General features: G+C 51.0%; 1 protein-coding gene across 1 annotated transcript; it reads left to right on the top strand.

The window, feature by feature from the left end:
- Window positions 1-36,318: 36,318 nt before the first annotated feature.
- RSPO4 (R-spondin 4) lies at window positions 36,319-69,114 on the top strand. Its single transcript, XM_026502907.2, has 5 exons — window positions 36,319-36,397; window positions 65,807-65,995; window positions 66,642-66,782; window positions 68,159-68,344; window positions 69,014-69,114. Exons 1-5 carry the CDS (start codon window positions 36,319-36,321, stop codon window positions 69,112-69,114), a joined length of 696 nt encoding a protein of 231 aa, XP_026358692.2.
- The last annotated feature ends 1,859 nt before the right edge of the window (window positions 69,115-70,973 follow it).

Raw genomic sequence — 70,973 nt, 5'->3', positions numbered from 1 at the left:
AGATGAGGCTAGAGAAATCCTGCTTTCTATGGGGTGTCCTCACCCATAGGACGTGACGGTCAAGCTGGAGAGGATGAAAGGAACAGCCGCCCAAAGAAAGAGGAGAAGGGTATTGCTGGCAGGGGAAACATCATGTGCAAAAGCCCTGAGGTGGGAAGGGATCTGGCATGTTGAGGAACTGGAAAGAGGCCGGTGTGGAGCTAGGAGCTAGAGGCCCTCAGGGCCTGGAGTGGCAGACGGGCCGAGGCCACACTTGCCATAGAGAAGTTTGGTTTTTGCTCAGAATGTGATGGGAAACCATGAGGAGACGTCGGGTGGGGAAATGAGGAGATCCTTTGGCTGCCGGGGGTGATGGGGCAACAGGAGGCCCAAGGGCAGCTGCTGGAGGCTTCCAGAAGAGAGATGTTGGACACTTGTCCCCTTTCCCCGTGCCGGATTCTTCCCCTCTGTTTGCATGTACCTTGTCACGACGACTCAGTGCTTCGAAGCATCATCTCTTCCACTGTGGGGTAGTTTGAACTGAAGGAACATGGGCCCATTGACCAGTGATTCTCAAACATTTTGGTCTCGGGACCCCCTTACATCCTTAAAAACCATTGAGGTTCCCAAAGAGCTTCTACTCTTGTGGATTACATCCAGAGCCAGGATTAGGGAGACTTAAATGAGCATAACATTTGAGGGGTGCCCCCAAATCTCAGTAATCAAAATAAGTATTTTAAAATAATATTTTGAAAAATTCATATGGGAGCCTGAGGCAAAAGGGAAAATTAGCAATATTGATCTTGTCTTCATTTAAAATTTTGACATTTTGTTCATCATGAATTTTTTTTTGCATTAATTTTTTTCATCGTTTTCAGAGTGAAGGTGCTTTCACATGTCATATCAACTTTGGAAAATCCCATTGAGAGTGCAAAAGGCACCTGATGTCTTAGGATTATTATGAAATATGATGATATTACCTGTAGACCCCCTGGGTTGGTCATGGGACCTCAGGGATTCTAGACTGTACTTCGAAACCTACTGCTTTTTTCTTCTTCTCTTCTCTTCTCTTCTCTTCTCTTCTCTTCTCTTCTCTTCTCTTCTCTTTCTTTCTTTCATTTAAGAGGGAGGCAGAGGCAGAGGCAGAGGGAGAGGGTGAGAGAGAATCCTCAAGCAGGCTCCACACGCATCGTGGGATTCGACATAGGCCTCAATCTCACAACCCTGATGAGATCATGACCTGAGCAGAAATCAAGAGTCGGACACTTAACTGAGCCACCCAGGACCCCTGACAACCACTGCTTTTGATGGAAGCCAAATCTTCTCCAGCAGTTCCCACCCTTCATTTATAGGTTTGCGCCTGAGGCTTCCACTGGCCTTTCCTCTGCCTTCAAGGGAACATCACCTGGGAGGCTACATTTCTGCTCCAGGCTAAAGACCTCCCAGTGCATGGGCTTCCCACCACCTCTCCCCCGCCCTTGTCTGGGCAAATCCCATTGGCTGACGTCTCTGAGAGATCAAGGACCGCCAGTTAGGACAGAAATTCCCAGGTGTGGTCTGAGAAGCGTTGAGCCCCTGTGGGCCTGTCACCTCCTGCCTCGGAACACTCCATCTCTCTCCCTGCTCCTGGGTCTGTCCGTGCCCCCCCCCCCCCCGCCAACACCTGCTCCATGGTTCCTATCCCTCCTCCCTTCTGGGCTGCTGATGTGAGTGTACCAAACTTCTATGGGCTCCCTCTGGGCTCCTGGAGGACAGGCGTCTCATCAAGAGACAGGATGCAAGCAACGAAAACCTCCAATGTATTAAGCTGGCTTCTAGGAAACCAACTTCTGAAAATTCTATTTGTCAGCAGTATAAACAGGATACAGAGCCTGGCGAGGGCAAGCTCCGAGGAAAGCATCGGAGGGGAAGACAGGAGGCAGAAACCTGCAGGCTAGCGTAAGTGAGCAAATTCCTTGGCCGCAGTAAACCCACTGCTCTTTACAAACAGATCCCTGCGTGCCTGAAGCCTTTCTTTGTTCCTTCAGGTCTCTCTCGCCAAACGCCAACACCCAGTCCCCCAGGCTCTACTTCTCCTGGACACCTGCTTTCCTCTCTGTGGGCCTCAGTTTCCCTGGCTGCCCTATGAGAGGAAGGACCTTGGGCTGCTAACCTTTCTGTTGGTCTAATATCCCAGAATCCAAACTTCTCTGACTTGAAGCCCCCAAGAGTTTAGAATTCCATAATTCTAAGAGGCCTGGATTTTATGAGTACAGAATTTGACAAGTCAGTGATGATGGGTTTCTAAAGTGCTAGGATTTTAAGATTCAGTGGCTCTAATATCCTGCCCATGTAACTTCCTATGATTCTAAAAATCTGAGCCTCACTGATACTTGGTGTCTGAAGCAGGGCACTGTCCTCTAGAGTCAGACGGCCTGGGTTCACCTACTGGCAGCCCCACCCCTATTAACTGGATGACCTAGGGCCAATTATATGAACTTCCGGTGCCTCAATTTCCACATATGCCAAGTAAAGGGGACGAGAGTTACTACCTCGTGGAGCGGTTGCAAGGACTAAATGAATTAATATTTACACAGCGCTTGGAGCTCAGCAAGCACTCAATAAATGTTTTCCTCCTACTATTATTCTAGATTGGAAAATTTCTATTGTCTCAGAGGTGGGTGTTTCTGGGCCTCCAGGGCTCCAGGGTTAAAAGTTTCAAAGAATCCATTGTTCGATGGATTTGTGATGAGCTGACTCTAGAGGCCGGCTGTGGACATACGTGTTTTGGTAATCCTGCCCCAGGATCCTGAGAATTTACAGGGCAGGCTGAGGAGCCTGGCTGACTGGCCCAATCCTGGCACTCTCAGCCACCAATCCAAAACACATGACAAGTTTGGGACCCACAAGCCCTTCTAAGAAGCCCCCATCTCTGCCTTCAATACATGCAGGTTATTACCCCTGGAGATAACCTGACTTTCTGTGCAAAGTTTCATTGGCCTTGACTAACCCCTGGAATTCATGGAAACACAGGAAGACAATTACCCCCGTCGCTTGGAATTCCCTTTCCCAAGAACCTACTGTGGCTCCCTACTGGCCTTCACATCAAGTCCTATTTCTCATGCTGGCTTTTGGAGCCCCTTTACACATTTAAATTGAGGTCATCTGGAATGGGGAAGGGAGAGTGGGATGCTCTCTTTGGAAATTACCTCTAGGTCCACATACCTTCATTTATTCACCCCACAACTATTCGTTAAGCATTTACTATACTCTAAACTCAGTCCTCAGCCCTGGGGACCCACAAGCGAAGAAGACAGATAAAAAGAGCAAAGGAATCAGCACATTGTCTGGACCTGAGCAGGTCGGCCGTCCGTGGGAGTTGCTAGTAGCGGTGCTGATTTCAACCCCCACCTCGCTTCCGAGCACTTAATGTGTAAGTGAAAAGCCAGACAGGCCTGGGCTCCAGTCCTGGGACGAAAAAGGGATAATCATAGCACCTGTCTCCCGGGGCTAGCTGCCTGACATGTTGGGCATATCCAGCCGGGGCTCGGATTGCAGGAAGGCCATTTTCTTATTTCCCTCCAACATTCTCAGAACTCATCCCAACCTGTCCCACCACCTGCATCAGCTCTCACACAGCACACAACCCGACACATCCTCTTCTCTCCGGGTCCCAGAGTCCTCCACAGAAGACCTGCCGAAAACCAGCTCTGAGACCTCGGCCGAGACAGTTGGGCACGATACAAAAGGCAATGGGGAGCCAAGCCTGGCTCTGGAGAGAGAGAGTCTCCAGATGAAGGGCATCTGCTGTCTTCCTGTGGCTCCCCTACTCTGTGCGTCTTGTCCTCACAGCTGCCAGGGGCTCCCGCCAACTACTGGCCATGAGTCCCTGCTGTGTTTTGGGGTTAGGTTATTTTTTCATTAAGTTTGCAATTATTAAAAAAATGCAAGTCAGATTGTGACATGCTGAGCTGAGCAGGCTGGAGGTTAAAGTTTTTTCCCTGCCTGCGGCCCACTGGGCCCCCACCCTGTTCTGGGTAAAGGGGAACATTTTCGGGAAAATAAACAAGGAGGCCTTGATGCTTTGGGGACTTTATGAACTTGACCCTACCCCCTCTCCATACCCCACTCCATTAGCAGGCTTGGTCGCTCTCCCTGTTAATTAAAGGGAAGACTAGTTTCCAGGGCAATTTCAGCTCTGGCCAGGCCTGTGCCCACATCCTTGAGAGGGAGGCCATGGGGATAGGCTGGCTGGGTGGCTGGTGGCCTCGGAGGTAACAATTTGTCTTGGGATGGAATCCACTCCCCCGAATAAAGGGACCTTGTGTTTTCTCCCTTTCTCATAGCCCCCTGACCTCCACGGAGGGAACTATTAGAAGGGAAGCAGCTCTGGTTCCCTAAGAGCGGGGCCCGCCATGGTCGGCCACCAAGCCCACTGCCTGGGCCAGCAAGGCTCTCTTACCTCGCCTCGGCTTCCACCTGTCCTCAGAACTCCTGCCTTCTTGTAGAAACCTGCGTGCTCACACAATCCTTTCTTTGTGCCTCTGTTCATTTAACAACTCATTACTGAGACTCCTCTAATGTACCAGGCACTGTGCTAGGTGCTGGGCGTATAGAAGGGTAAAAGAAAAACTCCCTTCCACCATGGAGCTCACATTCTAAAAAGACGCTAAAGATGAGTAAGTCGATATAAACCCATCAGTAAGCAGTTAGACAGGGACAGCCGAAACGGAGGTCATCGGTAGTGAGTGATGGGTGGGCGCGGATCTCTCTGAGGGGGTGATGTCTGAACAGAGAACTGCAGGGAGGGAGGGGCAAGCTGGGGGGACAGTGGCACTTCTGCCGCAACTGGCTTTGTGCCGTCACCCCCTTTTCCTTCCGTGGTCTTTTGCCAGGGCCTCCTGGACTGCCTTTCTCTCTGTCTGGCCCGCAATGACTTCTCTGTATTTTCCTTAGTATGGGATTTGCTATTTTATTCAGTGAATCAAACACCTTTGTAAAAGTGGAACACACAGCCATCTGGCTGGCCGCACAAGCTGTCCGGTGAGAGGCAGAAAGCCCACGTTGCTGACACGCTTCTGCTCAATATAAGGGTGCTTTGCCCATTTCTAAACGCTAATGAAATGGTATTTTTAAGATGGCAGACAAAAGACATTTCTACTCCCATTCTCTTGTTGAAAACTCTCCTTAAAACTAAGAAACAGAAACACAAACTCTGTCTTTGAGAAAACTGGGAGGTGTTATAACCCGGAACCACAGTTTACAGAGAAGGGAAGTGGATGAAGAAATGGCCGTTGGCTTAGCAGACAGGAACAGTATCAAACCGAAGTGTCCGGGTGGAAGGTTGCTCTGTGGGTAGATAGATGCAGAAGGAAACAAGCTGATTTGCCTGAGAGGCTCAAAAATGGCAGATACCACCTATCACAGAAGGTGCTAGTGAGACAGGGATGGAAGAGGGCGTTGGTCTGGAAGTCCAGACAGGGAGCACCAAACCCCCAGGTCCCTCACTCCTACTCTGCCCAGTCTGCCAATAGCCCCTGTCCCATCCAGGCCAACAAAGGAGAACCAAAGAGGCTCTAAAAGCAGGGACACCGGGCCCAGAGTAAGTGAGAACCTTAGTTGCATTTACTGGTCTGGTTCCAGAATGTCATTGGGTGGTCTTATGCCCTCTCCTCACCCACAGGCAGAAAATTATCTGGAGAACCACTTCCAAGACAAAGACCTACAGATAAGATAATTTGGGAGAAGGGAGAATGCTCCACAGAAGGAGCCAAGTAGCCACTTGGTCACCCATGCCACATGGGAGTGTCCCAGGCCATCATCCCCACCCACAACTTCCTATCAGAGTGTTACTATGAGTGGACAGCCAGGGATCACTACACAACTAAAGAAATTTCCAACATGAAAAAGACCAAAGCAAGCCATGGGGGTTGAGAGAAGCGCTTAGAGACAATGAAGGCACTAGAAGAAAACTGAAAAATAAGTCCTACCATTAATATCCTTTTAAGGATGAAGATATTGCATCCATAAAACATGAACAGGAAGCTATGACAAAGGAACAGGGCAAGGAAAATTAGAAGTGTATGTGGTAGATTGGACAAATAGCCACAAGTTCCTTCCATCCCAAGATGCTGCCCGTTTGCCCTTCAAGACATGGAGGCTCTTCTAGTTATCCTCTGCTACATTAACAAACTACCCCCAAAATTATTCGGCTAATTTTATGAATTGGAAACTCAGGGAGGGCTCAGCGGGGTGATTATTCTGCTCCACCTGCTGTCAATGGAGGTCACTCCGTGGTTTTCAGCTGGTGGATGGGCTGGTGTAGGGGTCCAAGATGGCGGCACTCACATGTCGGGCACCTTTGTCAGGGATGCCTGGGTGGCTGGGCTCAGCTGGCACTGTTGACTGGCATGATTACATGTGACCTTTCCATCATGGTGGTCTGACGGAGGCGGACCTCTTAAGGTGTCTGGATTCCCCTACAGTGAACCAAGTGGAGACTGTCTTGGCCGTTTCTGAGCTGGCCTCAGAAGTTGTGTAGTATCACTTCTGTGACATTACAAGGTTGGTCCAGACTCAAGTGAGGTGTGTGTGTATGTGTGTGTGTATGTGTGTGTGTGTGACAAACCCCATCTTCTGATCGGAGAAATATCAAAGAATTTGGGGACATGTTTTATAACTGCCAAGCTACTGGAAGATGTGCTCCATCAAAAAGCAAGACTAAGCCAAGGAAGAAGAAAACATGTATTAGTTAAGTTTTCCTGTATAACAAACTGCCTCAAAACTTCCCTTCCACAAATGAATGCATAAAGATGTGGTCCATATAGGGGCGCCTGGGTGGCTCAGTCGTTAAGTGTCTGCCTTCGGCTCAGGGCGTGATCCCGGAGTTCTGGGATCGAGCCCCACATCAGGCTCCTCTGCTGGGAGCCAGATTCTTCCTCTCCCACTCCCCCCGCTTGTGTTCCCTCTCTCGCTGGCTGTCTCTCTCTGTCAAATAAATAAATAAATAATCTAAAAAAAAAAAAAAAGATGTGGTCCATATATACAATGGAATATTACTCAGCCATCAGGAAGGATGATTACCCAACATTTGCATCAACATGGATGGAACTGGAGGAGATTATGCTAAGTGAAATAAGTCAAGCAGAGAAAGACAATTATCATATGGTTTCACTTATTTGTGGAACATAAGGAATAGCATGGAGGACATTACAAGGAAGGGAAAAATGAAGGGGGGGAAACAGAGGGGAAAATGAACCATGAGAGACTATGGACTCCAGGAAACAAACTGAGGCTTTCAGAGGGGAGGGAGTGGGGGGATGGGTTAGCATGGTGATGGGTAGTAAGGAGGGGCACATACTACAATGAGCACTGGGTGTTCTATGCAAACAAGGAATCATGGAACACTACATCAAAAACTAATGATGTACTGTATGGTGACTAACATAGCATAATTAAAAAACAAACAAAAAAACCCCCAAAAAACAGCCACCATTGATTTGTTCATGCACCCCTGGTCCGGTAGTATGGGCTGGGCCCCTGCATGTGTCTGCAGTCAGCTGGTGGCCCATGGCCTCACTCATTTGTCTGGTGGTTGGTATCAGCTGACATCAGCTGGGGGAACGGAGATGATTTGGCCACGGGTCTCTTATTCTCCAGCAAACCGGACTGGGTTCACCACCAACCTGGTGCTGCTCTCGGGGTTTCCCAGAGCTGCAAGAGGGCAAAGCCCCAAATGTACAAGTACTTTTGGATCTTCCGCGTGTGTCATATTTGCTATTATTGTGTTGGTCAAAGCAAGTCACAAGACTAAACCCAGCAACGGTGTGGGAGTGGCTTGGGTCAGGGCTCAGCGAGCAAGAGACCTTAGGGCTTTATTTGGGAAATCTAGGCAGCATGAAATACAAGAGACTGTGGAGTGAGGCAAGGGAATTCCTCCTGGGTATCTACACCCCACATTATCGGCCAAGTCTGTCTGTATACACAGGGGTGTTTCACAGAGCTGTTTTCAGGGAGTGGCAAGGCTTGGGCCAAATGTTCAAAGAAAATAAATGAAAATAGGCAATTATTAATTACAGGGGAAAGGACGAGAATTCCAAGAGAAAGAAAACGTCATTACAATACACTGCTTACTCGGCAGGAAACAATATTTTTGCACAGTTGTAATAATGCAAACACTGATATTCAATGAACAAAAAATGGATATTGATTATATTGGGAGGAGAAGAGAGGAGAAATGGTGTAACTGAGCTAAAATTTCTCCTCTTACAATTGGAAGTCAACATCGAATGTTTAAATGGATACATCAAGAGATAACTGTCTATGTGTAAGATTTAGAAATATAGAGTCAATACCAGGAAACACAGTTAAAAGACATCAATCTGCATGTGGATCCGGTGAGGAATGGTCACATCCTGAAAAAAGGGGACGTCTGCATGACCGTTATCATCACTCACCCAACAAACATCTTCTGAGGCAGCTCCAGGGTGTGGTAAGGAGTGTATTACAGCGCTGTTGGCTACAAGTAACAGAATACTCAATTACAAGTGACTTAGGGGCTCCTCAGTGGCTCAGTCGGTTAAGCAACCAACTCTTGGTTTTGGCTCAGGCCGTGATCTTGGGGTTGTGGGATTGTCGTGGGATTGAGTCCCACGTCAGGCTCTGCGCTCGGTGCACAGTCTGCTTCAGATTCTCTCTCTCTCCTTCTCCCTCCAGCTCACACACTCTCTCTTTCAAATTAATAAAATCTTTTTTTTAAAAAGCGCTTAAATCATAAAGATTATTATTATTTTTAACATTTCAAAATTGATGTATTGCATACATAAAGTGCATAAAACTTGAGTCATACAACTCAAAGATTTTTGCAGATGCACTCACCACCCAGAAGAAGATCTAGAACACTTTTGGCCCCCCCATTTGGCTCCCTCATGCCCCTTTCAGAGTTAACCCTTCCACTCACTCCTCCTGCCACTACAAAGGGTAACCACTGACCTGACTTCTAACGGCATCGATGAGTTTTGCCAATTCCCGAACTTCATAGAAATGGAATCACATAATATGTACTCTTCTTTTTGCTCAACATAAGGATTTTAAGCTTCATCCATGTTTCATGTTATCAGTAGTTTATGCTTTTTACTGTTGTATAATATTCCACTATGTGGATATACCACACCTTATTTACCATTCTCTTGTGGATGGACATTGGTGGTGTTCCTTCTGTTCTGCTCTTATGACCAAAGCTACTGTGAATGTTCACGTGTTACAGGAGTTCTTCTCCTGTAGTGTCCATGGTTCTTGGTCACACCACTTGGAAGAATGAAGAGGTAGACCAGACGGAGAGCCATGGGCAGCAAAGCAAATTTTATTGAGCGACAGTAAAGTTTATTGAGTGATAGTACAAAGCTCCCGAAGAGGGAGGAGACCCAAGAGGGTTCCCACCAGAGTTTCTAAATCTAAGGGTTTTTATGGGCTTGTTCGTGGGCTGTTTTAATCTGATTAACCCTCCATGAGACTGTCACCAATCAGGTTTTTGTCATCAGGCAGGAAAGGGTGGAGGGTTCCTCCCAGGATGGTGTAAAATCCTTTTAAGGGTGGTTTCCTCTTAAGGTGGGGTGGCGGGCTTGTCCCTGCCTGCCTTTCTTCCAACTATCCTTCATCATATGTACATGTCTTTTTGTGCACGTGTTTTCATTTCTCTTGGGTAAATACCAAGAGGTGGAGCTGCCTGGTTATTGGGTAAGTTTGTGTTTAGTTTTTAGCAGCTGTTCCTCGACAGTTTTCTCAAGTAAGTGTACGAATTTATACTCATACCAGCAGAGTATGGGAGGTCAGTTACTCCACGTCCTCACCTGTATTGTCGGTCTTTTAAATTTTAGCCATTCTGGCAGGTTCAAACTACATCTCATTGTAGTTTGAATTTGTACTTCCCTGATGAATAAAGATTTTGAGCACCTTTTCATGAGCTTATTGGCCATTTGGATCTCCTCTTTTCTAGGGTTCCTATTTAAGTTTTGCCCCAAATTTTAAACATTGGGTTGTTCGTCTATCATTGATATTTTCTGTATTTGAGTCCTTTGTTGGAGAGGTATTTCAAGTACCTTCTGCCAGAACATGGGTTGCTTTTTTGTTCTCTTAATGATGTATTTTGATAAACAGAGTTCTAAATTGTAATGTGCCTACTTTATCGATTTTCCTTTTTGTGATAGTGTTTTTTTGTGTTCTGTATAAGACATCTCACAATGGCCAAGATTATTAAAATATTTTCTTGTGTTTTCTTCTAGAAAAGGCTCATTAGGCCCAAGGGGATTTATTATTATTACCCATACTAAGAAATCTATGGTTGCAGGGTTGGTTCAGAGAGTCAATAATATCATCAAAGTCTAAGACTCCTTTGATCCTTCACTTTACCACCCTCAGTGTGTGGAGATGGTCACAAGATGGCTGCCACAGCTCCAAGTATCACATCCTCCTGTGACAATAATCAAAATCAGGAAGAAGGGGGAGAAAGGGGAGATAAGTGTAGAAAGAGAGAAGAAATCCTCTCCCAGAAGCTTCGAGCAGACTTCCCCTTTTGTTTCATTGGCCAAAACTGGGTCACAACCACTCCTCACCACAAGGAAGACTGGGAAAGTATCTGGAGTGGAGAGGTCATTCCAGGCATGAGCACTAACCTCTCTCTGGTCTTCTTTAAAGACTCTGGACAGCTCATGCTTGGATACTTTAGCTTTACCTTTGTAGGGTTGTATTTCCCCTCTAATAAAGAATGGCTATCCTGAGGGTGCAGAGCTCCCTGCCCAGCCCTTCTGCACCCACTCTTCTTTGATTTTCACAATGGCCTTACGTGGGTGCAGGACTGTGAGCATGTTTTCCTCATTTTATTGAGGAGGAAACTGAGGCCCAGCCAAAGGAGTCTTCACCTGCCCCAGGTCACATGGCTACTAGGTATCAGAGTGGGCATTTCAACTCAGCTGCATTTCCCTCCAGCTTCCCATGTTCAGCCAGGGCCAAAGTTACCCTAGTGCACTGGAGGAGAGGTCAGGTTTCCTCACGGCAGACCCCTCCCAGACCTCTGCACTGTCGCCGGGGAGTAGTACTGTTAGAAGTGATGGAGGTCATTGTCCAGATATGGACTCGGGACCTTCCCATTAAATACTGGCTAGCCACCAGGAAGGCCTGCCTCTGTCCCCACCCATGAAGCCCAGTGTGGCCCCCTTTGAAACAGGGAGTCTTCTTCCCCCTTTCAGATATATGGAAAATTTGGGGGTCCAGGAGAGAGGGTGGAGTCACTGAGGTCACCAGTCACTTTGTCAGACTGCCCCCCCAACACAAAATTCAAACACTGAAAGTCCTCAGCAATCACCTTGCAAATGGGACACCATCACGCTCAGCCTCACCAGAAACTTGCAGGGAGGGGCACCTGGGTAGCGCAGTCGTTAAGCCTCTGCCTTCGGCTCAGGGCGTGATCCCGGTGTTCCGGGATCGAGTCCCATATCAGGCTCCTCTGCTGGGAGCCTGCTTCTTCCTCTCCCACTCCCCTGCTGTGTTCCCTCTCTCGCTGGCTGTCTCTCTGTCAAATAAATAAATAAAATCTTTAAAAAAAAAAAAAAAGAAACTTGCAGGGATACACTCATTCATGCCCCATCCATTCGTCTATCCACCAGCTAGTTTTGAATACCTTACCTCAAAGAACCTCTTAATTTTAACGGAGTCCAGTGTACCATTTTGTTTTTTCTTTTGGAATAGTGCTTTCTTCTACGATCTGCCCTATTCCTGGAGCCAGGGAGACAGTGGTGGACCAGACTACCTCTCAGAGCTGAGGGTCAAGGGCAAGAAAGACTTTAAACCATCAGTCCCACCAATAATAGGCCATTTGACACTACAACGAAAACTAATGATGTACTATATGCTGGCTAGGTGAACATAATAAAAAAATAATAATATGAAATTTGAGTGTGGTAACACTGAAGGGAACAGGGTGCAGAAACAAAACTGGTGATCCTGATTTATTTGGGGAAGTGTGGGAGGGTGGCTGTTATTTTTTAAATTAAATTGTATCAAATATCTTTAAATGTACCCACATTAAATATATTTTTAGCCATATAATTATTTGAAAGAGTTTTTAAATTTTACCTTCTATACATATTGGCTATGGGTGATTTATTTAATTAACAATTGTCTAGACTTAATGGCAATTGGTACACAGCCCTAGGAATTCTAGCAGAGTGGGAAACATAGAACCCACGGGGATTTTCAACTCCACCTTGGAATGTCGAATGGGCTAGGGTTCTGAGTAGGATTTTATTTGAGCAGAGATCTGTAACTAAAACACTTTGGAAATTCTCCTCTTTAAAGGCTGCTCCATGCCCCAGGTTTGGAGGGTTTGGGCCGGGTGGGAAAGGCATTATAGAACAGTCTGGAGTGGTAGGGGCAGCACCGGGAGCCTGAAGCCAGCACGACTTGGGGAGAGGGGTTGGGTCTCCAGTTCAGCACCCAGAGAATGTAATGGGCCTCTCCCAAGCTGGGGACAGGGCGATGGTTAGGGGCAACAGCTGGACGACTAGGGCTGGCTCTCAGGGAAGGCTATAATCTTGGTCTAGGCCACCTCTACCGACAGCTGGACCCTTCCGCGAAGAGCAAGAGGCATTTCTCTGCCCTCTCCTGAAGCAAAGAATGGGGGGGGGGGGTCTTCTGGCTGCCACCAGGGAAGGCAGACCAAGCCCGTCCCTGGGTCTGAGACCAGATGAATTTGGGGAAGGAAACTTCCTTGGAGATGCAAGAGAAAGGAGGATTTATACAAAATCATTATTATCATCATGGATCAAGAGCTACAGAGCTAAGCTCAAAGCATTCAGTTAAAAAAAAATTAACTTCCAAATTTAAGAAAAGAAAATCATTATTAAAATTCAGTAAAGAGAAAACCCAACGGCTCTTAAACACAGGAGCAAATGCCTCCCATCACTCCCAATTAAGAAATTCAGATTTTAAATGTACGACGGGTTTGACAAGGACAGAGATTTAATAAAGATATTAAGGTATATCCCTAAAAATTAGAAATTAATTACAAAAGGAAAAGTAATGACTTGATAGAGGAGAAACTGGATGCCACCTTAACCAAGTGATCATAGTTAACACGAAGGGACAAGTTGACCTCATGTGACTTCTGATGCAGTGCACCGAGAAGGACACAGACAGCATCACTCCCGGGGTATTCCTGGCAAAAAAGCATAACCTGAGTCTAATTATGAAGAGACGTTGCACAAACCCGAATAGAGGGATATGACATTCCACACAACAACATAACTATGTTCCTCAAAAATGGCAATGTCACGAAGGACAAAAAAAGGTCGGGAACTGTTCCGAATTAAAGGAGGATAGAGAGGGACAACACCTGATGCAGTATGTGACCCCGAGCTGCGTCCTGCACTGGGAAAAACATTCTATAAAGGATATTGTCAGGACAGTTGGCAAAACTGGAATATAGACTGCAGATCAGATGGAAGGTATCGGCTGGCCGGCCGGTGGGGGCAGGCACTCTGCCGCACCAGTTAGAGTGTCGGGCCATTTGGCAATATCTACCCAGGTACAAACACACATCCCCTCTGCCCCCCCCCGCCCCAATTCCACTTCTAGGAGTTTACTCTGCACATGACATATTTGCAAATGACATCGGCATAAGGACAGGCATTGCAGCTTTGTGGTGACAGCAAACGGCAGGAAACAACATAAACATGCGTTAGCAGGGCACCAGTGAAATCAGCGGCCGGCGCATCTCAAGCAGGAATTCATGCAGCCGTGGAAAAGAAAGGGGCAGCTCTCCAAGTACTGATGGAGAATGATGTCCAAGACGTGTTGCAGAAGCGAGTGCAGAACACTTCGTCCTGTGCTATCATTTGGAAAAGACAAAAGGGGAGGAGAGGATGCACGTGCGTATGCTCGTGCTGAGCGGAAACACGAGGAAGAAACCGAAAACACTAGCAGCTTCCGGGAAGGGGAGCTGGGTGTCTGGGGACAGATGGGACGGAGCATTCTTTTCCCCAGGATACACTTTTGTCCTGTTTGTGTGTGTGCAACATATGTCTAGTATCCGCTCAGAAAGGAAGACAAAAGAAGGAGAAAGAGGAGAAGGAGGAAGTAGGAGAAAGGGAGAGGGAAGAGGAAGGAAGGAAGGAAGGAAGGAAGGAAGGAAGGAAGGAAGGAAGGAAAGAAGGAGGAAAGAAGGGAGGGAGGGAGAGAAAGAAAAAGAAAGAAGAAAGAAATCTTAAGAAGAATTTGAAGCGATTGTCAGCTAACACCTGTTGGGCCGGCACACTATTGGAAATACATAAAAATAATACAGACGACAGCAGAAACTATGCTGTACAATCCGTCTCCCACTGACCCAAGGTGGAGACTTTGGCCCCCTCACCCCAGAGGAGGACACAGAGGTCCGGGAGGTCTAGGATGAGCCCCCAGAGCTCCTGATGCCCAGGTGCACCCCACCCCCACCCCCATAGTGTGCAGATCGCTCTTCTGCATTTGGGATCAGCCTCCCCGAGCTCCCACCCCCCACCATCCCGTTCTCTCCCGCTCACGCCTCCTGGGTGTGGATCTCGGTGCAGCCACATGTGTCTTGCCTTGCACGCTTTCATCTTTTTCTTGGCTGCCCCTTTCACCACCAAATTGTAAAATACTGGCTCTGAATCTAAAACAGAGACAGACCTGAGCTCAGCCCCCAAGGCCCAAGTCACGTCTCCTGCCTGGGCCGCCGTGCAAGCCGGAGCTGGGAGCTGGTGCCTGCAAACGCCTGGCAAGGTGGGGCTCAGCACATGGAAGCCACTGTTATCATGGAAAATGAGCACCATCTGCCAAACCTCCAGCTCCCATGAGAGCCTCAGCCAAAGTGCAAAGAAACCCCGCACAACAGGTTCCAGGACTCCTGCCGCCCGGTCTGGGGTGAGGAGTCTGAAAGCTCAGCCCGCAACGTGCTCAGCAATCCTGTTCTGTTCTCTGGTCTTACCTGTGAAACTCCTGGTGGTACCTGGTGAGCACACACTCTCTGTGTTGATTCATTTGAATTAATAAATTGCAATGCTCCAACTCACATATGTAGAATACAAGTGATACAGTCTCTTGGAAAATAGTTGAAACGTATCAATAAACAAGTAAAAACAATGAAACACAGAAACAGAGCCTTTCATGAAACAGCCAAACACAAAATTGTATCCACCTTATGAACCTTTTTATATAAAGTTCAAAAACTGGTAAAACGCACTTAAGACACTAAAGGGGATAGAAGAAGAGTGATCGCTAGCCTTGAGAGAATAGCAGTCAGGGCTCCTGGGATGCTGGCCTGGCCACATTCTCTTTCTTCATCCGAGTGCTGATAACAGAGATGGTGAGCACAGTTTGTGAAATATTTATCAACTTTCACACTTATCCGCGTGCATTTCATTTTTTTCAAAGATTTATTTACTTGTTTATTGATACATTTCAACTATTTTCCAAGAGAAGGTATTATTTTAAGAGAGAGAGCAGGGAGGAGGGGCAGAGGGAGAGAGAATCCTGGGCAGACTCTACACTGACCCTGAGCCGGAGGTGGGGCTCGATCTCAGGACCCTGAGATCATGACCTGAGCCAAAAGCAAGAGTCAGACACTTAACCGCCTGAGCCGCCCAGGTGCCCCTCTGTGTGCATATTAAATGTGTGTTATGCCAGATCCAGGCACACAGACGATCCAGGTACAAATACAATTTCCAAGTAAACGAGCTCTTGCCGCACCACCCCATTTTGTTCTCTCCTTCGGGAACCACCACTGTTAAGTCTGGTGCTTCCATCCACATATTTTTCTATTTGTTTATATTGATAGATCGATAGATGATAAATGGATGGAATGATAGACAGATGATAGCTAGCTAGAGTTTGTGGTTTTCCCATGGACATTATACACTGTTTTTCTGTGCCTGGTTATTTCCTTTTAGTAATATGTCTCAGCGATCGGACCATATCATTATCAGAGATCTGATCTTGTTCTTTTTAAGAAGTGCACAGAGTAGGGGCACCTGGGTGGCTCAGTCGTTAAGCGTCTGCCTTCGGCTCAGGGTGTGATCTCAAGGTCCTGGGATCGAGCCCCACATTGGGCTCCATGCTCTGCTGGGAGCCTGCTTCTTCCTCTCCCACTCCCCCTGCCTGTGTTCCCTCTCTCACTGGTTGTCTCTCTCTCTGTCAAATAAATAAATAAAATCTAAAAACAAAGAAGAAGAAGAAGAAGTGCCCAGAGTATTCAGTAGTGAGGATAAACCATAGCTTACTTCATCAGGGCAGTGCTGTTGGGCGGGTAGGTTATTTCCAACTTTTGCCACTTGAACAATGCGGTAAGGAACACCCTTCTACCCAGGCCTTTGGGAATTTGTCTATTTCTATTGAACAGGAGGCCAAAGGAGAAATTTCTGAATCCCTGGTGCACTTAAGATTCTAAAGAATTTGGTGCACTTGAAATGTGCACTTAAAATTCTAATGAATGTTGCCAGATCACCTACCAAAGAATGCTGCACCTATTTACATCATTTTTTCACTCACTCATAGGTGTGATAAATATTTATCCAGCACCTTCCCTGTCCTGGGGCTTCGGCAGTGAACAAGAGATAGTTCTTACCCTCATAGAACTAGCGGTCTGGTCAGGCAACAGCTCTAAACAGATAAACACGTAAATACATAAATAGGTCAGGTAATGAGATTCTCTTTTGCCCACTTTATGCTGGAGTGCTTTGTCTTTTTCTTATTGACTTATAGGAGATTTCAATTTATTATGTATCCTAATCTTCTGACGTATGTGTTGCAACTGTTTTCTCCAGCCTGTTACTTATCTTTTGCCTTTGCTCATGGTGTTTTAAAAAGTCCTAATTAATGATGGAGAACCACAGAAAATTTATTTCAGATTTTTCTTCCAGGAAAACATGGGCTTCCAGGTGAGGCATAAACAAATGACTTTATTTCCTGCTCAGAGCAGCCCATTTCACAGATGACGAAACTGAGGCCCAGAGAGGGCCAGCCACTTAACCCGAGGCTGCACTGAGTCATCAGAGAAGGCCAGACTCACTCAGCTTCTCCATGTCTGTGCTCCTTCCCAGCTATGTTTCTGAAGAGGAGCCTTGTCTGACTTGCCAACTGTAATAATCAGAATTCTTTCAGTTGCCTATGACAGAAATCCCGTAAATCAAGCAAAGGGAATATATTGATTCACATAAAGGACCAATCCAATGGGCTGCAGGCATGGCTGGATTCAGGCGCAGAGACAATAATGACAGGCCTCCCTCCACACTCGGCTTTGCTTCTCTCTGTCTCTATTTGGTGGCATCATCGCTTCCTGCTTCAGACAGCTTCACTCCATGTGGCATAAATATGACACCAGCAGCTCCAAGGCTGAGTTCGGAGAGCCTGAAGAAGGACACCCTCCCCTAGAGCCTCCACGGAAAGAAAAGATTCCAACCGGCCCCACCTGGAAAGCCCTTCTCTTGTAGCCAGAGTGACAGGCATCTTGACTGGAGCTCCACTAGGCTGGCGTTGGAGAAAGTTCCCCAGAGGTGGAGGAAGGGGGAAAACAAAGTCTGCACGGACCAATGCCTTTTGTCCCAGGGAAACAGATCTCCCCACGGAAGAGGAAAGAGATGCTCCCCCCAGGAATAAATTAGCCCATGAGTGATTGGTCTTGATTTAATGGAAACTCGTCTTTTTTCCCTCTGCTCCTCAGCTCTCGGTGGCTTTGGGGGCTAATATGCCATGGTCATTGCCAAGCACAGCATCTTTCATATCAGTCCTGACTGCATACGCTGGCCTGTGCTGTTGCCACCTCCTGAATGCCCCTTTCTTGCCTCCTAACCAAATCCTAGCACTTCGTCCTTGGAGCCCCCAACTCAGGAGAGGCCGCCCTCTTCTGAACTTGCCACACGACCCGAAGACATTTTTATAGTAACGACTGCATGCTCAGCTCCATGGGAAGAGACAAAAATATGCCAGTGTAAGAAGGTGCACCAGATTTGACCTGAAATGCCAATTCAGAGAGGTGGCTGAATGGCTTCTCGAAGGCTCAAGTTCATGCTGGAGAAAGCAAACAACACTCCTACTATGGTCCCCGAGGTTGTTTAGGAGACTAAGTGAGAAGAGACAAAGGAAGAGAAGGCAGTGAATATGTGGCAAGTTGTTATGTGTTTAGACCTCCCCAAATCTCTGCCAGGTAAATATTAATTTACAGACAAGGAAACTGGTGCTCAGAGAGGCCACGTGGCCTCCCAAGATCACACAGCCAGTGAGAGACTTGCAGAAGCCGGATCTGAATTGTCCAACTGTCCTGTCTTCTTTCCGCCCATTCCCTAATAAACCACCCCCCATTATTAAGTGATGAGTCACACAACAGAACGTCTCCTAATTAAATCTGAAAATAGGAAAAGCATTTGGAATGTACTCTGAGGAGACTAGCCTTAGAATTGCTTCCATACCAAAAATTTGTTCTCCAGCTATGGTGTAGCTGGATTTTTTTTTTTTTTTTTTTTTGCATTTCTTCATGCTCCCCATGAATGGAATGTCAGAAGACAGAAGATGACCAGTTTCTACATTTGCCTTCCTTCCTAAGATGCCTCAAACCCTTTGTATAGTAGAGACATAGAAATCGATTGATCAATCTATTAAGAAGCCTGTTGATGAATTTAATAAATTCCCACTTTTACCAGATATGCTTGTTTGGAGCAGTTATTGACCCAAAGTGCACACAGCAAAGTCCTAGGCTCCATCCCACAAAACACAGTGACAATCTGGGGGGTAAGTTGCTCTGTTTTACAGCCAACAGTCTGAGAACACATTTGTTGTCAAGCCCCAAGTCAAGCCACTAAAATCGTGGAGACAAATATGGGCTCTTTCCCTTTCCTTCCCTGCAGAGTTGCGGTAGAATAACCTGAGTTTGAATACCCCAGCTTCATCTTCTTTAAGTTAGGTGACTAAAAAGAATGAACCTTGGGGCGCCTGGGTGGCACAGAGGTTAAGCGTCTGCCTTCGGCTCAGGGCGTGATCCCGGCATTATGGGATCGAGCCCCACATCAGGCTCCTCCGCTATGAGCCTGCTTCTTCCTCTCCCACTCCCCCTGCTTGTGTCCCCTCTCTCGCTGGCTGTCTCTATCTCTGTCGAATAAATAAATAAAAAATCTTAAAAAAAAAAAAAGAATGAACCTTCTCAGAACCTCTGTCCCCCGCCAACCAGTGGAATTGTGGGCTGCACCAGGTGGGTCCTTCCGGAATTGACCGTGAGACTACAAGTGTCTCTCACTCTGAGTCCAGCACTCAACAGCAACTCAATCTTTTGAGAGATTTAATTGAGTAGAGTGAAAAGGCAGGGCCAATCTGGGGCTGCCTCCTGGTCATGTGTCCTCCAGCAAGCTCGTGACCACGCTGAGCCTCAGATTCCTCTTCTGTAAAATGGAGCTGAGGAAGCCAGCTTTAGAAAGTAGTGAAGATGAGACGGGCTAAGGTATATGAATGGTGTTTGGTAATGGCTGGCCCCTCTCTTTCTTAACCTAACAAAGGACAGACTCATTTTCCATGGAAGCCAACACGCAGATCTCAGCCTCCTGAGGCCCCATCCCTGGCACCAGCTTTGATTGCGCTCACAAAAGCCACTGGGCTGGGTGGTTGATAAAGGGAGGGTCAGGAAGTACTGTTGCCTGGAACTCTGTGGTCCCTTCTTTGGAAGAGAAGAAATCACCCCATTATTGGGGAGATTCTGTTGGTCAGCTCACTTGAAATAAAATCCAGCTATGATGACCAATAGGGCCTGATGCTATCTAGCTCTACCTGGCCTCTTCATCTTGCCTCCCCATCTTCCCCACCAGCCTCCTTGCTGATCCTCAGGGACTTTGCACAGCTGTTCCCTCTGCCTGGAATGCTCTTCTCCCAAGTCGTCACAGGGCTTGCTCCCTTACTTCCTTCAGGGTTCTGCTTAAATGTCATCTTGTCAAAGAGGACTTCCTTGACTACCATCTTGCCCGGAGTATTCCCAACATTGCTCCTCTATTCTATTTCTCTTTGTAGCACTTACATCTCATGTATAGTATGTATTTATTTATTTGTTTGTTGTCTGCCCCTCACAGCCAGAATGTGAGCTCCATGAGGGCAAGATGTGATCTGGCTCAAAGTTGTATCTCATTCCCTGGAATAGTGATGGATGGATGACAGGCTTTTAGTAACAATCGAATAAATGGGTAGATGGGTGGATGGGTGAATAGGAGGATGGGAAGACAGATGGATTGGAGGATGGATGGATGGATGGATGGATAGATGGATGGATGGATGGGCGTATAGGAGGATGGATGAATAGATAGAATGAGAGGATGGGTCAATAGGTCAATGGGTCAATGGGTTGATAGGCAGATGGTGGATAGCGAGGGAGATAGATGGATGGGAAGATTGTGGGTGGGTAGATGGGAAAAAGGGTGGACAGGAGGGTGGGATAATAAATTGATGGGTCAATGGATGGTTGGGAGAGTAGGTCTATTGGTCAATGGGTCAATGGGTTGATAGGTGGATGATAGGTGAGAAGATAGGTGGATGGGAAAATGATGGGTTGGTGGATGGGAAGAAGGGTAGATGGAAGGATGAAAGGATGGGTTGATGGGTCAATGGATGGATAGAAGGATGTGCTATGATTCAGTGGGTCAATGAGCTGCAGGGTCAGTAGACAGATTAAAGAGAGCAACTGGACTTGGAATCAGACAGATCTGGGATTTTGTTCCAATCCTCTCCCCACTCCCCATGTGACCTCAGCAGACTTACTCATACTCTCTGATCCTCTGTTGCCACATCTGCAAAATACACAAACTTTCTCTTTGCATCAGGTGTCTAGCAATTACTATGTACAAAGTGCAATGCCAAATGCATTTAACCCCCTCAACAACCCTGAAATGAGGAGGTTGAAGCCAAAGTAAAAGACATGGCCTGACGTGTTAGCAAAGACCAAGCAGGAACTCAAGCAGTTCACCTGATACCAAGATTCAGATGTTTGTGAGTGTGAAGGACTGAACAAAGGAGATTATATTATTATTGTTGTTATTATTATTGATAATCTTATTGAGTATCAGGGATAGAACTTGACCAGGAAGTACCATTTGTGGTGCTTTGGCATACATGTGGGGCCTTCCTATATCTCTAGGGTCATTCTTTACATCTTGGTATTCCAAGAGGATGGCCAGAGGAGAGCTGGGGGTACACCAGCCAGGTAAAGTCAAGGGACATGAGCAGGAAGCATTGCTTCCTCTGACTTTGTCTTCAAGTGGGAGACCAGACAGCTGAGATAAGACAGAAACAGTGGGACCAGAAAAGAGGAGAGGTGGGTGGGCAAAAATATTGGGAAGGGAGGCTGGATAGGACCAGTGACTCTCTTGATAGAGAGGGTACATGGACCTGGTAACTGGAGAGAGGATGGGACCACTTCCCCCGGGTAGGGGAGATCTACATCAAGCCAAAATGATCCTGGCTCCCCAGCCACAGATCATTCACTGAAACTGTGTGATGATTCAGAGAGGCAGCCCAGTAGTTAGGAACAGGGCTTTGGAAACAGAAGGACCGGGGGTCAAGTGCTAGGTAGGTGTGTCTCTGACTCAGGCAAGTTGCTTCCTCTCTCTGAGCTCTGATTTCCCCAGCTGAGAAATGTAGATAGCAGTCATTTCTGTCCCTCAAGGATGTTGTGAGGATTCAGCGAGGCTCTGTTGTGTGGATTCGACGAGGCTCTGTATAAAGAGCACTGATAGGACAGGAAACCAGCCACCACACTGTGAGGGGACTCAAGCAACCTTGTGGAGAAGAACCGAGATCCCAGCCAGCAGCCAGCACTAGCTCTCTGGCCATGTGAGTGAGCCACCTTGGCGGTAGGTCCTCTGCTCCCAACCCGACCCTGGGGTGTGTACAGTCCCAGCCAACGTCTGCACTGCCACGTCCTGAGGGACTCCAAGGCACCACCACCCAGCTAAGCCGTTCCCAAGTTCCTGGCCCCCAGAAGCTGTATGAGATGATACATAATTATGTCATATGCCAGGGGTCAGTGAACTTTTTCTATAAAAGTTCAGATAGCAAATATTTTAGTCTTTGCGGATCATGTGGTCTCTGTCGAAACTACCCTGTCATCGTAGCACAACATTGCCACATAAATAAATGTGACCGTGTTCCAGTAAAACTTTATTTATAAAAACAAATGATGGGGGGCGCCTGGGTGGCACAGCGGTTACGCGTCTGCCTTCGGCTCAGGGCGTGGTCCCGGCGTTATGGGATCGAGCCCCACATCGGGCTCCTCCGCTAGGAGCCTGCTTCTTCCTCTCCCACTCCCCCTGCTTGTGTTCCCTCTCTCGCTGGCTGTCTCTATCTCTGTTGAATAAATAAATAAAATCTTTAAAAAAAAAAAAAAAAAACAAATGTTGGACCTGATTGGGTCCGTGGTTCGCCAATCCCTGTTTTAAGCCGCTAACATAAACGATTCATGTCTTTCTCATAGTGTATAAAAATAGTTCCTTTCTTCGTCAAGTTGATGGTCTTGTCTGGAACACCAACCCCATCTCCTGTACATCTTCTCCATTGGATAGCTTGGACCTCAGGGCAGGCTCTGTGTTAACTCACCTCCATGTCTCCACCTCTCCCAGCTCTCAGACCCATGCACAAAGAAAATGCTAACCGAACTGTTTCCTGGAAGAACAAACTAAGTAAAACTCAAGACAGTATTTGTGCCACAAGCAGGGAGCCAACTCCTGGGGCTGTGGAAACACTCCAAGGATTAATGTGATCCGGAAGGCTTCCTGAAGCAGGAGGACTTGAGCTGTCCCTCGAATGGTAGGTATAACTCAGATGAACATTAAGCAAAAGGACAATCATTTTACACCAGTGGGAACAGCATGAACAAAGGATGGAAGGGCAGGCACACAGCGGAAAGGTGGTACATGTGGGCCTTGATTGCCTGGTAAGGGCTTCGGCTGTCATCTTGGAGACCAGGGCCTCTCAAACAGAAGCAAATGGGCCTTAATGATGGGCTCTGGGGAGAGAAGCTGTGACTTTCATAAAATTCTATGACCCAGAGATACGATGAAGACACTAGAGTAAGCTGAAGATTTATGTTTTATTTTAAACAGAAGAGGGGGCATTTTGGTTTGAGTTCCCCACAAAGCAGACACAGATGAGGAATCAAGCAAGTGATTAATTTGGGGGGTGATTCAGGGAAACACGGGGAAGCGTGGCCTGGAAGGAAAGACAGCCAAAATGATGCCTAATCAAGCAGGTTGCTGACATGGGCTGTGGTGGCTCCATCCCAACTGGATCTCAACTGGGGACCCCCGGGAGACAGTGCAGAACACACCTCAGCGGTATCCCAATGGAGGGCGGGAAGCTGGGCATGTAGCCAACAACTCCCATTGGTCACTGGCTGGAGGCGCTTGGCTCTGTTAATTCCCCAGCACGTCTGGCCTCGGTGGAGAGCTGCAGGTGTTTGCAGGAGGCTCCTTGGGCATGGAAAGGCGAGTACCGAGGGAGCAATGACATCAAGTGCTGTAGGTAGGGTGACACATACCAAGTTACGTGTTAGGAAGAGTGCTTGAGTGCCCGGGGCAGGACGCGCACAGAGGGCAGGAGGCGGACTCAGAGCCTGAGACACAGGGAAGTGGCTGCAGGCACTGGGGCCCTACTGCTGGGGCTGAGCTGGAGAAGGGGGACTGAAGGCCAGCTTGGCTCCACAGACCCAGTGAGCGGGTGGATGGGCGCCTCCCAGAGTTGAGAAGCCGGGAGGGGAAGAGGCTGAGTCCGGCCCTAGACACCCTGGGCTTGAGGTGCCCACAGGACCTCCATGGAGCCGTCAGATCACAGATGGAAGGAGAACACAGGCCAAAGGGACTCAGAAATGCAACAAGGTGTGCAGCAAGGAGGGGGAAGGGCAAGAAGAATGTGCAGACGAGGAAGAAAGAGTGCAAATGGATTGGGGAGGGCAGCATTCTGAGCCGACGCCTGTCGAGGGCTTAGCCTGGACTGTCAGGCACTTGTGGTGCCGTTATTTGCTTTGTTATCCGCCTTCCAGATGCATCTATGTGGATTTATGAAAATGCCTGGTGAGGTGCGGCTGCAAGTAAGGATTTGTGTAATTAGTTAGTGGACGTTCTTAACCCCATTTTACAGATGGAGTAACAGAGGCCCAGAGAGGTGACGTGACCTTGCTCCTGTTCTGCCTGAACGCAGAGCCCACGTTGTGTGTTTCCAGTGGGTGTGAAGTGTCCCAGAGAACATCTGGAAGGGTCCAGCAGGGGCACAGGTTGGGGAGAAGACGGCTAAGCTACACCTAGGAGCAGGAGCTAGAGAGGCCAAGCTTCCAGATGGGGTGGAGACAGAAGACAGCGAGAACACAGCCACCACAGGCGTGGGCAGAGCTTCTGAGATATTTCGTGAGAAGGGAGAAGTAGAACAAAGGTTGGAGGAAAGATGGACAGAGAAGACAGGACAGATGGCAGGCCGATGGAGCGCGGGGACCCGGGGAGGGGGGCTGGGCCCCTGCGGGAGCGTGTGGGGGCTCACAGGTGGGGTTCAGGCTCGCTCGAGACCATGAGCAGCCATCCCTCCTTCCACCTCCCACCAACAAGGACCAATTAGGAACATGCAGAGAACAGGAAGTGGGGGCCAGTGGCTGACACCTGAGGCAAGGGCCACCAGGCATCCCCACATCCGATCTCCCCTTCTCTTGGGTCATAACATTTCCCCTGTGTTTTAGCCAAGCATGTGGCTGCCTGTGGAATATTATATCTCCCAGCCTCCCTTGGGACTGGACATGGCCATGTCCCGATCACAGGGGCTGGAATATGGATGTGTTGGGGGCTATCTCAGGCAGCCCCCAGGGAGCCATGGATCTACCACGTGAAATGAGTCGGTACCATGGAGACTCTCCACCAGCAGCACTACTCACGTCTGGGCAGCTGAGGGAGAGAGCTCCACTGGCACCTCACTGAAATCGTTCCTGTCCCAGCTCTCTGTTCTTACACAGAATCTAGCCACCGAAGCGAGTGTGGCTTCTCACCCCCCATGGCTTTTCCCATAACCGACCCATCATCTGCCTTCCTCCCCGACCCCCGGCCAGCCAGACTGTCCCCTCCAGGAGGGCAGGGACGTCATCAAACTCACAGCTAATCACTGAGGCCGGCACAGGGCCCGGGGCGAGAGGCCCAGCCTGTGTAGACCAGGCCCCGGCTTCCAGGGGCACAGTCAGCAAGACCACAAACCCCATTTTACAGATGGCAGGGGCTGGGGCTTACGAACCTACCCGCAGCACCCCTGGTGGAGAGCTGTTCCTCGGGGCATGGACTCACCAGCACTCCCAGCCCCCTGGAGGCCGTAGTTCCTGGGTTCTGGCCAGCAAGTACCTGAATGGTGAATGCCGAGCTCCTACGCGCAGGACAGCCACTGAAGGAGTCAGAGAAGCATCAAGGGGGAGGCTTGGAAGTGAGTACCTTGGCCAGGACCTTTCGGGAACTGAACTGGTAAGTCGAGGGGGTTTGGAGTGGGTAATGGAAGCCACAGGGTAAAGGGGGACTGGGCCTGGGATTCAGGGGCTGAGGAAGACCCGAGTGGCGGTGCCTATCACTTCCTCCTTGGTCCAGTGCTGGCTGAGCCGCTGGAAGTAAGATGGCTAAGGACTCGGTGGGCTGCGGGAGGCCGTGCGTCAGGAGGGCCCTTGGACTGGGAGGCAGAGAGGGCAGGCAAGCTGGATGCAGTCAGATCTGTGTCCTCTCGGATCTGTGTCCTCGGGCCTCCTTTTCCCCACTTGGGAAATGGGTTGTTGTGAGGATTAAAGGAGAGAGTGTGGAAGGACCCAGAACTCTAGGCTTTCTAATGCCAGGGTCCCTTCTTGTCCCTCCCCTGTCCAGTGCCCTTTGGTGGCCACCGATGTCTTTCAGAGAAGGTTGGAAACTCTGGCACCTTTCCTTGGACGAACAGGACTCCTCCCCATCTGCTCTGGGCCCAGCTTTCTGGCATCTGCCTTTCCCAGCCACCCCTTCCCATCTTCACGGAAGACACTTGGACAAGGCCCTGCCCACAACCCCAGCACCCCTGCGACTGCTCTGCTCCCCTTCCCACACACCCCTCGCTCCCTCTGCTCCAGCCTCTCGGCCTCCCTTCACTGCCTTGGCCCCGAGTTCATTCCAGCCTCCTGCCCTTTGCATCTGCTGTTCCCGCTGCCTGGAATGCTCTACCCAGATCTCCACACAGCCCGCTCCCTCACCACAACCAGGTCTCTTCCGTGTCCCCTCCCAGAGCAGCCTTCCCCGCCCCGCCCTGGTCCAACTCCAGCTGTCTTCACGGCACTCACCACCACCAATGTCACGTTCCATGTGTACGTGGTTATGGCCCCCCGGGCCGGAAGCTCCAGGAGGGCCGGATCTGGACCCTGTCGTATTGTTGGTTGAGTCCTGGGCCTGTGAACCAGCCCTCAGTAAATCTGTGTTCGACGAGTGAATGTTTAAGTCCTGCGAGCTGCTCAGGACTCAGCTCAGACATCGGCTCCTACAGGCACCTTTCCAGCACCTCGTCTGAGCTCCTGCAACCCCTCCCCCGTGCCTGGATTTGAGAAGTAAGTCCCGCCGACTTGGCTGTGATTTCTGCTTTTTCTCTGTCTCCCCACCAGGCCACACGGGCCTCGTGTCTTTACCTCTCACTGCTCCCTGGCCCACGGTTCGTGCTTGGTCACGACGAATCCATCAGTTCATCCGCTGTCAACTGCTAATGCTCAGAATCAACATGGGGGATATGTGGCAAGAAAATTTGGGGGTCGAGGGTCCCTCACTGCTCTTCATGTGACGTAAATTTTCTAACACTGCAACTGCACGTGGCCGGAACGCAGGAAGTGTTTTTTGAACAGGTGATCACTGCACGCACGTATTAGGCACTTACTCTGGGCCAGGCCCAGCTCTAAGTGCTTTGCATGTGGGAACTCATTTAATCCGTTTTACACGTGAGGAAACAGGCTCGGAGGCGTTCAGCAACTTGCCCAAGGTCACATAGGCGGTAAGTAGTAGAATGAGACCCGAGGGGCGCCTGGGTGGCACAGCGGTTGGGCGTCTGCCTTCGGCTCAGGGCGTGGTCCCGGCGTTGTGGGATCGAGCCCCAGATCAGGCTCCTCCGCTGTGAGCCTGCTTCTTCCTCTCCCACTCCCCCTGCTTGTGTTCCCTCTCTCGCTGGCTGTCTCTCTGTCAAATAAATAAATAAAATCTTAAAAAAAAAAAAAAAAAAGAATGAGACCCGAACCCAGGCAGGTTGACTCTGGCCTCCATGTGCCACTGGCCTCTACTGGCTCTCAGCGGACGCACAATGCGGACACGTCATCACAAGGGCAGCAAATGCGACTATGCGCACTGCTCAGTGTCAGACTCGGGCTGGCTGCTCTGCAGTCCCCGGCTCTTTGGATCTCTGGAGTCCTCCTGGGGCGAGCGGCATTGCCTCCAGTTCATAAGCAAGCAAAGGGAGGCTCGGAGTTAAGGGCGCATAGCAAGTAAGAGGCTCCTTCCAGAGTGGGAACGTCTGGAGGCCCAGATCTTGGCTTTTCTCCTCCACCTTTCTGCATTCTGTTCTCTATCTCCCCGCCCCACAGCCACCTCTGTGTCGACCAAGAGCCAAGGCTCGCCCCACACTCCTGCCCCCAGCCCACCGGAGACCTGCTGGAACTTCGTTACAAAAACCTTCTCTTTGTCCTTCCCTTCTCTCCCCCAGCCGATGACTGAGAGATCAACTTGATTGTGGACGTATTTTGGAAATAACTTTACTGTTTAAAATTTTTTTCCTTTGTTTGAAAGAGTGCTACAGCTCCAGCCGCAGGGAGGAGAAAAACCTTATCCCAGGGGGCCAGGGCTGCAAATGTAAAACCAGAAATGACTGTATTAAATAATCAAAACTGAAAACCACCCGAACAACAGAACTCCTCAGAGGTCTGGTGTCAGGAGGACATGGGTCTTTGAGGCTGACCCCTGGACGGGGCTGGGGGCTTTGCAAACATAAGAGATGAGAGTCTTGCTTCTGTAATGGGTTGTAAATTCTGCTCCGAAGCCTGGGCCTTCTACTAAGGGTGCTCCGTTGTTTCCTGGGTAATGGACGGGAGGCGGGGGGAGATGGGGAGTTGGGTGCAGATGGCAGATCCAGGTTGGGGCTACAGGTGGAATTCCAGGTTAGAGACGCCACTGAGGGCTCCATGTGGGGCCAGAGCTAGAGCTAGGGCTCAGTACGAAACCAGTATCATGGGTCAGTATGGAACCAGGAGTATGACTCAGTCTATAACAAAGATCAGGGCTCAGTCTCTCACAGGGTCAGGGCTCAGTCTAAGCTCAGGACCAGGGTTCAGTCTGAAACTAGAGTCAAGGCCTAGCAGGAAACGACATTCAGGGTCTGACTGAAACCAAGATATGGCTAGTCTGGGGCTCAGGCCATGATCAAGAATGGGGTCAGAACCCCACCTAGGAACAGGATCATATTTGGTCTAGGATTAGGGTCAAGTTTCAGTGTGTGATGAAGGACCAGGACTCAGTCTACGATGAGAGTCAGGGTTTGATGTGTGACCAGGACCAGGATTCATCTTGGGTCTTCAAACCCCCCAAAAAAGAAAGTCCTGAGACCACAGGTGAGTCAGTTTACCTTCTAGGCCTCAGTTTCCTCTTCTGTGAGCTGGGGATAATTATAACCTCCATCCTGAATACTTCCAGAGTTAAATGTCAGGCCAAACAAAATAGCGGATGTCAGCAAGCTTTGCAAACTGCAGGGTGTTGGGCAGAAACCCCAAAGAAGGCTGATCGTGGAAAAGTCCAAATGTCACTAAGCCTCCTACTCCACCTTCTATCCTAGTTTCTCTTCCGCCCTATAAAACTAATAATAGCTAACAGTTACACAGCATGGCCTTGTCTTAGGCACTGTTCTCAGAGCTTCATGTATATTTGATTTAATCTTCAAACAATCCTATGAAGTAGGTACTGACTTTATCCCTATTTTCAGATGGGGAAACTGAGGCAGAGATAGGTTAAGTAATTTGCTTCAAGTCACGCTTAATATGTAGAAAATCTCTGATTCGAACCTAGGCTACGTGGCTCCCAAGTCCATGCTGAGTGTAGGCACTGGGGGTGGGGGAACGAGTCTGGGGGATTCTTCCTGGAGCAGACAGACAGGGGTCAGAGGTGCAAGTCAGGGGCAGGCCGAGCAATGACCCGTGGCCCCCAGCGGCTGCCTTTCCCCAGGAAGCTGTCTCTGAGCAGACCCCACTCCCAGAAGGGGACATAAAAGGCTGGGGGAGGAGTTGGCGGGTGGCATTAAGGCATTTCTTTAAACTTGTTTGTTTATGGAAAGAAATTTCAGGCCAGCTGCCGAAAACCTGTATTTTATGGGTAATTTTTCAATTTATTTCACACTGGTATTAAAAACAACAACCCAACCCACCACAGAGGCTCTGGTTCCACTGGGGTTGGCGAGGGAGGGGCGGCTGGCCTAAAGCAGCTCCTTTGTTTGCCTGAACAACCCAGGGAGGAGGCCACTTGCCCTCCCTTGGGAAAACCCAGAAGAGGTGAAGAATGAAGAAGGAATGAGGCAGAAGTTGTGCTTTAACAGGAGAATAAGCTGAAGTTCGGGGGGGAAGGTGGAGGATTCAATGCCTGCCTTTTGTAGGAGATGAAACTGAGTACAGATAATGAAAACTGTTAGGGAGAACGTATCCTGGATTAGACATTGTTTTTACCCGCACTACCCCATGCAAGGTCATGACAGGATACTCTCGTGGTTTGGGGTGGCTGTGAAGCAGACACCGAGACAAAGATTGGAGTTCAAGAAGTTTATTTGGGAACTGATCCTCGGAAACGTGGGGCTGAGAATAAATTGTGAACCGGGATGGGAGGCCAGCCCATGAAGAGTGGGACATCAAGGAAGGTACCACTGGGGACATCTGGAGCTCAACCCTGCGGGGAAGTTCCGGGAAATAGTCTCAGGACACACCTCAGGCTATCCTACCTGTTGAAGGAGGAAGCTGGGCTCATTGTCCATCATTGGTTATCTCCTCTCTACCACTGAGTCCATCAGCAAGGTTTTTTTTTTTTAATCCCAGTTATTGCATTGTTCAGTTTTATACTTTCTATTTGGCTCTTTTTAAAATAACTTCTATTTCTTTGCTGAGATTTTCTATGTTTTCATTCATTTCAAAAGAATTTGTAATTTCTTGCCAAAGCACTTTCTGGATGGCTGCTTTAAAGTCCTTGTCAGATGAGCCCAACATCTGCATCATCCTGGTTTTAGCATTAGTGGATTGTCTTTTCTCATTCAAACTGTGGTTTTCTGGTTCTCAGTACAACAGGTAATTTTCTATGTATCTTGGAAATTGGGGCTAATATACTAGGAAACTTTAGGCCCTATTTACATCTTTTATTTTAGCAGGCAGTCTCACTTTTTAGGTGTTAGTATGTGGGTTCTCATCTACTTTTGGAGACTGGAGTTGCAATAACCATTTGCAATGACCATAGAAACCCTTGCATTTCTATTCTGGTCTGGTTTGTTCTTCTGGTGCTACTGGGGTTAGTGTTAGCTTGATACTAAAACCAGACAAGGACAGTACAAAAATTATACACAGGTCAATGTCTTTCATGAATATAGATGTGAAAGTCCTAATAAAATGTTATCAAATAGAATTCAGCAAAATATAAAAACAATCCTATACCATGGCCAAATGGGGTTTATTCCAGGGAGGGAAGTCTAGTTCAATATTCAAAAATCCATCAGTGCATTACAGCAACAGGCTAAAGAAGAAAAATCACATGATTGTATCAATAATACATGCAAAAAAATTTTTTTTGAGGAAATTCGACAACCATCCTGATTGAAAACTCAGAAAAATAGCAATAGGGAGGAACTTCCTCAACTTGTTAAGAGCATCCCCCAAAAAACCTACAGCCAACATCATACTTAATGATAAAAGACTGAATGCTTTCCTACTAAGATTGAGAACAAGGCAAGGATGTCTGCTCCCATAACTCTTATTCAGTACAGTGCTAGGAGTCCTAGCTAATGCAATAAAGCAGGAAAAGTAAATAAAAGGAACAGAAAGAAAGAAAGAAAGAAAGAGAGAGAGAAAGAAAGAAAGAAAGAAAGAAAGAAAGAAAGAAAGAAAGAAAGAAAGAAAGAATACTGTCCCTATTTGCAGGTGACATATTATCTTTGTTGGAAAACCCTAGAAATATGCAAAAATACTCCTATGAAGGTGGCAGGATACAAGCTAAATACATAAAAATCAGTTGTATTTCAATATACTAAGGGTGAACACGTGGGGCAACAAAATTGAAAATACAATATAATTTACAATTCTTTTGGAAAAGGAAAGAAAAATTCTTAGGTGTGAAGCAAATAAAACTTTTTAGGAATTGAAAATGGCAAAACATTAATTCTTAAACAAATCAAAGAAGACTTAAATAAATGGAGAGATATACCATATTCATGGATTGGAAGACTCAATATAGTCAAGATGTTAATTCTCCCCAAATTGATATACATGTTTAATGCAATTCTGATCAAATTCTCAGTAAGACTTTTTGTAGGTGTAGACAAAATTATTACAAAATTTATATCAAAAGGCAAAGAACTAGAATGGCTAAAACAATTTTGAGGAAGAATAAGGTGGATGAGATCAGACTACCCAACTTCAAGATTTCAGTAATCAGGACAGTGAGGTATTGGCAGACAGAACAACACATAGTCTGCAGAACAGAATAGATAACCCAGAAATAGATTCACAGAAATATGCCCAATTAATTTTTGACAAAGGAGCAAAAGCAATTCAGTGCAGGTAGGACAGCCTTTTCAACAAATCAGACTGGAGCATTTGAACATCCACAGGCAAAAAATGAACCTTGACGTAAACCTCATTCTTTATGCAAAAATTAATTCAAAATGGATCATGAACTTGAACGTAAAGTGATATAACTTCTAGAAAAAAAATAGAAGAAAATCGTTGAGACTTGAGACTAGGCAAATGTTCTTAGACTTGACACCAAAAGTATGATCCATAAAAGGAAAAATTGATCAAGTGAACCTTATCAAAATTAAATACCTTTGTTCTGTGAAAGATGCTAGAAAGAGGATGAAGGGACAAATTACAGACTAGGAGAAAATACTAGCAAATCTCATATCCAAAAATAAATAAATAAATAAAGGACGTCTGCGTGGAATAAAGAACTTGCAAATGCAACAGTAGAACTAAAAAATTCCAATAAAAATGTGCAAAAGACATGCACAGACATTTGGCTAAAGAGGAGATACAGAAACTTGTACACAAGTGCCTGTAGTAGCTCTGCACTTAGTAACCCCAAACTGGAAATGATCTAAATGTCTTTCAAAGAATGGCTCAAGAAACTCTAGTACATTCAGACCATGGACTACTACTCAGCAGTAAAATGCAACTGGTTTTTTTTTTTAAGCTTTTATATATTTATTTACTTGAGAGAGGGAGAGAGAGAGAGCACACAAGTAGAGGGAGTGGCAGGCAAAGGAGAACAGAGCCCAGAACCCAATGTGGGGTTCTATCCCAGGACCCTGGGATCCTGACCTGAGCCGAAGGCAGACACTTAACAGACTGAGCCACCCAGGTGCCCCTAAAACACAACTGTTAACCATGCAACAACTTGGACAAACCTCAAGAAATTATGCTGGATAAAGAAAGCCAAACTCAAAAGGACACATACTACATGATTCTATTATATAATAGAACACAACATAATTGTGGAAATGGGGAACAGAGTGGTGGTTGTTAGGGGTTAAGATGTAGGGGAGGGAGTGGGTGCAGTCATAAAGGGATAGCAAGGGAGTTTTGTGCCTGTACAGTTAAGTATCTTGCTGTGGCGGTGGTTACACAAAGCCGTACGTGAGATGAAACTGCATCCCAGGAAACTCTTCAATCCCTGGCAAACTGGGACAACTGGTCACTCTAGCAGGGGCCATCCTGTAGCCCTTGCGGCCCGAGAAAAATTTTGGACTTCACCTGGAAGAAAATCCAGGTCCTCCAGCTTCTTAGGAAAAAGACCTTTAGGGGTCAGAACCAACACAGGCAAGGACTACTGTACCATTAAGGCAAGAATGAGAGTGGTCCAGTGTGATAGAATGGCCCAATGTTCACCAAACTTTTGGGCTTTCTTCCTGAGCACACGGCTAGACTACGTTTCCCAGCCACCCTTGCAGGTAGGTGTGACTATGTGACTGAATTCTGGCCGGTGGGAGGACATCTGTACCTCTCGTAGGTGATTTCCATGCCTTGCCCCTTCTACAGCAATCTTTAAGCCGTGTAGTGAGAGAGCAGAGCACAAGCTGGAAGGAACCTGAGACCCGGATGTCCATGGAGGGGAAGGATTTGCTGATCTGGAATACCCGATACGACTGTAATGTGTTGTGGCCATTATACCATTCTTCATCTATTTGTGACTGATGCCCCTGGTGTGCACATCTCCTGGGATGCCATCAGCACCCCTGGCCTCGATGTCCTCTCTGGGTGCTTATGTTGGGGGAGGGTGACCAGATGGCAGGCTAGGATTCCCAGACAGCCCCCTATAGCTACAGAGACCCCCAGACCCTCTGTGCATCTCAGAGCCGGGCAGAGGTCTGAGTTCTGGCTCACAGAATCCCGGAAATAACGGATTCTGAAAAGATTGTAAGACCCTCAGAAAACACAAAATCCCATCCGTGCCACTGAACAGATGGGGAAACTGAGCCCAAGATAACAGGTGCTTGAGGTCCTACAGTGAATCAGCGGATGAGTGAGCCCTCATTCGTCCATTCTTTTATTCAGTCCACAGATATTAAGCACTTTGTATGCTAGGCACACAGATAAAATAGAAGATTCCTGCCCTCATGGAACTTACAAACAAACAAATTGCAAACACGAACTGGACTATGTACTTGGTACTATGGGAATAAAGCAAAGTAAGGGGTTAAAGGAAATGGGTGTTCCGCTTTATCTGGAGTGGTCAGAGGAGGTAACCTTGAGCGGAGACAGGCCCTGAAGAGATACCTCAGGAAGGATTTTCCAGACGGCGAGAACAGCAAAAAGCCCCGCTGAGGGCACACGACAGAGTCTGAGAAACAGGAGAAGGCTGGGCAGATGGAGCAGAAGGAGTGGGAAGAGAAGGGCTGAGAGGCTAGAGCCTGCCGAGCTGTGTGTCTGTCTGGTAGCCACGGCCTCGGCACAGCCCCCCATGCACATTGCTCTTCCCCAGGCCTGCTCACCTGGGGGCAGTCCTGCTCTGGGCTCTGGAGACTTCAAGACTGGGGGTGGTTGGATAGGGGCTGACTTTCCAACTTCCTCCTCCAGATCTCCCAGGGTCACCTCATTTCTCTGAGTACCTGAATTCCATGTATAAACCCAGAGACTCCTGGATCCAGAGAACACATTCATTCATTCATCCTACAAACATGCTGGGCTCCCGCTCTGTGTCCAGCGTGGGCTAGAGCTCCAGGGACCCAGATATGACTTCATCTCTGGCCTCAAAGAGTTGACAACGTAGAGAGAGGGACAGAGACATCAATAGTTAACACCTAGTGCCCAGCTGTGATAAAGAGATTGTGGGAGCCCAGAGGAGGCACTGAACCTGGCCTGAGAATCCAGGAAGGCTTCCTGGATGAGGAGCATATCCAGGGCCGGGTCCTGAATGAGTCAGCGAAGAAGGGGGATGGGATGTAGGCCAATATTCCATGGAGAGACCACACATGAAAGGCTCAGAGGTGTGGAGGGCCTGGAGGTGTCTGTCAAATACTGCAATGCATTGAGATCTCCGGGATCAAAGGTGTGAGGGGTGGGATGATGGGGAAACTGAGATCAAAGGGGTCAGAACAAGAGGGCTTTGTAGGCAGAGAGAGAGGGGATCCATGCTGGAAGCTCTGGACACCCTTCCCGCTCTTGTCCTAGACTTGCTGGGTGGCCTGAACTAAGAACCCATAATCCTGAGGCCTCAGTGACCCCATCTGTGAAATGGAGCCATTTGGGTGGACTGGCTCCGACACTCCACAAAGATGCCAGAATTCTGTCTGCTGGTGTGTTCGTGGAACCCTACAAAAGAATGGTCAGGTCAGAGGTGCCTCCCTGTGTGTCTCCTTCCCCTCGACGTGCCTTCAAACGTCCCCATTGCACTGGGGACTCACTGAGGATGGAGAGAAGGGGCTGAAGGAGACAAGCCACACACAGGAAAAAGAGAGGACAGTTGTTCAGCAACAGGCTGTCCAAGCTAGGCTCCTCTGTGTCCTGAGTAGTGGCCCAGAGGGCAGGTGCCGGACGCACACAGGACACTGACCTGCTGTGTGTGGCCTTGGGTAAGTCACTGGCCTCTCTGAGCTTCTTTCCTCCCGGTAAAATGGGGCTAATCAGAATAGAGCCCCCACTGGGTGGCTTTGAAGATCATATTATGTGTAAAGTGCTTAGCACAACCCCAAGCACACAGGCCTCAAAACTGATAGCTCCCATTATTATTACTGGTATTGTTTGTGGTGGGGAGGGCAACAGGAGGTCTGCTGGGTAGGCAGAGGGATCTGGCTGCGAAAGGGTTAAAACGGCCCCAGCTGCTCCCCATCCAGTAGATAAGGTTGGAGGAAACAGAGTCCAGGTCCCCGGCCTCTTCGGCCTCTTCGCAAGTAAATTTATGAGGTGCCGGTCACTTGGAATCAAAGATGAGGGGCTCCCCGCAGGCTGCGCAGGAAATATGCAGGGTCCGTGGCCAGAGAGGACGCAGGACTCTGTTGAAAAAAGGAGGCAGAGCAGGAAGGGCGCACACCAGACGGTCAGGCCGCAGAGTAGGGGACGGTGAAACCGAGAGAGGGCAAGAGGACGTGCCAGAGTGGCCCTGAAGGGCCAGGCGCAGGAGCCAGGAGCCACCGAGTAGAAGGGGGAAAATCGGAGGCAGGCGGGGAGTGGGGGTCGGGAGGTGCCGAGAGCACCAGGATGGGGGTCACTTGGCGGTCGCACGTCTGTACCTGCGTCTGGTGGGCGGGCGGCGGGTCTGTGAGTGCGGCAGTGCAGGGGGCGGAACGACGCCAGACCGCGGACGGCCGGACCGACCGACCTCCGGACCCCCACGGGGCGACCCCCGCCTCCCGCCGCGCGCGCCGCCCGGGCGGGTTAACGCGCCGCCCCGCGCGCCGGCTCCTCCCCGCAGGGGCAGTGTCCCCGCTCCGCCGACGCCCTCAGTCGACCTGGCGGCCGGCCCCTGGGCGGACGGCGCGTCCCTGGCGGCGGGACCGAGCCCGCGCCCCGCGGATGCGCCCGCGCGCCCGGAGCAGCCATCGGGCCTCCCGGGGAGCCCCCCGCGCGCCCGCCCCGACCAGGCTGCCCAGATGCGGGCGCCACTCTGCCTGTTGCTGCTCGTCGCGCACGCCGTGGACATGCTCCCCCTGAACAGAAGGAAGAAGCAAGGTACGAGGGGCAGCGGGCTGGGTGGCAGGGCACGCACAGCAGGGCAGACAGGGGGATGGCCCTTGGGACATCTGCATGGTGCCCCGGCACCCTGGGCCACTAACTCGTCCAGACAGCCGTCAGGCCCACTTTACAGACGGGGAGACTGAGGCTCCGCGGGCACCTGTCTAGGAAGCTGGCCCAAGGAGGCTCTCCAAGGAAGGAAGGGGCTGGTAGGGCTCTCTCATGACCCACTCCCTAGAGCGGCAGCATTGCTGAGAAGAAGAGTGGCTCTGTGCAGAGACAGGAAGCCCAAGGTGCCAGGCCAGAGGACTCTGGGACTAGGGGACAGAATTAGTGGCTTAGAAGCCATGCCAAGTATTCATGCTGAGCCGGGAGACGACATATACAGCGCCGGGCTGGGAGTCCAGATGGCCCAGTCTCAGCCCCATCATTGACCCTGACTTACCGTGTCACCTTCGGGAAGGCGGTATTCCTTAGTGGGCCCCCCTCTGGCAAGGGCATGAGCCTTGTGAATTCAGGGAGACCTAGAAGAAGTACCAGAGCCCCCCAGTTTTTCCATCTTGACCTCCTGGGAGTACTCAGAAGGTAAACCAAGTTTCAGACTATAAATGTACCTGGGGCACAGAGGAGCCCCTTGCACCCTCAGGGTCCTATGTCACAGCCGCTCACTGTGAGAGTCAGAATGTCCTCAAGAGGTGGGTTTGAGGCTGTCGCTGCAGAGTGGGGGTCGGCAGAGCCCGTGGGACTGAGGAGGGCAAGCAGGGGGGAAAGTCTCCCGAGCTGGTGTCAGTCTGAGAGCCAACTTTGGAATACTGGCCACTGTGCCAGGGTTGTCCCTCGTTAAGGGAATCCCCACCGCGTCCTCATGACAGCACTCTTCCCGTTTGATAAAGCTGGGTGCCAAGGCTCGGTCAGGTTAGGTAACTTTGCTAAGTTGTCCAGCAGGTGAGTGGAAGACCCAGTGTCTTCTTTCTTTCCAGCTGTCGTGTTAGGTCTGAACGAGGCTACATGGGAGTAAGAGCGTCTGCCCTCTAGGGGCATCTAGTCCATTTGAGTGAAAAGCCCTGCATGGACAGTCACTCCTGGGGTGGAGCAGGAAGCAGAGAGGGGCTATGGGAGGATGCAGAGGGGGGATTGGGTGGGGGTGACTGGCCCAAAGGGCTCCAACCCCTGGCGTGACTGGTTGGAGGGACCCAGGGGTCCGAGCAGTGGGTGGGCTTCAGGTGAGCCGGTGCAAGTTTGTGACTTCATGGGGATGTTCTGTGGATGGCCCTTGTATAGCGCCTGAGTCCATGGGCTCTGGAATCAGCCTGCCTGACTTCAAATCCCAGCTTCCCCAGTGACCAGCTGAGTGACCTTGGGAAAGTCACTTTGCCTCTCTGAGCCTGGCTTTACCCATCTGATGGTCTTTTAGAAAACCTCTAAGATTTTTCTCAGTTTTAAAATGGACCAAAGAAATAAAAATACAAACCTTCTCCTCATTGACTCCTCTTTAAAAGAAAGGGGGGGGAATAATATCCGATGTATCCGGCTCCCAAGGCAGATGTGGGCAAGACTGAATTAGTGTGTATGTTTAGTGAGTAGCCAAGTACACGGGCTCCTACTGGGCACTTGTAGGTACCAGGCATCTTCATTTCCTGTGCGTGGGGCCCCTGGCTACTCACAACAGTCTCGTGGGGTTGGGGGCGGGGGGATGCTTATGATCTGGATGAGGATTCAGAGAGGGAAACTGATCTGTCCAACGTTGCCCCACGGGTGAGTAGCAATGCAGGCTGGACTCCCACTCCATCTGTCAGGATGGCTCCTGAGCTGGGTTGGCTTTCCCTTCCCAGAGCCTCCGTCCCCATCTGAAGAGGAGCTGGTTGGGGAGATCTTTAAGATGTGCGCACGCACACACGCGCGCGCACACACACAGATTAAAGGAAAAGAAAACTTCCAATTCCTTTCCCCATCTGCAGTTGCTCGGTGAGGAGCTTGGGCAAGGCTGCTCCCGACACTGCCCCAGTTTGGCAAGGGGGCTCTCAGCGCCCCTCTCCACAATAGTTGATGTCTTGTGTATGGGACATAAACATGCCCCATCCAGCAACTCCAGAGAGAGGTTTGTAGCTCCACTTATCAGTCAGGTGCAATGGAGAGAGCCTTGGATTTCAGTCCCACCCTGGACCCCTTTGCACCCCGGGCAGCGGACTCCCCTGCTCCTGCCAACAGCCTCAGTTTCCCCACTGGCCTCAGGGTGGGAGTGGAGGGGTAGGAAAACCCTTCCTGTAGCATATTCTGCAAAGTGGTCATAGGAGTCCTGGCCAAATAGGTTTGGGAGATGCTGAGTTAAGCAGATTTGTTGGCCGCAGGACTTATCAGAGCATTTATGGTGAAGTGGTGGGGCCAGACAGCAGGTCCTTTCCCAAACTAATTGTGCAGCAGAGGGTCATTTTTCATGAGACGGCTGCTTGGAAAACTCCACATGACATCCTTGAGGGTCTTACCGGCTTTGACATTCTGCTGTCACTTTAGAAGGAGAATGTGTCCTGAAGGCAGCTAGGCAGTGGCCATGCTTCATGCATCCATGTCTTCACTTGTTCATTTGACAACCGCTACAGGCAGCCTCTGTGCCAGGCTGTGTGCTGGGAAACTTGGAGATGCCAAGGTGTACAGACCCGGGGCCTGCCCTTGAGCAGCTGCCAGGGTGGAGGGATGCCCCTTCCCTCACTTTCCCAGCCTCCCCTCCATGCCCGAGCCCTGGGCCTCAGTCTTCGGTCTGCTCTGCAAGGCCCAGCAGCGGCCCAGGCTGAGCTGCCGCCCTCGGGGCTTGGCACCCGCAGACCCATGCTTCCTCAAGCTCTGGCGTCACTGTTTTCTGATGAAACCCAATTTTTCTGTTTCTTTTTTTTTTTACCCCAATTTTTCTGTTTCTAAGACAAGAAAGAATGAAAGAAAAGGCTTGAGGAAGGTTCTTGGATCTCAAATATCTCTTACAAAACAACATGTTGATTAATTAAGTGTAAACGAATCAGAACCAGATGGAAACGTTTCTCTTGAGACATGATGGGCTATCCCGGCAATGGGACCGTCAGGGAGCGTGAGGGAGCTCTGGCCTGCACCCCCCAACCCCGATATGGAGCTTCATTTAGGCAACGAGAAGACGGGCTGTGATGGACTTCCCTTACATTCAAGTCCTGCTGGAGGCTAGAGTCTCCCACGTTCACATGGTGATTTCAGATCCTTCTAGACCCGAGGCAGCAAGGGGCAGAGGGAATTTGGGGAGTTCAGCTCTGGAATTCAGATAAGGTTCAAATCCTGAGCCCTCCGCCCCGGACGTATGACCTTGGACAGGTCACATGCGTTCTCCAGTCTTCGGCTCCACAGCTGTGAAATGGGAACAGCTGTACCTATCCCTTTGGCAACAGTCCCAGAGAGAAGGTGTCTGGAAGCACACAGTAGGTGCTTTATAAAGATTCTACTACTTCTCCCTCCCATTTTACAGCAGGCTAGGGTGTTCTCTGGACCAGGGAGAAAAGGGGGTTTCGTGTGGGTTGAATCTCACTTCTGCCCTTGTCCCCTCTGTAAGCCTCTTTTTCTGCATCTGTAAAAAGACTGTGGCAGCGCCTCCCTTGGGGGGGGGGGGTGAGTATGAACATTCTCTGTAAATGGCAAAGTCCCACGTGGAGCGCTGGGCAGGCAGCACTGTCCCCTGCGTGTAGCAGGGAAGCCGAAACCCGGCAAGCAGGTGCCCGAGGCAGTGGCCGAGATGGGGAAAGACCCAGGTTTCTTGTCTCCCGGGCTGAGTCAGGGCCGGGCAGGCCCAGAACAAGGTGCGTCCCCCTCAGTGCTGGCCTCCAGGTGACACCGGCTAAAGACGCACGTCAGGGGCAGCTCTGGAAGGGGAACCAACTGCTAAAGGATGGGGTGAGGGGTGTTAACCGCACCTGGAGGGCTCAGGAAAGGCACCGTGTGTCAGTAGAATGCTACCTCGGGCAAGTCATTCTAGTCATCTTTATCCCTCTGGGCCTGGGTCTCTTCCTAAAAGATGGCTGGTTGAGAAAAGGAAAGCAGTATGTTTGGCACATAGTAGGCACTCAGTAAACTTGTCTCTGCTCCCACGCCCTCTCCCTCTGCAGCCAGTTCTGGAGCCAAACCTGGGCTCAACAGAGATGCTGCTTTCACCTCACACACCCTCACTCTTGGGGGAACCCACCTCCCTCTCCAGGGATGGAAACTACCCAGCCCCCACCCCATCGCCAAAGGAGTGCCTTGAGGCCACTTAGTGTGGGCTGGCCACGTGCCAGGAGCTCTGCACAGCGGGAATCCTCACTATGGCACTGCCTGGCGGACACCCATTTCCCAGACAAGGGAACTGAGGCTCAGAAAGGGCCAGTGACCTGCCCAGGAACTCCCGACATCGGGGCCGTGGCCCCAGAGTTTTGGAGGCTTCAAATCCTGTGCAGAGAAGTACACGTGGGTCCTGTTGATGACTTGCCAGGGGCTGCAAGGCGGAGGCATCTGAGACGAGCCTTATCACAGGGATTTTGTCAGGCAGCTGTGGCAGCAGGGACGGGACTGGGGACTCCAGCAAGAGGAAGGGAGGGTCTGGTCAGGTGGAAAAAGCCGAAGGGGCTGTGTGGCCAGAGGAAATAGAGGTCCGATTGTGGACAGGGTGAGAGTCGAGTCACGGAGGGGCCTTGGATGCCACCTTTATCACAAAGAAATATTCATTGAGCCCCTCCTCTAGGTCAGGCTCCGGACTAGATGTTGACAAGCACGGTAGAGATGCGCTCCATTGTCCCTGCTGTCAGAGGGCTCAGTGTGTCCTTGAGATGTCAGTGACAACCCATCAGAAAGACTGACGCGGACAGGACCCCACTGCCCCTCAGTGCGGCCTTCAGTGGCAGGTCAGGGGCGTTCCCGGCCTCCGCTGAGCAATCTGACACTCAACGAGGGGACGTTGCTTGGCTAAGGTGACCTTATCCATTTTGTTCTCCCGTGTCTTTGTGTCCGTCTATCAGTTCACTGTTTATTTGTCCATTTTTCCATCTAGTAAAAAAACCGACGCTTGCATGAACGCAGTTTTCAAACTGAGGTTTGCAACCCATCAGCAGATTAGGGAACTAAATTTAGTAAGTACAGCCAGCAATTTTGAATGAAGAGGGGTACAATGCCATGGAACAGAACACGACAGTATAGGATAGAATAAAATGGGGGAGAGGGGTCAGGAAACTTTTTTTTGTAGAGAGCCAGATAGTAAATATTTCCGGCTTTGCAGTCCACCTATGACCTGTCCCACACTCTTCTTTGTTGCTGTTGCTGTAAACCGTTCTCAGCTCAGGGCGCCTGGGGGGCGCAGTCATTAAGCGGCTGCCTTCGGCTCAGGGCGTGATCCCGGCGTTCTGGGATCGAGCCCCACGTCAGGCTCCTCTGCTGGGAGCCTGCTTCTTCCTCTCCCACTCCCCTGCTGTGTTCCCTCTCTCGCTGGCTGTCTCTCTGTCACATAAATAAATAAAATCTTTAAAAAATAATAAATAAATAAATAAATAAATAAATAAACAAACCGTTCTCAGCTCAGGCCATACAGAAAGGCCGAGGGCCGGATTTGGCCCATAGGCTAGAGTTAACGAACCTCCTTTTTAGAAAATATCAGAATGTGTTACAGGTATTCGGATTATATATCATTTTGAGAGATGCGTTTCCATGTACACATGTATGTGAGTGTGTGTTTGAGCAAGTGAGTATGCGTGCTCATGTGTGTGCACATAGTTGGGTATGTGTGAGAGTGTGTGAGTGTGTTTGTACTCGTGTGTATTCGGCGTGCTGTGTGTGAAAGGATATAAAACTAGATTTTTTACCACTGTCAAGGAGGCGTGGAGGCTGCTGGATCAGTTGAGCCCAATACGGTCCCTATAAATCTCTCAGAGAAGCTTCTAGGAGGTCCCTGTATCACCGCCGGGGAGACTAAGGCCCCGGGGGTCCTAGGGCAGGAGGCATGTGAACCCAGAGCTGCACGGGCTACACCAAGTTGCCTCAATGAGCAGCACGTACCCCTGACACATTTTGCGAGTCGTGTGCCTATTTCTGATGGCCCTGAATCTGGTGGCCACGTACTTCTCAAGACACGGGGTTTTAGCCCCAAAAGATGGGGCGATCGGTCAGAGCCCTAATACCCTCCTGCATCAGACACCCCTGGGCAGCCGGTGGGTGCCAGACATCGTGTGGGCCTTTCTCACTGATCCTGCTGGCCAGATGAGGTCGCTCCCCCTTGCCCTTCTAGAAGAGGAAAGCTGGTTCAGAGAGGGGACCTGGTTTGTCCCAGGCCACATAGAAAATGGATGTGTGGCCTGGGTCTTCCAGATTCCAGACCCACAGGAGCAAATTCTGCCTCACAGACTTCTCTGGAAATCCCATCCAATGCCGTGACCCCGCCCCCTGATTCACACAGCACTTTACAGTTTGTGGAAGGGTCCCACTTTCCTTTTTTATAGAATAGTGGAATGCTAGAGCTGAAAAGGCCAATTAAGACCTTTGAGACCAATACTTATGCAAAGGGGGGCTCAAGCCCCCGGTGCCCAGCACCTGGCACCCGGCCATGGGTGGAAGTGAGGGTGCAGCCGAGACTGGGGAGGGAGGGAGGGCGGCTTTGGAGAGATAGAGGAAGGTAGCCAGCTCCAGAGCCTGAAAGTCCTGGTATTGGGCCCCCGAGAGCCTCAGGTTCCCTGTATGACGCGGCTGTGCTGGGTCTGCTGTGCCTTTCTCCCACGTCCAGGATAAACGTCAGACAAGAGGGATGGAGTGAAGAGGACATTCGTAGCTCGCAGAGGGTTCTTAATAACGAGAGACCAGGCCGGGCTTGGGAGCCTCAAATGGGCCCCTGGAGTGACCTGTGTGCCACACAGGCTCCATGGCTTGGCTGTGGGCTTCCATGAGAGGGCGCTGGCTGAGGCCTGGGCCAGACCAGAGCCATCACAGCCTTGAGGCCCCGTGCTTCCCTTAGCACGGCGGGCTGTGGGCCCTGGCCGGACACAGAAGTCCCCAGATGCCGTGGATACCCAGGAACACGCTCCTCACCTGCATTTCCACACGTGTACGTTCCTAAAATCATGTATTTTTTTCTTTAAAAATACTAAACTTTCACTGGCATCAAAGGTTTTTAAAAGTCTGTTTCTGATTTGGTTTTACGGTTGAACGTTGAGTCTATGCCAGATGCTGTTACCTGTATTATTTTATTTTATTTTAACAATATCAGGCACTGTTCTAAATACTTTACACAGATGAACTGGTTAAATTTTCTTAATAAACCTATGAGGCGGGTCCTATTATTATCCCTGTTCTACGGATGAGAAGACTGAGGCACAGAGAGGTTCGGTAGCCTACCCAAGGTCACACAGCTGAGGTTCAAATCCTGCCTGGTCCCAGAGCCCGAGCTCTACTGAGCTCAGTTGCCTCCCAGCCTTATTTAATCCTCAGAGGTTGCTGTGAGGACTATTATCCATATTTTACAGAGGAGGAAACTGATTTAAGAGCGAGGGGCATTAGTTAAACTATATGAAATTGCCATTTTTATAGGTCCACAACAGCCTACTATTAGCAATTTCATATACTTCAGTCCAATAGCTTGGCAGAGCAAGTTTGGCAAAAGCAGGATTTAAACCCAGACAATTAATTCCAAAGCTGGGGTACATAACCACCCCATCAGGCCTTCTCCCAATTCAGCCGCAGAATGGCCTTACAGAGGAGGCCCCAAGCTCAGAGAGGGCAATTGACTTGCCAAGGGCACAGAGCCAGGACAGGGAGAAGTTGGGATATGCCTCCAGGTCTCCATGGGCCGGAGCCTCCTTTCTTGGCCTGTGCAGCAGGCAGTGCTATTAGGACACATGCCTTCAGCCCCAACCTCGGGGATCCTTCCAGGTCCCACAGGGAACGGTCTGGTTCCCATCGCGGATGGGTGAGGCCCTCCTCTTGGGCACGGCTGCCTCAGGCCAGGCCACCGCCGCCTGCCCTGGGCTGATTTCTTGGAGTCATGCCACGTGATTCATAGGGCCCCTGCTCTGCGGTCCAAGGTGGGGGCTCCAGGGCGCCATTGTGGTGGGGGTTCTGTTTCACCAGCTCAAAAGAAAGGCATTCCCAAGCCTGGGGGACCCAGACCACATGGGGAAAACCACTCCCTTGTGCCAGAAGCCTCCACTTTCCCTGAAGCCCGACAGCAGTGCCCACATCCGCAGGGGTGGGGACTCGCAGAGGAGGAATGTCAAGGCTGCCCTTCCGGAGCCTTCTCTGGTGTTGGCAAGTGGGCACGGCTGTCGCTAGCAAGTCCCAGATAAGCAGTGGGAGGCCAGTGGGCTGTCACGAAGGCCGTGGGCTCTGCCGCTCACTAGCTGAGTGACCTTGGGCAGGTCATCTCTCCCTTCTGTGCCTCTATTGGCTAACTTGGAAATAGGACATTTCTAGCAAATACGAGGGGTGCTCTTGAGAGTTCCAGTGCCAGGCGGGGAGGGTGGGATTTGGGCTCGGCTCCCGCCTCTGGAACTGCCATGCTTGCGTGCAAATATTCCACTTGCCAATCCCAGTGTCATCTGTCGGTACCGTGGGGACAGTCATAGCATCTACCTCATATGGTCTTCAGGCTCAAGAGGATGCATGTAACCCACCTGAGAGAGAGGAGGTGTTCAATTAATGGCGGTAACCGTCATGCACCGGGGGAGGCTGGCTCTTGCTAGGGTCCAGAACATTCCAGCCTGATGTCCGACTCGTCCCTGCCTGTGCTTGGAAGTCCTCAGGAGACCTAACTTGTCAAAAGAAGGTCACTCTAAAGAGCCCAGATTCAGTGGGTGGAGTGGTCCTAAATGCTGTGTGGCTGTGACACATGACCGCTCTCTCTGAGCCTCTGTTCACTCCTCTAGGAACCCGGACCTCAGAGGACAGCGGCGAGGATGGAAGGATGTGTGTGCTTTACGTGCGTGGTGCTGGCGCATTATAAATGTATAAATGATGTGATGGCTATTTGTGGATGAGGCTGTCGTGGGGCCTGACGTCCTACCCTTTGCCCACAGAGCCTGGAAAAACGCGGTCAGATGCTGTCTCTTGGACATGCTTTTCCTTCCTCCTCCTCCCCGGTCCCCCTTCTGGCAGGCATTTGAGTCAATCAGACTCCTTAATTCATAGCACATTATCAGCACCAGTCGTACAAAATCCTGCTCTTGTTTTGTATTTTCTTTTTCTTTCTTTCTTCTTTAAATTGTTATGGATTGCCAGCCTTTTATTTGATTCTTAAATTTATTTCACTTATTTAAAAATTGTTCTTTTTTATTTTATGTAAACATTTAAATTTTTATTTTTAAAGTTTTCATTATTAGTAGTTTTAATGTTTAATTGTAATTAAAATTAATTTTAATGTGTTTAAATTTACATTATAAATTCGTTTTTAATTTTACTCTTACATTTTTTCTTTTCCTTTTTTTTTTTTTAAGATTTTATTTATTTATTTGACAGAGACAGCCAGCGAGAGAGGGAACACAAGCAGGGGGAGTGGGAGAGGAAGAAGCAGGCTCCTACCAGAGGAGCCTGACGTGGGGCTCGATCCCAGAACGCTGGGATCATGCCCTGAGTCAAAGGCAGACGCTTAACGACTGCGCCACCCAGGAGCCCCTTGCATTTTGTTTTTTTAAATTATTTTTATTTTATTGTTTTAGTTTTAAAAGGTTATTTATTTTACATTTTGTCAATTTTAATTATTTTTATTTGATTTTCATTCCGCTTATTTTCATTTATTTTTTTTTATTTTTATTATATTTTATTTTTATTTTGTCCACTTTTTTATTGTGTTTCCTGAATTTTTCTTGTCAATTTATAGGACTTCTTTGTGTTGCCTACATACTGGCCCCCTGTCGGTTTTGACATTGAGAATATTTTTCTTCAGTCTGACACCCATCTGTTAACTTTTTATGTCATTTGGAGAATAGAAATCATTACTTATGATAATGTTCACGTGGTCAAATCCCGTATGAGTTTTTTGGGGGAGAGGGTTTTCTTCTGCCTTGTGGTCTGGGTTTTTTGATCTTAGAAAATGTACTTATAAGGGGCTCCAGGAGGGCAGGGTTGTTGGAGTGTGTGACTCTTGATCTCGGGGTTGATCTCGGGGTTATGAGTTCGAGCCCTACATTGGGCACAGAGATGACTTAAAAATAAAATCTTTAAAAAAAGAGAAAGAAAGTGTGCTAATAAGAAGGTCTCGTTAGAAGGGTGTGAGCCCCTGATTCTCCATCCCTTCAGTGGACCACCCTTTCTGTGAGCCCTGCTTCCTTGACGATGCTGACGGTCCTGGTACAGCAGGCCTCAGCCCCTCCCAAGCACATTTCTGGAAGTGTCAAATGCAGGTGATGCTTCTCCGTTCACCCTTGTCCCTGAATGTCCTCTTAGTCACTGCATTCCAGCTGGCACATGCTGTTAGCCGGACCAACCCCGTCCTTGGGGGCCCCGGACTAATGGAAGTGGTGGGCCCACCAGAGTGGGTTTTAACATACGAGTAGGAGAGAGGCAGCTGGAGCCCCTGCCCCTGGAGACAGTGACGTTGGCTTGAAGGGCATCCCGAGGGGGCTCAGAGTCCTCCCCTTGGGCCGAGCAGCCCTAGTCCGAGGCTGCCATTCTCCCAGAGCTGCTTTGGCTAAAGGGCCAGAGTTCGTGGATCGTCTTATTCTCCTGTATCCACACCATACACCACCTCCACCACCAGAAGAAGAAAGAATACAAGCACTCAGGACATTTGTGTGCAAAGCTGACTTCACTGAAGATCATCCCTTCTGCTTGGAGTCAGTCCTCCTCCTGTCTGTCCTCACAAACAGCTCAGGGCCCCCTTGGGCTGACCTTGGGCCTTGAGAGACATATGGCTTTCAAGGGCTTTCCTCTGCTTTTGGAGAGCCACAGGGCAGGAGTCCGCAGGCAGTGGCCAACAGGCCATCCGGGAGGCAGGACCCCCAGCAGTTTGGAGCTTGGACTCTGGTTTGCATCCACCCAACTTCTCGTGAGTTCATGGGTTGAGCACACCATCTCTCTGAGCCTGTTTCCTCCTCCGTGAAAATGGGGAATGTGTAACCCCAGCCTTGTAGAGCCGTGGTGCGTTTGAGACGATCTAACACAAGGGCCACGGTGGCAGGGGTTCCTCAGCCAGCATTAGCAGGGCTCTGCGCAGTCGCAGTCCTGGTCCCTTCGAGGACCTGCCAGAGCTCATAGTGACCAGCTTCTCTGGCTCCGCGCTGCTCATCTTGGTTCCAGACCTTTGTTCTGATTTTAACTGGGGAAGAAGGAGGGTTCCATTTTGCAGATAAGGAAACCGAGGCCCACTGACAGTGGATGTTAAATTTTCTGGCCTGTGCAAGCCCAGACGCCTCTGACCACCTGGGTTTCAGTTTGGTGGAGACGATGCCTCGGTGCCATGAGAGGTTTAGAGCCAAGATCATCAGTGTCCCCATTTTCCCTGTGCTCCTGCTACCGCCACACATGCTGTGCCTGTTTCCCCTTCTTCCATTCAGTCCCTCCCGCCTGGCATCCTACCATTTATTGAGCACCTAGTATGGGCCAGGTGCCTTGTGTGCATTGCAACCTTGGGAGCTTGGTACCCATTTTACAGAAGGGGAAAGTAGACCCAGATGGAGGAAGTCAGTTACCCAGGTTCCCACAGCCCTCACAGAGTCTGGGTTGGAATCCAGGCTGGGGGCTCCAAAGAGCTCCTTTTCACTGTGCCAGCACTGGGTTAGCTAAGCCCAGGGCAGAGCATAAGCCTAAGTCTGGCTCCCGTTTGGTGAGTGCTTTTGGCATATACGCTGGGCACACGGCCAGGTGTTCTGTGGGTTATTACCCGCCTTTACCCTCCGGACAACCCTTGGAGAGCATCATTCTATTTTGCAGACGAGACACTGAGGCTCAGAAAGGCCAAGGGGCCTTCTCGGGTCAAGGTGGCAAAGCTGGGATCCCAAACCCACGGGTGTGTGACCTGGGCTCCCACCTGCCTGGCACTTCCCCCCCCTCCCCATTTCCCGCTGCCGGACAGCTGGTCTGGGGTGGGGGTTTGGGCCTGGGCAGATGTCACTGTGACTCACCACCTTTTCTCAACTTGGAGCCTGACTTAGGAAGCCACCGTGTCGGGGCCTCGGGGTTTGCGGCATCTGGAGTGTAGGGCGTGTGCAGCAGTGGCAGGGAGCACAACTGAGCGGCGAGGCTGCTTCACAGCCAGAGGGGACCCAGGACGGGGACCTGGTCCTGGCGGCCTGTGGAAGTCAAGAGTGACAGCAGGGCAAGGAGGCCCAACCAGAAGTGATGGCAAGGGGACGCAAAAGCGATTTGGGCATTTACGGAGGAGGCTGTGGTGTAGACGCAGTTTGGGATTCTCAGATCAGGTCTCCTTAGATCTAAGGCTGGGTAACGGATCTGTAAGCACCAACCACGTGCCACACCAGGACTGGGCCACTTACCTTGTAATTCTCGTTGGAGCCCACGGCAGAGCGTGCCTGTCCCCCCTGCCTCCTTCCACGGCCACCAGCCTCGTCCAGAACACCTGGAAAACCGCCAGCCTCACCCCGGCTGGCTCCCACTCTTGCCCCCTGCCCCCTCCCCCTCAGCACCTGCTGGAGCACCGGCAGACCCTCACCTGCTTCTAGGAAGATCCAGGACCATGCAAACCGCTTCCAAGCCCACAACCCGGGGCTCCCGACTTCACCTGCCACGGCTCTCTCTGCCCTGCCACTGCCCTCTTCCATAGCAAGCTCTTTCTGGCCTCTGGACCTCCGTGCTTCCTGGTCCCGGGGCCAAGAATACTTCTCTTGTATGTCTCAGCCAGGCCGTTCTTGGCCCAGAACCTCGTCCCATCACTCTCTTGACTTTCATTCACTTCCTGTCACTACCGCAAATAATCGCTCTCTCCTTCAGGAAGCAGACTTCTGTGATGGGTATTAAGGAGGGCACGTATTGCATGGTGCACTGGGTGTTATACACAGTAATGAATTCATGGAACTTTACATCAAAAACTAGGGATGTACTGTATGGTGACTAACATAATATAATTTAAAAAAAAAAAAAAAAGGAAGCAGACTTCCGGAGGGGAAGGACCCTCTTGTTCGCTGATGTGTCCCCAGTGCCTAGAACAGTGCCTGGCACAGAGAGGCCCGCGATAGGAAGGAACAAGTTTTCCAGTGAGTGGGTGTTTGTCTCCATTTTATAAGTGAGCAAACTGAGGTTAAATAGTTGTCCCAGCGGGTAAGTGGGACCTGGAGTTGAGAGCAGGCCTGTCTGATCGCAAACCTTGGGCTCCCACCTCCACCCTGTGCACCTCACTACTGAGCAGAACTGATGGGGAAGGGGCGTCCCCTGCAACAGCCAGCCCCAGCCATCCTCAGCCCCGGGGCAGCGGCAGGCAGAGGAGGCCTAGCCTTCCAAGTCAGGTGCCAGGGGCCAGATGGTACACAAGGCCAAAGGGACAGGACCAGCTGGCTGGAGATAAAGGGCCAATGGCAGCTCTCCAGTAACCAGGGTTCCAGCCCTGCCCTCTGGTGACCACCTGGGGGGCTCTAAACGGTACCTGCCTCTCTCTGGGCATCAGGGCACCATCTTTAAAATGACATCACTACCCTCATCCTACAAATTCTAAACTTTAATAGACACTACCCAATTCCCTTCTCAAAAGGGGGGTCTGGATGACTTCAGTCTTACACAGTTTCTGTATCCCATAGGTCACAAGTAATATTTCCTTCTTATTTTAATCTTCATTTTGAAAATGATTAGTGAGGTAGGACAGCTCTTCCTGTGGTGTCCGGCCCATTTGTCTTTCTTCTTTGAATTACTTGTAATATCTTTACCCGTTCTCCCACCTTGGGTTGTTCCTGTTTTTCTTATTGATTTCTAGGAGCTCTTTGTATATTAAGAATGACAACCCTTGGCCTACTGTGTGTAAGTGGCTTCATGATGAGACTGAATATGTAACAGAGGGTTGCAAACATGACATGTGCTTTTTTTCTCCCTCTCTCTTATTCTCTGTTATATCTCTAAAACCTACTCCTTAATTATTTGGACAGATCTCTAAGCTTTCTGGCATTAAAAAACCCAGCCCAGTGCTAAATTTTAAACACATAGATCTAATTCCAAGCTCTCTTCTTTCCCATCCCTGACTTGGCTCCTGACTCCATTATCTGCCCTGTGGAGAGATGTGTCATGCTCTCTCCCTCCCTTGCATGTTGGGGAGCAGAAAAAGGGATGGGGACAGGGACAACAGTCTCTTACTTCTCTGGTGCTGCTGTGGCCTTGCAGCACTCCGCACTGAATAAACTGGGGGCCCCATCACCAGTGAGCAGCAGGGCAGGGGGTCAGGTCCAAATGTTCCTATGCCTCCCTTATGCTCCCCGACCCCTCAGGTGTCGTCACTGAGGCAGGAGTGTGATTTATCGGGGAAGGAGCATGGGCTCTCCTTTTTCCTATCTTCCTAGCTCCCTCACCACCCCTTGGTGCCCCCACAGCCTCTTGCCTCCTTGGGTTGGGAATCTACAGCTCGGATCGAGATCAACTGTCTTCTTCAGTCCCTTTGGCAGAGAATTGGACAAATGGTATCAGTGCAGGCTTCCCCAGGCCTGCTCCTGCCCCTTCGCCAGCTCTCACTCATTCGCTGTTCTCCCCAGTACACATGGGGAGTCAGTAAATGTGTATCCATCAGGGAATGAAATGTCATTTCCATGGTCTTCAGGTCCCTGCTAAACGATGAGTGATTCTCTTGCCACCCCAGCTGGGTTTAGGGAGGTGGGGAAGCATCCAGCCCTGCCCCAGCTCCTGTGGGACAGTTTTTGGGGATCCTCTTCAGAAATCCATTTACAGGGGTGCCTGGGTAGCACAGTTGTTAAGCATCTGCCTTCGGTTCAGGTCACGATCCCAGGGTCCTGGGATCGAGCCCCGCATCAGGCCTCCTGCTCGGCGGGAAGCCTGCTTCTCCCTCTCGCACTCCCCCTGCTTGTGTTCCCTCTCTCTCTCTGTCTCTCTCGCTGTCAAATAAATAAATGAAATCTCTAAAAAAAAAAAAAGAAAGAAAGAAAGAAAAGAAAAGAAAAAAGAAATCCATTTACACAGGCTGGGGAGGTGGCGGGGGAGTGCAAAGGTAGTTGCCCCCCCCCCTACTAAGCCCTGGGGCAGGTGTCAGGCCCCAATTTCACACTCAGGAGGCAGCTCTCTTTAGAACACGGTGGCAGGAATGGGGAGGACTCAGAGACTGTTTCCACCCTTTGTCACCAGTTTTGGAGCAGCAAGATAAGTCCTGTTCATTCATTCATTCAACAAACACTTACAGAGCACCCGGCGTACCCAGCACTGTGCGTGGCGCTGGGAGGAGGGCTGAAAAAGACAGATAGCCTGGGAAATTTACCTGCCAGTCTAGAATCATATTGTGCATCTTTCCAAAATCTTTCAACGGGTCTGTGATTTGTCTTTTAATTTTGTGTAATAAATCAAATAAAAGCAAACAAGAGGGGGTTTTTTGTTTCTTGTTTTCACCCTTATGTTCCTGGAGTCTAGGAAAGGCCTGGTACATTGCAGGTATTCAAGAAATACCTGCCTGGTGGGAGGACGGATAAATGAATATTGGACCCTTATGCACAAAGAGTTTTGACAGATGGAGAAACTGAGGCTCAGAGACAGGGAGGAACTTGCCCTAGGGCCCAAAGGTCTGAGACAAGAGTCCACATCTGGGGTTCTGTCCCTTCTGCTAGGATTTGAGAGGGGAAGGGAGGCTGTGGGAAGAGGCCAGACCCAGCATTGGGTCAGTGATGACGCTTAACCCATGCCTGGAGGCCCAACTGGATTCTTGACCCTGTCACCCCTCGGAACTTCCTGGTCCCCAGGGTGCTGGCTAAGAGGAGCTGATGCTGTCCCTGGAACACGGACAGGGTCTGGCATGAAGACCAGCCCTGACTTTTAGGCCTGGTCCCCTTCCCTGATGCTTACTGGCAGTGGGGCCCCAGGATTTCTCTGTGCTGAGCACTGATCGTATACCCAAAGCTTTCTTGGGCTTAATTTTATGAGGTGAGGAGGGTGTTTATGTTGGGCCTGTTCTGAGGGTTAGATTGTCCCTAATATTTATAAAAACCACCAGTTCCTAAGACTACCTGGCTTTAAATCTCAGCTTGCCACTGATCAGCTGTGGGATCCTGGCAACTTACTTACCCTCTCTGTGCCTTAACTTCTTTGTCTGTAACAGGAGATAATAGCACCTCATAGGATTGTTGCGACAGTCTGGCCCTGTCGGAGCCGCACACCACTCACAGATACCCCACTGTGAGTCACCTACGGTCTGCTACACCCTGTTCCAACCGTCTCACACACCAACTTACTGGACCGTCACAGCAACATAAGAAGACAGTTAGAATCCCCATTTTACAGATGGGAAAACTGAGGCTCAGAGAGGTCAGGTGGAGGTTTGAACCCAGTCTTTGTCTCCAGCCAGTGCAGCTAACTGCTCTGCCACGTCCCCCCACCCCCGCCATTGGCACTGTGGGACTTCGGGGCTTGGACGGTCCTTAGAGATGATCCCAGCCCCCCCCCCCGGGGGGGGGGATGCTGCCTCCAGAAGTGGGTGACGGGAACCAAAAGGATCGGACTCAAGATCCTCACCCTCACACCCAGCCAGGTTTCAGCAAAGCAGCTCCAACCTTACCCGCCTTATGAACTCAGCGCCCATATCCCATCTCATTACGGGAAAAAGAAGCCTTCCTTGCCTGAAAATATCTTAAAAGCCCTCTATCAAGACCAATCCTTTATATTTCTGCTGGGGAAACTGAGGGATGGGGCGATGAGGAACTCTGCCAAGATCATACAAGGAGTCTGAGTCCAAGCCGAGACAGATACCACCGTCCTGGTCCCCAGCCCTGCACTCTGTCACCCACAGGACTTCCGCAGGACAAAGGAAAGGAGGTTGCTTGTAGAACTGTCAAACCTGGGACCTTTCTCAGATTAATCTTCAGAATCCGGGCTTTCCAGTTCCTCTTAGAAAGTTTCCCCTACATCTGAAACGAATGGTGTACTATATGTAGGCTAATTGAATTTAAATAATAACAAAATGAAAGCTTCCCCTCCCTTCCCTGGAATGCTGGCATTCACATCCTCCCCAGGGCATGGCCCCCCTCCCACGGCATGTGGCACTGGGTCTCCAGATTGGCTGGACACGTCCCACCAGGGTCCTAACTGCGGCAAACGCCCTCTTACTCAGCCAGAGCTGAAGTTTTAGAGCCTCCCAAAGAGCCGGGAGAGGCCTCCACAAATAAAGAGCAATGGGGAATCCTAAGCGCCCCAGGAGAGGGAATGGGAATTAGCAGCTGGGGTTGATGGAGCCCCAGCACTCCCAGGTACTTTGTACGCAGGTCTCAGGCCACTTCATAGCAGCCAAGTGGGTTTAGAGAGGATCAGAGAAGAACGAGACCTGCCCAAGGTAACACAGCAAACCCCAGAGAGCCAGCACTGGGAGGAGCCAGAACCTGTCTGAGTCCACCCCAGCCAACAAGCCCTCACTGAGCACCTGCTGTGTACCTGGCACCTACCCTGCCGGCGCTAGGGCTATGGCCATGCGCAAGCGAGAATCACACCTGCCGCTGGGAGGCGCCGTTCATGGGAGGGGCTTGAGGTGTCTCGAGCACCTGCTCCGCACTGTTCTGAGCACAATGCATTTGGTCCTCACACTATCCCTGTGAGGTACGTACAGAAGAAACGGAGGCTCCAAGCGTCGCAGCAAACTGTCAGGGACGTTCACATGGCAAGCCTGTGCCTGTAGCTGAAAGAGAAAAGGAACTGTTTTCTCAATATTTTTTTTCAAAAGAATGGCAACTGCACCTGCTTGACGATTTTGTGACCGTTGCACGTGTACGACAAGGCAAGACAGTTTCTTACACGATCTCACATAATTGACAGCAGGATGCCACTTTCACATGCAAGACAGTTTGGGGCCAATGCTATAGGCAGACTGATTTCCTGACAGTTTTACACTCGGGACGGCTGCATGGTGATCTATGTTCATGGATAACAGGGAGCCGAGCTCTGGGGAGATGGGTCCCAGAGGAGCCACCTGGTCCCAGTCTCCGCTGGCTGCTCCTACCCCCCATGTGGCTTGCTGAATGATGAGAGATCCAATAGCAATCCTTTTTTACAAAAAATGATGATTTTTCTGAGGGTCAGTAATGTGGCTTTCCCCTGTACCCGCGGGGCTCCCACGGGGAACACAAGTGTGACCACCCTTGATGAGTGGTTAATGGAGAGCAGAATGCCTCCGTGGGGGGCAGGGTGGCTCGTTAGGGGAAAGGGAAGCAGAGATTTGGTTTGGTGAGGGGGGTATGTGTGCCAGGCACAAGCAGCCTGCTCTGAACCTAGCAGGAGGGCCAGGCAGGGGCAACACAGGGCAGGGACTTCATGCTTCAACCCTGAGCACTAGAAACCTTTTGAGGTGGGTTTCCCCTGCCTGCCCACACCCACCACTGTCCCAGCAGCATGCACACTCAGGCACAAACAAACCCAGTCCCTCCCCTTCCTGCCTTGCTGAACTTGGGACTGTCCCCAACTTGGGCTACTTGGAAAGGCCCTCCCATGAGTGGTAAGAGGAGCCGGGTTGCCCTTGCAAATATTACCCCGGCCTCTCATGCATCATCAGGCCCCTAGGGCAAGGTGCTGTCTGGGGAATCTGTCTAGCTCCGCTCTGTCCAGGGGTTGACCTTTGAGCCTCAGTCGGCTCACCTGTATAACGAGGAGTAATAACAACGCCAACCTCCTTGCTTCTGAAAATGAGATCAGGGACCAGCCATCATCAGCCTCCCGGGGGAGCTTTGTAGAAAAGCCGAATCTCAGACCCCACCCCAGAACTTTAGTATCAAAATCTACCTTTGCACCCAAGAGCCCTGGGCACTCCGTGTGCCGCCCTGGGCACACGGCCATAAGCTTTCAACCAACCCCACGTATGGAGAGGCAGTGGCGCCTCTGCTTTTCATAAGCAGCGCCAGGCGATTCTAAGTGGATTGAAATCAAAGGATCACCACGGGCTGGGAAAGAGCAGGTATGGGTGTGAACCCTGGCTCCCCACCACCCCCCATCCTGCCTTCCCCCCAGGGTCTGTAAAGCATTCCTTCTGGATCCAGATCAGTGCCTGGAGCGGGGCCGGGCCCTTTCCCGCCTCCCGAAGCCCTGGTGGGGGCACCAGGAAAATCCCTCAGAGAGAGTTTGGAAGGGACCTGAAGGAAGAACAATGGAGACAGGTGTTCGCTCCCCGGGGTGAAGGCACACGTGCTAACCTGCTCCACATGCCGGGGCTGAGCTCAGCAGAGGGGAGAATGAAGGACACCTGCCGAAGAGGCGGGCTCAGTCCCCGGACGGCCTGTACTGGGCAGCCGTGCCAACTTCCTGTCTCAGTCAAGGTCAAATGGACGTGGAAGGAGGCAGTGGCCTAAGCACAGCACTGGGAACTTGGCAAGGCCCTAGTAGGGGGCCGGGGGGCAGTGTTGTTCAGCGTGGAGGACTGAGGGAGGCAGGGGGTACACTGGCACCTGGGAGACAGCGTGGCCTCGAGGTGAAGCTTTCAGCTTCTGGAGTCACCCCGCCCGGGGCTGACTGTCTGCTGCGCCTCCTACTGCGTGCCGTTGGGCAAGCAGCAGCACTGCCCTGGGCCTCAGTTGTCTGCTCTCTGGAATGGGTATGACGGTAGTTCTCCAGTGAATTTTGCAGCATCTCCACATGGGATGGTGAGCGGCTCTGGGAAGACTGAGGCTGGGAGGGGCAGTATTTGTCAGGATGATTAGGATGAGCGAAAGCAAGGTGCTGACTCGTCTGCGTGGGGCGCTGTGGTTTTTCCCTGCCCTCCTGGGGCTCACCCGTCAGGGGTGGAAAAGGGACATCATCAACTTCCTTTGCAATGTGTGAACCTGGCCCTCCCACCCCAGCTGCAGTTCGCTGAGCACAAAGTGCAAAGCTATGGAAACTTGAAGGAGAGCACTCCAAACTGTGCCCCGGCCCTCGACGGAGCAACTTGGGGCGCCTCCCATGTCTCTCACAGAAATAGAATAATAAATAGTGTCCGTTTGTCTGCCATGGGTTGTGCTAAGCACTTTGCATGGATGAGCTCATGTCATTTCAGACAAGTGTCTGGGAGCTGGTTGCTGCTATTGTCCCCATTTTGCAGAAGAGGAGACTGAGGTTCAGAGTAGTGAAACCGCTTGCCTAAGCTCACCCAACCAGGAAGTGGTGGTTTGTCAGCCTCCAAAACCAAGACCACCCCAACATTCTGCTGAATGTGAGGCCCTCTAGGATCCCCCCTGGGTACTGAGAAGAGGCCAGGGGGCTGGAGACCTTTAGCCCTGCACCCCGTGGAAGACTACAGGCTGGGAGTCCTCTCCAGGGCCCATTCCTTGCTGGGGATGGTGCAATCTGCCCCCCAGTCAGGGATGTGCCGCGGGCTAGCTTAGTGGCAGTGACTGCCTCCCATATGTGGTGGCCTGAGTGGACAGGCGGGAGCCCAGATGTTGTTTATTTCCTTTGGTCATCAGTGACATGTGTCCCCCACTGCCAGGCGAGGATGAGAGGACACACTGCCCAGCGCTCTCTGCAAGCCCCCTCACTTCCACCATGGTTCTGGATCCTTCCCAGGGACAGAGCAGGACTCAGGGCAGGGACTGGCCCTCCTCAGGTCGCATGGCCTTGGGGCAAGGGGCAGCAGTCTCTCTCCATCCCCATCCTTCGCACCCCCCAGGGAGGCCTTCGGGGACAGCTGTGTTAAATCCTCAGTCAACCATGACACACGATGTTCTCATGCTAGGCGCACTTCCCTGGGCACACCCCAATTAGGAAGAAACTCCACCCCCCAAAAATGTTGACATCAAAATAAAAAGTTCTGCACTGATTGCCCAAGCAAGTCCCAAATCACAGACTCCCCCAGACGCGTGGCAGGTGGCAATAGGAATGATCCTGAGCCCTCGTCGGTGTCAGGCCTGCTGGGGTCCTCACAACGTCCCCTGGAAGGTCAGCCAGTATGACGCTTGTTTTACAGGTGGGAAAACAGAAGCCCAGAGAGGTTAAGGCACGAGTTCAAGGTCATATGGGCAAGGATAAGGTGCAGAACTGGGATTTGAACCCACATAGTCTGGCTCTTAATCCGACTCCAGTCTTCGAGTGTGGTCCCAGGACCACCAGCACAAGCAGCCCCTGGGAACCTGTTAGCAGTGCGCGTTCTCAAACCCGGCCCAAACCCACCAAATCACCAGCCCATGGGGGAGACCCAGCCAGCTGTGTTTTAACAAGTCCAAGGTGAATCAGATGCATGCCCCCCATGTTTGAGAACCCCTGCTCTACATTGCCTCCTAACACCAGTGAGTGAGATGGGTGTGAGATAAACGGAGGCTCAAAGATGATAATACAGGCCAGCTGACCTTTGCCCTCAGTGCCGGGGATCATTAAAGGGAATGGTGGGGCAGCCTGGCGAGCCTGTGCCCAGCTGTGTAACTTCAATCAATTATTGCCTTATGGGAATGCAGGCCCAGTGTTGGTAGATACTCGGATTTTTTCCAGAGAGGTCCAAATTCCAGCTTTTTATGTGAAATCTGTTTTTTTTAATGTTAGCCATCTATCCAAATTAGGGTTCTTTTGTTTGTTTCTTGTTTTGTTTTGTTTTGTTTTGTTTTGTTTTGTTTTGTTTTAAGTGTGGGGCTGGATTTCTCGACTTGGGTATTACAGATTTTTCGGAGACAGACTCGCTGTGGGCTGCTGAGGACGTGAACCTGTCTGGGAGAACATGTAATCTTCGGGGTCTTAGATGTCACCCTCTGCCTTTTGACCCCCTTCAGAAAGCTCTGCAGGCTGAAGGTGGGTGGGAGGCATGATATAGCAGAGATGACCCTTGAATCCACTTGAAATCCCCAAATGGAAAAAATACAGAGATCCCTCGCAAACGTTGAGCTGTTGACTCCTATTGCTATGAGGTGCCTGGGGTTGTTCTCAGGCTGTGGGTCACCCAGAGGTTGGGAACCCTTGTTGGAAGACACAGGTCATTCCCTGATCCCAACAGAAAGGATAAACCCGCCCTTCACCCAAGACCAATACTTCTTCTCATGGCGGCCCTGAAGACCATCTCCCTGGGCCCTGCTGACCAGGAGCACCTCTGGTCTCTGTTTGCTCACCTGTGAAAGAGAAGAGGGTCCAAGTGGGGCCTGACATCCCACCATGGGCCATGACAGTGAGGGAGCAGGAAAGGAACTTGACCTTACACTGATAAAGAAGCACATACTATGTGCCAGGCACTCGCTGTTTTGTTTGCACACACCTCCTATCAAGGCCCACGAGGGTAGGAATTGCTACCACAGGTTTTCAGATGGGGAAACTGAGGCCCACGGAGATGAGGGTACTGGTCCAAGGTCACTCCATGCGTGGTGGAGCCAGGGTTGGAACCTGGGCACCTGCACCATAACACATGTCCTTAGATTTCTGAAGGCACAGAACAGGTCATCGCTTCAATGTGACAACAATAGCCACAGTGTATCCAGCGTATGGGGGGGCCTGCTTTGGGCCGGGCTCAAAGCCAAGAGTTTTCCAGGAACCGCCTCTTTTAATTACAACAACCCTGCAAGATAAGCCTTATCACCCCCTTTTACACTAGAGTGAGCTCAGAGAGCTAAAGCACTTTGCCCATGATCACACAGCTGCCCCCCAAAGCACATAACCATAGAGCCCGTCACACCGGGCCTGACGCAGAGTACTATTGGTTGGGTGCATGGATGGATGGATGGATGAACGGATCGCTCAACCCCGGGCTAGCGCATGCATTCAGAGTTGCTATAAGCCTGCGTCCCTTTGGAAACTGCCAAGCCTGATGTGATCCATTCCACTGTCATTTGCTTGGGGAAAGACAAAGTGACTCAGATGTCATTCCAAACCCGTCCAACCACTGGAGTAAAACAGGGCCATGCATTTGGGGCCTGGTATTTTGAGTGGGGGAGGATGGTTGTGATCATGGGAGACAATTGATAAAGGAAATCACATGGGGTGCCATCCCCTCTGATGCCCCCTGAAAACCCAGGGGGTTGCAGGTAGAGCTCGAATGCTTTCATTTAGAAATGTGCACCTGAGCTGGGAGAGGCCAGTGTTGAAGGCCAGGAGACAGCTGAGGTATAAAAGAAGCGAGGGGCTTTCAAAGCATGTTCCCTAAAACCCAAGGCCCATTGGGAACCATGGTAGGCAGGCTAGGTGGCTGGGGCTCCAGGTCCCTTGGCCTTGAGGGAACTGGAACCTGGGCTTATGATGGTCAGAAACTTTGCCTTTTGGGGCCCATGAGGTTTCTGGTTGCTTTATTCTCTCTGCATATGATGTGTTTCTTTCTCTCTCTGCTTCTGTGTATTAGTCAGGAGTCTCTGGTTGTAAGTGACAGAAAACCTAACCCAAAGTGGCTTGAGAAAAGAAGAGAATTTAAGGACCCTCCCAAGGGTGAATCCAGGTGCACACACAATCTCTTAGCAATGCTGCTGCTTTGTGGCCTCCATTCTCGGGACACCCTTCTGTCATGTGGTGCCCACCAGCTCTCGTTTACATCTTCCTAATCCAAATAGAGTGGAAAAGAAAATTCATGTACGTGCATATGTGTGTGCACACACACACACCTGTTAACCACTCCCCCCAAAAATCTCAAGACTAGATCTTGTTGAGACGTGTGCCTATGTCTGAACCAACCACTATAGTCAAGAGGACCTGGGGTGAAGTGCATCTGGCTGGAGAGACTCCACATGAACCTCGAAGTCAGAGAGTGCAGACGGATGGGGTCTCTGTTAGCAGAGAGAGGGGCCACAGATGCTAGTGCCCACCGAAGCTTCTCACACATGGGCACTACCCTGCCCTCCTGCAAATGTCCTTAGATCAAGAGGCCAACCCAGACCAGTGACTGCTGGCCCGAAGTTAAAATTCTCAAGAGAGACGGTCTAATTGACCAGGCAGGAAGAGCCATCAGTCCCTAGTTCAGTCTGTCCACTGGCCACTTGTCCATTGGCCAAAGGACAGGGTCATGCAATTCAAGCATGGTTGCCAGGTCTGGTTGTCAGGAAAAGGAGATGGTGAGCAGGGAAGACACATCCAAAATACCTATTACATTTATTTTGGGCTTATTATAACGTACATTCCTGGGCCCGAACGAGACACCTTATAAGACTCCCTGGGGATTCTTACGCACAGTCAAGTTTAAGAACTATCATGTTTGAATCTTTCTATTTTTCTTAGGATTTTATTTATTTGAGAGAGAGAGTAAATGAGAGAGAGCACAAGCTGGAGGGGGTGGGGGAGAAGCAGAGGGAGAAGCAGACTCCCCACTGAGCAGGGACCCTGCTGCAGGACTTGATCCCAAGACCCTGGGATCATGACTTGAGCAGAAGGCAGACACTTTTTTTTTTTTTTAAGATTTTATTTATTTATTTGACAGAGACAGAGACAGAGACAGCCAGCGAGAGAGGGAACACAAGCAGGGGGAGTGGGAGAGGAAGAAGCAGGCTCATAGCGGAGGAGCCTGATGTGGGGCTTGATCCCATAACGCCGGGATCACGCCCTGAGCCGAAGGCAGATGCTTAACCTCTGTGCCACCCAGGCGCCCCAGAAGGCAGACACTTAACCAATTGAGCCACCCAGGCGCCCCTACGTTTGGATCTTTCTAAAGCAGCATTGTACAAACTCTCGTGGTCATCACTTATTATTCATAGAATTATCACTCAAGTCTCTACACCCATGACCTTAGGGAGGAGAGAAATAGCATTGCTCTTTCCAACAAGTTACAGAGATGTGATGATGAAAAGCCAGAGTGAAGCCATCAGAATTGAAAGTTAGAGGTGCCATTACAATATAGAGGCACTAGAGGGCACCCTAGCCCACCACCAGGAACAAGGACGCGAAAGGAGGCAAAGCTACCTCTTCAAACACCTGAGTTTGAAAGAAGTCAGTTGAGATCCATCCCCTGCATGCACAATGTGTACACACACACACACACACACACACACACACACCCCATCCAAGGTCAGAGGAGGCTCCTTATCAGATTCTTCTGTCTTCAGCATTGTTGAAATGTCACTCTACAAAAAATGCTGCAGCTCTCATTGCCGTTTGGCCACCTGACCTTGGGGAAGGTTCCACCCCTGTGGTCTCAGGATCCCCAGAGCAACCGCAGGGGTTGGGCTGAATGATTCCTAAGCTCTTGCCAGAGACTGGTTAGAAAGAGTTTGCTTTGTCCCGTCTATGTTACCATTCAGCCACTCCTGTGGGCTTCAGCCCTCCCACCGGCTGTGAGGTCCCATGATGGCGGGGGCCATGCACGGCTCATCCCCGCCGCCCCAGGCTCGGCTTGACACACAGGAGCCCTGAACGAATGCTCCACGTGGGCAGTGGAGGCTGGCTGACGGGGTCCCCGCCTCCATGCATGCTGCCGGACCCTGGGAGTGCCTCTCACCTCCCTGAGCTTGTCTGCTCGTCTGCCAAGTGGGCAAGGTCACTCGTGCCGGCTGTGAGTCTCTGTCCACACACTCAGTTGCAGGGTATGTTATTCTGTTTTTCTCTAACTGAATCTAATTTCTACTTTGAACTCCTATTCTGCCGGGTGGCAGAGATCACCTCAAGCCAGGTGAGGGTCCCTTTGCCCTTTGTTGTGGGGCCGCATCTCAGGTCCAGCAGGATTACATAGCACCAAGGCACTGAGGAGAGGTACCCTGGTCTCCACTGACGTCACCCTGTGCCCACCTGCGAGGCTGAAGAGCCCACAGCATCAGCCATGCTCATGCAGTCTTCAGTATCTGTCAGAAAGTTCCACTGGCCTAAACAAGAGGGGCAACACTTTCCTCCCTCTCCTATACAAGAATCTGAGGTAGACAGCCCTGGGTTAGCATGGCCGCACCACGGCCTTTCTGCCAGGTCCCTCTGCCCCCTGCATCTGCCCTGGCTCTGGCTTCGAAGTCCGCAATCCCACAGGCAGAGGAAGAAGGGGAGGAAAACAGAGCCGCCCTTCTTTAAAGGTCATTCCCAGAGTGTGGCACGGGACACTCCCCCTTGAAGCCGATTGGTCAGAACTTAGGCACCGCACCTCATACCTCTGCAAAGGAGCCTGGGAAATGTAGTCTTTATTCTTGGAAGCCATGCCTTTGGCTAAACCTAAGGGTTCCCTTACTTAGGAGAGAACGGACCTGGGAGCATAACTAACATAGGGCTCATGGCTGCAGGTCTCCACGGCTCTCAGAACTTCTGTCACCTTCTCTTCCCCCAAATGTCAGCTTGAGGATGGGCCAGGGCTTGGGGAAGGAAGCTGGGAGGGATAGGAGTAGAAGATAGTCCTCTTCCCTCCCCCATCCTTCCCCCAAGCCCCCCACACAATAGAAGCTAAACATTTTTGTAAATATATTTTTATTGTAAAGTATTTCAAACCTACAGTCAAGAATAAAAACCACAATGAACATTTGCGTATCTTTCCCCACTTCTTGCCTGGGAGGAGCCACATCCTGAATTCGGTGTTTATCAGTCCCTTACATCTACTCTTTTTATTTTTTTTAAAGATTTTATTTATTTATTCGACAGAGAGAGAGACAGCCAGCGAGAGAGGGAACACAAGCAGGGGGAGTGGGAGAGGAAGAAGCAGGCTCATAGCGGAGGAGCCTGACGTGGGGCTCGATCCCAGAACGCCGGGATCACGCCCTGAGCCGAAGGCAGACGCTTAACGACTGCGCCACCCAGGTGCCCCCCTTACATCTACTCTTAATACAAATATTAGTATCATATATGTCCCAGAGTCTCGTTTGGCAGGGCTCTGAACTCTATACAAATGGCTTCTTCCTCTATGATTCATTGTGCACTTTGCATGTTCGCTGTCAGCATTGTCTCTGAGAGGTATCTGTGAGGACAGCTGCAATTCCGCCTCAGTCATGCATCGTGGGTCCTATATGTGGTATATGGCTGAGGTATGGGACTGCACCCCGGAGTGCTTCTCTCTTCTTTTGATAGACAGGTGTTTATAGTTGTTTGCTATTAAATGATGCTGCAGCGAACATCTCTGCTCATGTTTCTTTGGGCGCAGACACAAGAGTTTCTCTGTGCCTGTGGTTCTGAGAGCACGGCCCCGCCTCAGATCTACTCAGGCAGACACGCGGACACTCAGGGTGGAACCCAGCGCTATGTGTTGTAACGGGACCTGTAGGAGAGGCTGATACAAGAGTTTGAGAAGCCCTGCTCTAGGGCTTACACCACGGGCCAAATCGCTGTGATCAGAAAAGGCACATCCTCAAATTTACCAGATGTTGCTGGATTTTTCTCCAGGGTTTATTTACACTCCCATCAGAAAGGAAAGTTTCCTCTCATCCTTGCCATAATAATAATTCTGTCTTATCAACATTGAACCTGTTTCCCATTGGGTGGGAGGTCTGGGCTCTGTTTGCTTCTCAGCTGATGTTCTCTCTCTGGCCCTGGGGACCCCTGTTATGACAACACACTCTCTCTCTTTGCCCTCAGGTCCCTGTGGGGCTACAGCTTTGAAAACACACAACCTTTACTCTGCTCTTCTGTGGCTGTTTCTCTTCCCAGGGGCATTCGTGAGCCCGCTGGACCAGTCAGGGCTCTCAGGTGAAAGCTGCAGCAACGGGAGTGATCAGCCGGATGTGGGGCTTCACAGGATCCAGGCAGCCGGAGATCAGACTTGGAGAAATGGCGGGACCCATCCCAGAGCGGGAGGGCGGGGAAGCGGAAAAGGCCCAGACTGGTCTGGGCACACCTCACCATGACCCTCATCCTCACATAGCCCCTCACTCTTTTTGTCCAACTCCCAGGACTTGGGGTCACAGGAATGAGTATCTGATTGGTCACTGCCCATCACCGCCAACTTGAAGAAGGGCTGGACTTCCTTGGTTTCTGTTCTGGGGGGGGGAAGGGGACCAGGATTTGCCCTTCTCCAGGTCCTCACACAATGGGGAATTTCTCTAAAAGGCAGATAAGGCACCAATAGAAAGTGGGGGGGGCAGAGCTGGAGAGTCAAGAATGTCCTATGCTGGGTGGCTGTGGGCTCAGGCGAGCCAAGGTGTGTTACTGGTTTATTAAACGGTCTGACCTTGATGGGGTATAAACGCGGAACAGTTTAACGTGTCCCCAGTTGCCTCTAAGAAGCTGCTCGGTCCTTCACGACACCCGGGCACTTTCTGACTCTCCCCAGCTCCTACCTCCAGTGGTTTTCCCCGCTGCCTCTTGCTGGGACACTTGCCAGCAGCCAGCCTGCTTGGGTGAGGCCGCAGCATCAGCCCTGAAACCCGGCTACTTCTAAGGGTCCCTTGCTGCTGAGAAGCCCCTCGTGCTTGCTGTGAACGACAACAGTGTGTCCCGTTGCTGCCTCTCCTCTCAGCTCTGCCCTTCTCTCTCCTGGCCTCTGTTCTCTGCTCAGAGAGGCACGGGAAGGGGCAGGGCTGCAGGGCTGCAACAGAAATGAATGCCCAACTGGGGCATGAGAAGCTGGCCACGCCTTGTTGCAGGCACCCCGTCTCTGTAAGGGGCACCCTGCCTCTCTTCTCGGTTGGTTTTGGGAATTAGGAACCGAGGGAAAGCCATAGCCACCCACCCCCGCCCCAGGCTGACAACTCGGAACTCCCATGAGCCCCTCTCTCTAAGTGGTCGGCTTAATCAGGTGATGGTCAGGATAGCAGCAATGCCTTGGAGAGGCTCTCTTTCTAGGGTATTCTCTGCCTCCTTCTTCCCAGCTTTGGGTTCTGGTTGCTGACACTGGGGCAACAAAAGTTTCCTCCCCTCAGCCCACTATATTGATGACGCTGGGAGCGTTTGATAATGGTGACGGGAGGGAGGGAGTCTTGTTCAGAAACAAAGCAGGAGGACGAGGCTCTCCCCCACCCCCACATGCAAGCCCACCCCCCACACACACTGAAAAACACACACTATTTCCGTAAAGGTTAAGTTTGCCTGTGAGTTATAGAAAACTCCAAATAACAATAATTTAAATGAAACAGTGATTTCTTTCTCCTGTAAGTCTACACGGACAGACCAGGGCTGGTATAGCGGTTCTACCCTCCTCGGGGACCCGGGCTCTTTTTTCTTATTTCTCTATCATCCTCAACACATGGTTCCCACTTCATGATCCAAAGTGGCTGCATGTGTTCCAGCCATCGTGCTCACATTCCACCCATCAGGAAGGATTAGGGGATGATGAAGGGCATGTCCCTGCCCTTTAAGGCAGCTTCTTAGAAGTTGCACACACTGCTCTAGCTTATACCCCCTTGGCCAGATTGGGGTCTGGGAAATGTAGTGCTTTGTCTGGGTGGCCATGTGTTCAGCTAATATGCCCCATGATGCAGTCTGAGTTGCTCACATATATGGTTTGACTTTTTCTCTCCCACTGTCCCCCACCGTCCACCCTGGTCTGGCTGGCAGTGGGCACTGGTCCGGGGGGCAACTGCACCGGCTGTGTCATCTGCTCAGAGGAAAATGGCTGCTCCACCTGCCAGCAGAGACTCTTTCTGTTCATCCGCCGGGAAGGCATCCGCCAGTACGGCAAGTGCGTGCATGACTGTCCCTCCGGCTACTTCGGCGTCCGCGGCCAAGAGGTCAACAGGTGCAAAAGTACGTGGCTCCTCCCTCGTCCTGTGCTAGCGCTGGGCTCCCGAGACCTCTGGCTCACATCCCACCTCTCACCCCAACACGGCCGCAGGGCAAGTGGCGCGTGCCTGAGCCCAGACTCTCAGATACTTGCTCGGTTTCAGGCTGGCTCAGAAGCCCTAAGCAAGTCAGTGCCCCCGCTGGTCTCAGCACAATAGAGCAGAAAACCCTTCACCTCTATCTAGCCTAGTTCACTGTGTGGCCTTGGGCATGTCACTCACCCTCTCTGGGCCTAGCTCAAATAGGAAAAGGTATCCTAACTCTAATTTTCATTGTGACCTGACAGAAGTCATGACCACATTTGAGCTTTGATGGAAATGCAGCAGGAAGTCCTCACTCACAGCCCAGATTTGCTGTGTGACTTTAGACAAGTCACTTGCCCTCTCTGAGCTCTGGCTCAAATGAGGAAGGGAATCTTGACCCCAGTGCAGATGAAGAAGGGAGTTCTCGAATGCAGTTCCCACACAGGTGTGGGCTTCAAAGGAGACTGAATCCTGACCCCGGTGCTGCAGAGCTCAGGCTGCTCGAAGGCCTTTCCACCTCAGGCAGGCACAGAGGGCCCCCTTCTGGGCAGCTCCTCTCACCAGGGGTGATGCCGGCTCTCTTGCAGAATGCGGGGCCACGTGTGAGAGCTGCTTCAGCCAGGACTTCTGCATCCAGTGCAAGAGACGGTTTTTCCTGTACAAGGGGAAGTGTCTGCCCACCTGCCCGCTGGGCACCGTGGCCCAGCCCAGCACACGGGAGTGCCAGGGTGAGTGCGGGCCTCCTCGCCCTGCCTCCTTCCCTTGCGGGGCTGGTGAGGGCTGTCAGGGGACCTGGAAGAACCATAGGAGAATGTCACGTGGTGCTGGGAGGCCCAACAGGTGACGTCAGGGACACACAGGGACCCTCAATGCACTGGAGCCATCGTGAGCACCATTATTATGATCACTGTCACTAGTGACATCAGCTCTGTGGCTATTACCCAGGGAGGCCCCAGAGTTCACAGGAAGAGCACTGATTTGAGAATAAGACAGACCTGGGTTCAAATCCTTTTCATGTCTCCCTTTTGCCCCTCCCTGAGCCTGGCTAATCTCCCCACCCCTCCTTCAAGCGTCAGGTCAGGAGTCTCCTCCTCCAGGAAGCCTTCTGGGTCCCTCAGGCCCCTGGGACCCATGCGTCTTCTGGGCTCCGGCAGCTGCCTGTGCTGCCCCCACTACCGCACTAGCACGCTGCACTTCCAGCCTGACGTTTCGGGGTGGTGCACTCCGGGCTCCAGAGCCGGGTCTGTCTCTGCCTACCGCCGCTTAGTGCCTGGCACAGCACAAGGCACACCAGAGGTGCTCAGCCCTTGCTTGGCGAAGGAACATATATAGCAGGAGGACCACTGTTCTCAGGTCTGGAGACCTGGTTTCTGGGCCCAAGTGGATCTTAAACACTTGCCATGTTCTGATGTGGAGCCCCTTCTCTGTTCCCTTAGCAGGCCCCTTACCTGCTCTAGGTCTCAGTGGCCTAATCTGCAAAATGGGGGAATTAATAGCTGCCCTGTTCTTTGCCTACCTCTCAGGGACTCAGGAAAGCATATATACATTTATATGTATTTCAAAATTGTTTCCTACTGAGAACTTTCTTGTCCCATGACCTCGTTTTTCTTCACAATAGCAAGGCATAGCTTCCGCTTTCCACAGCCCATCCCAGGCACATGATCAAGGTCAAAGGATGTCCTGGCCCTAAGGGTCTCCCAGGAGACCTTCTGGCCTCTTGGCCTGCCCTCCCCCTCGCAGCCTTCCCCCTGCCCCCACTCTAGCTGCCCTCCCTCAGACAAGGTCCCCAGGCCCCCGGGGCTGTGCACACCTGCCTGCACCCTGCTTCCTGGATCGCCTCCTCTCCCTTTAGCTCCTCTGTCACCTCCTCCAGGAAGCCTTCCCCTCTAAAGCCAGCAGTCACTCCTGCCTCTGGCCCGGGATGCTTTAGTCCGGCGCTCTTCCCAGGCCCCCATCATCATCAATAGATAGTGAAGTGTCTCCGCTCTGCTCCTTGTGAGAGCTGATGTCTTCAGGCCCCCCGACCCTGCCCTGGGATCTGCAGGACACTCCCTGCCAGCTGACCCGATCTGTCTGTCTGTCTGTCCCTCTCTCCACCCTACAGAAGAATGTGAGCTGGGCCCCTGGAGCAGCTGGAGCCCCTGCACGCACAATGGGAAGACATGTGGCTCGGCCTGGGGCCTGGAGACCCGGGTGCGGGAGGCCGGCCGGGCCGGGCCGGAGGAGGCAGCAACCTGCCAGGTGCTGTCTGAGTCAAGGAAGTGTCCCATCCAGAGGCCCTGCCCAGCAGGTGAGCACCAGCCGGCATTCAGGGCTGCAGCAGGCAGGGCCCCTTGGGGGGGGGGGGGGGGCGCTGGGGGGCTGGGGAGATCGCCTGCCCAAATAGCCCCTGTAGGGCAGCCCGAAAGTCCAAGATGAGCCATACCTTCCCGTGGGTTAAGTCCTGCCCTCCCTGGTGTCCTTTTGAAGGCAGGCTTCCCTGCCAGGGTCAGTCCCAGCTGCGGGAGGGATATGTGCCTGCCTTCATCAGGACTTCTCTGCCCTTTCAGAATGACCGCCTCCCTTTTAAAACAAGGATTTCAGAGCACCCTCTTTATGACTCCAAAGTTCATGGATAATGTAATCCCCTTGCACAGGTCATTTTTTTAAAAAATCAGTCATATAAAAGAGAAATAAAAGAAATTTCCCCACGTGGCCACACTTGGGCTCAACACACGTTGGGACACTTAGATGAGTCAGGGCAAACGTGAGAGCTAAGGTCGGGGGCCAGAGAGGCAACTTTCCAAGAGGGGACCCCAACTCTCAATAAAGCCCAAGTAAGCCCTCTGATCTCTTGGCGGGCCCCACGCTGGCAGCCTGGGGGTGCTCAGTGTCGGGCAAGTGTTCAAAAGCACATGGACGGAGGGGCTTTCCCCAGCCGCACTGGCTTCAGAAACCATGCCCTGTGCTCTTGGTGCAGAGAGGAACCCCAGCCAGAAGAAGGGCCGGAGAGACCGGCGCCCACGCAAGGACAGGAGGCCGGACCACACGCTGGACGTGAGGCCCCGCCCGCCGGCCTGAGGAGCCCCCCCAGGCCTGCAGCCTGCAGCCCCCCCCACCCCAAGCCTGCAGCTCCCCCCCCCCCGCCCCTCCTGCTGCCGCTGCTGGGACTGTATCCTCCTCTCTCCCCACCCTTCTCTTCCTCCCTGTGTCCTTCTGCCTTTCCTGCTCTCTCCTTTATTCCTGCTCTTCCTTCTGTCTCTCCTCCCTCCTGTCCTTTCCCTTCTTTCTCTTCTGTCTGCCTTTCTTTTCCTTTTCTCCTGCTTTCCTTCCTGTTCTTCCCTGTGTCCTGCCCTCTCTCTCTCTCTCTCTCTCTCTCTCACACACGCACGCACACGCACGCAGGCACGCACTATCACACACACTCTGAGAGACCAACCCTCTGTGCCTGGCTCCCGGCTGTTGTCTCTACTGCTTAAAGAAAGCAAACGTCTTTGCCTAGGCTTTTCCCTGACCTTGTCCTGACCCCACATTCACAGAGAAGGGGTTTCCACGCACGGAGCCCAGGCCATGGTCCAGGCAGGCTGCAAGAGTCCTGACGGCCCTGCTTCTGCTTCAGAGGAGACCCCGGAACCCAGGGCTGCGAGGGCCCCCTGCTCAGGCCAAACCCTGGAGGCCATCTCCACAGCTCGGTCTCGGGCTCCCGTGGGAACCCCCTGGAAGAGGATCTGGGGGGATCCCCATGCCCTGTCTGGACATAGATGGGGCCTCTGGCTGGACAGCCAGCCCTGTGCCTGCCTGTGACCACAGAGTCTGCCCTCAGTGCTCGGTGACTGCCCTCCCTCATGGTTCCCTGCCCCCTCTTCCCAAGCTGACCATACTCCCATGTCCTTTGGGGGTTCAAGCACTGCATCCCACGGGACTGTCTTCCCGGGGGAACCATGGGCCCAGCCCAGAGGAGGCCATCGAAGCCGAAAGGAATTTTGAGATTATCCAAGCTGCTCTGTTCCCCACCCTGGAGCCTCCTGCCCCTTGTACCCATGGGGAAACTGAGGCCCAAGAAGGGACTTGCCCAAGGTCACCCAGGAAACCCACGTGCTAGGCTTTCTACTTATTGGCTGCCCAGCGCAGCATATCCACAGGAAACTCTGGGAGCCTTTGGGGAGGTGATGAAGAAGGAGCAAGGGAAGATTCCTCCCCTCCCCTCACCAGCACTGAACGCTGAGCGCTCGCGTTTCACTGTGACAACCGCACGCGCCAGGCGGGAAGAACATCGGGGAATCTCAAGTACAACTTAGCTCAGAAGTGGGTGTGCTCTCACTGCCGTCGTTCCACCATCATGGTACCTAGCCACCCCTCCGTGGCCTCCCTGAGTCCCCAGGAAGGGGTGCTCCCAGTTTGCCTTGGCATGACCGGCTGGCCTGAACTCAGACGGTCCAACAGCTAGGAGCATTGAGAGGCCAAGGCCCAAGAGGCCCCGGGGTAGCCTGGGGAAGAGGGGTTCTGCAGGCTGGAAGAAAGGTTCAAGGTGATGAAGCAGCACCCCTCGCACTCCAAGAAAGTGCCCACCCTCAGGCTTCCCTCTCTCTGGCACAGTCCCTTGACGCCCCCACCCAAAACCCACCCACCTTCCTGCTTCCCCTTCACCTCTCTGAGGACAGCTGCAGCCCTTCCTCGCCTGGCCAGACCACAGCTTCTCCTCTGCAAAAGTTTGTGCCTCTGAAATGCTCTATTGTGGTTGTTTCAAGACCCCGACTTTTTTTTTTAATAAAGAGAAAAGAAAAAAGAAATTTGCAGGTGCTTCTTGGGCATCGGGTGGGTGTTATAAACCCGTGACGCCGGTAAGTTTGGAGTAAGTGATTCTAAACCACGTGGGGTGGTTTTCCCTGGAAGGCTCGGGGCTGAGAGGACGGAGAGAGGGTTGGGGACACAGGGGGTGC

This window comes from Ursus arctos, unplaced genomic scaffold (assembly GCF_023065955.2).
Source record: "Ursus arctos isolate Adak ecotype North America unplaced genomic scaffold, UrsArc2.0 scaffold_16, whole genome shotgun sequence".
Lineage (NCBI taxonomy): Eukaryota > Metazoa > Chordata > Mammalia > Carnivora > Ursidae > Ursus > Ursus arctos.
This window is presented reverse-complemented; position numbering and strand designations above follow the sequence as displayed.

Excerpts from the sequence above, each read along its gene's own strand:
- RSPO4 (XM_026502907.2), top strand. The coding sequence starts at position 36,319 with ATGCGGGCGCCACTCTGCCTGTTGCTGCTCGTCGCGCACGCCGTGGAC. Across the intron at positions 65,996-66,641 it reads AGAGGTCAACAGGTGCAAAA|AATGCGGGGCCACGTGTGAG; the intron begins GTACGTGGCTCC and ends GCTCTCTTGCAG. Across the intron at positions 68,345-69,013 it reads CCAGAGGCCCTGCCCAGCAG|AGAGGAACCCCAGCCAGAAG; the intron begins GTGAGCACCAGC and ends CTCTTGGTGCAG.